Here is a 60948-nt window from a genome sequence, read left to right as displayed (position 1 = left end):
TGGGAGACGTGGAATTCCTTGCGGCCTGCCCGTCACGGCGATGCACGGGGAGAATAGACCCAGTTCGTGGGCGCCGCGCCGCAGGCCCCGGCACCGCCGAGGAGGTGAGGCGGCGGCGCGAAGGCGGACACCATCGGGCAGCGCCGGGATGCGCTCCTCGCCTACGCGCGGCCGCTCGCGCTCGTGGCCGACGACGACCTCAGCGCGGTGCGCGACCTCCGTTCCGCGCTGGGGTCGAGCAGCCCTCCCTCCCGGACCCGTCCTCCCTCGAGCAGCGACGGGACGCGCTCCTCGCCTACGTGTGAGCGCTCGCGCTCGTGGAGACTCGCTTCCCCATCTCCCCTGACCGCGCCTGGCCGGCCGTGGGCGAGGAGCCGGGGCGCAGGGATTTTCGTGAGAATTTTGCTGCAGGCGTAAACGGGCCAAACAATACGGATGACATGACAGTACGTTAGCCCGGCCCATGTAGAGAGCCCACACGGCCCACGCAGCAGGCTACAACCAAACCCATGGACCCAGTTCAGCTCTGACCTTTCCATTCCCTTTTCTTTCCTCGCGCACGCGCTCGTCCCTCGAGGCTTCGAACCGCACCGCCGGCGACCACCGGAAGAGAGGGACACGACGACAGCGATGGCGCTCAGCCACGGGGTACGGGCCAGCCTCCGCTTCCTCGTCTCCACCACCGAGGCCGCCTCCGCCCCCGGTAAGACCCGCCCAACCTTACGGCCTTACCCTCCCCCGCTCACCCGCGATCCGATCGGGTTCCCTCTGTCACGGGATCCGATTGCCTTGTTTCCCTCTTACATCTGACGCATTCGTCCCTGGGAAGGGAATGGTATGTGCGAAGATTCCTTTTCCCTTGGTGTGCGATTTGTGTGGCCAAGCTTCAAATGTTCGCTTAACTTTCGACGAGAATGTGATTATTTGCGAAGCGCGGATCCAACTTATACCAGGAGTTGAACCAATGACCATTGTAGTTAGTCTGAATTTTGATCTGAACAGTACAGGAAGCGCTGAAAAAAAACGGGGGGGGGGGGTTGCGTCCACTTACGGAGTTTATAAACTCCTTTTGTTTCTGCCACGGAGGAGGTAAATGTTTGATTCCCCTACATCAGTCTAGATTGCAATTCGTTTGAGCTCGGAATCGAACTGCTCGAGCACGAGCTCTTCTGTTTTCTAGATGCATTGGAGGGTGCCTGCATTGTGTCATGGCCTGTTAAAATTGGTGGCAAATGCTACTTCTGAAATGAATGGTCTATCTTGGATAAATTCCGAGATCTAAAGCCTGTATAATTATGCTTGCTATCGTTTTGTTACTCTCTTGATTGTTGGTGATCAGTTGGTTGTTTACTGTTGTAGGTTGGATTGGGTCGTTTGATTAGCAATCAGCTGATTTTGTGGGCCTGTACAACTCACAAGCTCCATTTTAGGTCCTGCTGCATTGATTTGTCATCCGTTGATGTTTTAGTTATATGTAATCAAATGCTAAAATCCAGAGAAAATATATTACTACTTGCATGTTAGCGGTGTGTAGTGGTTTTAGCTGCTATAATTTGTATGGATGTAAATTTTGATCCTGATCACATGGAAAAGCAACATTCTTGTTTATCACTGTGTGTGCTATGCATTATTGCATAACTCTTTAAGTGTTATTTTGTAAAGATATTATTCAAATGAAACTTTCATTTTTGCATCACTTGAAGTGTAATATTCATTAACATTCTTTTATCTGTCAAAATGCCCATTTGCCACGTTATTGCGGTTATCTACCATCTCCTTGTAACTAATCTGTATTCTTCATCTGGCTTTCAATGCCTAGAGGAGTATAGATCAGATTACCCCTGTGCAACTTTTTCATGCTCAGCTATCTCTATGCAATCTGCATCACTGTGTTAAACATACTGCATCATTATATTCATTACTTCAAAAGTTGAAATGCGCAACATTATTAGAGTTGGCAAAGCAATTTGCGGCATGAAGATATTGGCTGTATTCTTTGGATACAGTTTTTTTAATATGTTAATTTTTGCTGCGAGGAATTTAATGTGTTCATTTTAGTCATTATACTCTTAATTTAATGTGTTCGTTTTAGTCATTATACTCTTCAAGTTCCATATCTTTATCAAATATACCATGCAGTCTAGTCTTCCTGCGTGATATAAGCTCCTGTTGTTTTACTTCTCTGACACTGTTGTTTCTCTCAGCTTCTCGTGGATTTCATTCCACTGGAGTGAGGCGGATGGGAGCGCACATGCATGATGAGCCATACTACGTCCATGCCAAGCACATGTACAACCTGCACAGGATGAAGCACCAGCAGCTTAAGGTTTCCCTCGCCGTGCTGGCTGCCGTGGGCACTGGTGTTGGAGTCCCTGTGTACGCAGTTGTTTTCCAGCAGAAGAAGACTGCCTCCGCATAGTTTGAAATACCAAAGACAGCACAGCTTAAAATACCTGTCCATGAGATTTCTTTTCCCATTTTCCCATAGCATTTTGAGAAGTTCAGTCTGGAGCTTCAATTTTACTTGTTCATTTCTCTATTCTCTCTTTACACAGGTTTGCCCTTTGCTTATTGGATTTTGACGTAGGAACAGCTGTCCCTTTTAATAATACAGTGGCCTGAAGTTTTGCCAAGATGTGGAAATGACAGAAACCATATTGTAATACATTCTATTTTTTTCTTTTCCGCTTTCCCATATATTCTTAAATGAATCAAATGTTCCTTATGCTTGTGTGCTCAGATTTGCACTCTTGAGTGTGCCGTGGGTCCATAATTCATTGTATTAGAGTAACTCACAGCTGCCGCTGTTGGCTGAGAGTTGTTGCTCTATGGATGAGCTGCCTTGTGAGCTCCCAAATGTCCACATCTCATTTTGTAGTTTCGGTGGAGAGTGCTTTGCATAAAGGTTAGGAGTGCAGTCGTGCAGAAGATACAAGTTTAGCTTGCAATATGTTTGTTGGCTATTGTATTCGCAACACTTTCGGTGGTGGTCTTGGCTTGGCATTCTGTAACGACTCGTTAGAATATACGAGTGCGCTTTTCAAAAACTAGAATATGCGAGGGCAGCATCATGCTCTTGAGTTTACGTCTTCGCTTTGTGTTTGTGCTTTTCAGCGGCTAGAATGTTACGCCTTCTCCTTCTGGAGGCGCCTGCTGCGCGGCACAGTCAAGCGGGTGGTCTAGCCTTCTAGGCCGCAGCTCGGTTCAAACGCGAGCCCATCCACGTGCGCCTCCGCTCAAGGCAGAGGCGGCGAGATCGAATCGACCGGAGCGGGAGCGGAGCGCAACTATGGCGCTGCGTCGGCTGCTGCTTCCCCTCGTCCTCCTCTTCGCTCTGCTGCCGCCGGGCCGCGTGGCCAGCGCGGGCGGTGATGGAGGGGAGCCAGCGGAGTTCGAGATCCCCCGGGACGGGACGGTGGTGGAGCTGGATGAGAGCAACTTCGATGCGGCGGTGCGCGCCGTGGACTACCTCTTCGTCGACTTCTACGCCCCCTGGTGCGGCCACTGCAAGCGCCTCGCCCCGCAGGTAAAACGATCCCCTCCCCGCGTGTCTGCTGCCTACTCTGCACCTGCTTGCTTAGTGGTTCACTAGGGAATCGAAGGTAAGTGAGTGGTATCGCCTCTCGGTGCCATTGGAATCTTCCGCGTTGATAGAAACTGTTAGGATTACATAGCTGAGGTGTGTCTGCTCGGCTCAAGTCAATTGGATGGAGCTTGCACGGAGGAATTTGGTCTACAATTCGAGCAGATTAGAGCCGGGAAATGCAGATCATTTGGATGACTTCCCCTTTAAATTAGCAAGTGATTTAGGGAGCTGGACGGCATGGCCGTGTCACCATCTGAACTCCATGTGAGGATGTGGGTCATACTGTCACCGGCGCATCCATACAACCATATCCCATTCCCTGGATTGTCAAACTGGAACATCACTTTGCATGTAATACAGTCGTAGAGGCGTGTCAATGCTGTCTTTCTGTTCTGTGATGGCCACTTAGGTTGAAATTGAAGTGAACTGATAAGCATTCGCTTGGCTTGTCTTCTACAGTTGGATGAAGCTGCTCCAGTGCTGGCTGGACTAAGCACACCTATCATAGTTGCGAAAGTAAATGCCGACAAGTACAGGAAGCTCGGGTCTAAATATGGAGTCGAGTAAGCCACCTGCTTCACTTGAGTACTTCGGTTACCAGACAGCCAAAGAGTTCCTTACATTTTGTGTTTTCTGGATGCAGTGGGTTCCCAACTTTGATGCTCTTTGACCACGGAGTACCATCTGAGTACACAGATTCAAGGAAGGCTGATTTGCTCATTGAGAATCTTAAGAAGCTTGTGGCGCCTGATGTCTCTGTTCTCGAGTCAGACTCATCAATCAAAAGTTTCGTTGAGGCCGCTGGCATCAATTTTCCATTGTTTATCGGGTTTGGGGTGGATGAGTCATTGATTGCTGAATATGGAGCAAAATACAAGAAGAAAGCATGGTTTTCAACAGCAAAGGATTTCTCCGAGGATATGATGGTCTTGTATGATTTTGACAAGTTTCCGGCATTGGTTTCTGTTAACCCAAAATATAATGAGCAGAGTGTGTTCTATGGTCCATTTGAAGGTATGATTGGGATAAACACTCTCTATTCACTTCTTGATATGTGTGGTTCAAGGGAAAAATTCCTTTGTTGCTTACTATTCATTCTATATTCTATGATTTCTTATGATGTAAATGTGTCATTGATTTGGTAACATAGATACTTGTGTGTTTGTAGTGCATACTTTTCTAGCTTGATGTACATACCAATAGTTTATTTTGGATGCAGGAACCTTTCTGGAAGATTTTATAAGGCAGTCCCTACTGCCTTTAACCGTGCCTACCAATAGAGAGACTGTGAAGCTATTGAAAGATGATGGGAGGAAAGTTGTTCTTACAATTTTGGAGGATGAGTTGGATGAAAATGCACCGCAGTTGGTAAAAGTGTTGAGGTCTGCAGCCAATGCAAACCATGATTTAGTGTTCGGATTTGTGGGAGTCAAGCAGTGGGAGGAATTCACTGAGACTTTTGATGTGAAGGGCTCTCAGCTGCCAAAGATTATTGTCTGGGACACAAAAGAGGAGTACGAAGTGGTAAGTAGATTATTGTTTTTCTTTTGCTTCCGTTGATTCTTTTTAATGATAATATATTTCACCACATATAGAAAAGGTAATTTTATCTGTTCTTGCACGTAGTCTACATGCTACGTTTGTTTTTTTTTCATTCACAAGTTACAACCCAAATGCCCAGACCATAGATAAATTTGACTACTCAATCTTGCTTGTCTGTTTAGTTGTGGACTTGTGATATGTGATTGATTGAAATGCTTTTTCTTTAAGGTTGAGGGTTCAGAGAGGCTCGAAGAAGGTGACTATGGATCTCAAGTTAGTCGTTTTCTAGAGGGATATAGGTCAGGAAAAACAATAAAGAAGAATGTGGGCCGTGGCTCCCCATCACTGCTCGGTCTAAATGCGATCTACATTCTCATCTTCTTGGTCGCCATTCTTGTTGCTTTGATGTATTTTTCTGGGCATGGCGAGGAGGAGGAGCGGCCAAGAAGGACCCATCAAGACTGAGTGCGATGGACACCACGGCAATGTTAAAATCTAGGTCTTTGTTCCTGCGGCTGCAGGGTTATTTTGAGGGGGGGGGGGGGGGGATGACAGATGAGGAAAATTTCCAGTTCATCATCTAACATGTATCGAGGAAGATCAGTTTTAGATGTTGCTGCAGAGTTGTGAGCTCCCTGTATTTCTGTTGTGCCATAGAAATTTTTTTTGACTTGCACTTGAGAATCGCTTTTGGTCAAATTACAATCTGTTGCAACTTAGTACAATGCTCGGTTCCTGTAATTATTTGGCACTTGTACGTATATCTGTTATATTTGAGACCTTAAGAGAAACGACTTCTGGAGATTGAACATTTTATCTGTAAAAAAACGACTTCCAGAGATTGAACATCAGAACAATGGCTTTGGTGCGCCTTGTCTTCCTTGGGCATTGGCAGATTTGCCAACTTCCGCCACCATTCCATAACCTCCTGTTCCTGGTCCGGCACTTCAACGAGTCCTGCTGGCCATGCTTGAATTCTTCCCCAGACCTCTTTTGCCAAAACTGAAGTGAAGGACAAGATGTGTTGCTGTCTCTTGCTCTTGATTCTGTTTCTTGCCTTCGATTGCACAGAACACACACCGGGCTACAAGACCATTCTCTCGTGCTTGCCCTCTGCATGAGCCTTCCAAATTGATGATCCTGTGTGCTGAATCTGCAAAGCCAACTTTGGCACTGCACTCTCCATTTGAAGTCCATCGCCAAGTGATGCGATCTAGATCATTTGACAACTGCAGTTCCTTTCCTACTGCTACTATGGTTCTTATGTTCACCTGCTTGACCATGGTAGGGCGATGACAGTGACCTGGAATTGGAGCTTGAACCAGTTCCTAACCCGACCAAGGAAGCTTTTATCTGAGGCCAGGTGCCTTCCTAATGCTGGTTAGCATCTCTTTGACAGTGTTGACCTCCTGCTTGACTGGATTAAGAAGTATTGCCTGCATCATCGGCAAACATGCTTATGCTCAGGCCGGCTCTCCTATTACAGATCGGTGTTAGCAAACCCTGCCCCCGGTTGCTTTGTTCAACATCAACTGCAGGGGCTCCATGACGAGTATAAACAGGGACATTATATTAGAAAAAACCTAGCTGGGTAAGTCTGAACCGTCAAAGAGTTAAACTAGGTACTCAAATAAATCAAGTTAAAAAAGGTCCCGCCGGGATTCGAACCCAGGTCGCCAGATTCAAAGTCTGGAGTGCTAACCACTACACTACGGGGCCAATGGATGTGCGGTTTCTCCTTAGATATTATTTAAACCTTTTTATTTTCTTTTTGTGTTAAATTAAAATGCTCGTGGATCTCTTTCCTCGCAAACGACTGCCCCCTGTCCGTCTTTGCGCTGAGGGCCTGGATCCTTTGGCAAAAGGGTAAATAGTTTTTTTTCATTTAGACCCAAACATCCTATAGCAAAAGGGAAACAATAAAAATATATGGCAAAAGGGAAACAGCAAAAACAGCAACCCTATCCCGCATCCGCCCGACCTCCGCCCGGCGCCTGGCCCCGCCGCCCGGCGCCCGACCCCGTGGGAAAGAGGTGGCGGGAAAGGGGATAGGAGAGGGAGAAAAGGGGTTTAAATGAGCTTTACCAAAACTTTTACCATTTGGATCCAAACATCCTAATGGTAAAAATTTTGCCACTTTTAACAAGTGGCAAAATTTTTACCCTTTTGCACTTTGGATCCAAACACTACCTGAATCTCAACTAATCCCAAAACAAATTAAAACGGCAAGTGAAGAGAAAAGGAACAGAACAGCAGCAGCCCCACCAAGCGCCGACCTGTCGGGGATGGCGGCTGCGGCGGCGGGGGCAGGGAAGGGGAAGCGGAAGCGGTCTCTCTCCGAGGACGACGTCTACCTCCTCCTCCACAGGTCCGTCCTCCCTCCGCCCTCCTCCTCCTCCTCCTCCTCCTCCTCGGCCCGTTACCCCGCTCCCCACGCCGGGCGGCTCGCTCCGGCCTAGGGTTTTATTTCACCGCGCCGCCCCCAACCCTTCTTCGCCCCGTAGGTACGCGCCCGGGACGATCCTGACGGCGCTGCAGGAGGTGGCGCAGCACGCGGAGGGCAGGCGCATCGACTGGAGGGCGGTGGTGGGGAAGTCGGCCACGGGGATCACCTCCGCGCGCGAGTACCAGATGCTCTGGCGCCACTTCGCCTACAACCACGTCCTCGACGACACCGTCGACGCCGGCGACCAGCCTCTGGTTCGTAATCGTACCCGCTCCTCCAAGCCTAGATTCGGCTGCTCCTTTCGATTGGCCTGTAAGGTGCCCATGATAGAGCTAGGATTCTTGTAGCGACTGTTGGGATTTTAAGGTAGCACGCCCAGGAATTCAGTCTGTACTAGTGTTGGTTGTACTCCTTTCCTAATGCTACTGTGGTTCTCATGTTCACCTGCTTGACCATGGTAGGGCGATGACAGTGACCTGGAATTGGAGCTTGAACCAGTTCCTAACCCGACCAAGGAAGCTTTATCTGAGGCCTCTGCATTAGCCAAGGTATCATTTTTCTTTTCGAAAAAGCATACAATAGGATGGCCCTTTTGAATCTAAGATGTCAAACATTGTTTTGTATTTTCGCTCTACTTTTTTTCATTTGAATTCACTGCTGCAAAATGTCCAGGATGAGGGTGAGGTGCCTGTTTGTTTAACATTTGGATTGGCATTTGTCTATGCTTTACTTTACCATGATCAAGTATCCAATTCATGAAGTGTTTGTGCTATAGTGATTAGCTTGCTCAAGCATATCTTTTACTACAATCTCTATCTAGAAGCCTGACTTTATTGCTATCAAATTAAATGCAAGATTTTGAAATTCATATATCAAGAACAAATCTGAAGTCTAGAGGCGTATTTGTGGTAGTTGAATTGGATTGGAGTCTGTTGAGTAGAGTGGAATGCACTGGTCACTTACGCCCAGTAGTTGGCAGAGATGCCTGGCAGCAAGATATACGGCAGGATTGCATCCCATCAGAGGCAGTCACGAGCAGAGGCACACGTCAGACTCAGGTAAGCAGACACAGGCTAGACAACCAATGTGGGAACGGCTGCTTGACAGTGGCAGCAAGAGGTCGGTTTGCAGGTAGCATGCCACGTTAGGGGATTAGGGTGAGAAGCAGGGCAGGAAAATGGTGCTGCTTGCAACACATGTGGGCTACTGGTTTGTGCTTGGCATGGGATGTGAGCCTGTGAAAGGAGCAAGGTCAGATGGGAGGTGGGATGCTGTTACATATACCTACTAAAGACCAAATGGTCTTGTCTGATGCTTCAGCCCCTCTAGCACTTGGCCTGGATCCCTGATTTGGATGACTCGATGGGTATTCTGGTTTATATTTAGTATTTTAGATAGTACACAAACGTATAACTCTCAGTCTGAGTCTGCTCAAGATTATGATTGATACACAACGTTGACCCTGAAATGCTTGATTATGATTGATGCCTCATTACCAACTGGAACATAAAGCTCCACTTTATTTCACTAGCTATTAGAGGGCAATTAAATACATGGTTTTTAAGGAGGTAAGGTGACCCACCCCCTTCCAGATGCCTAAGCATTTAAGGTGTGTGGCAAGGCAATGCCATACACATATCTTAACTTATGATGGAGCAGCGGAAAACATGGGCACGGATCACAATCCTTAATGGAAGCACAGATAAATAAACTAACCAGAAGCAGTAAGGCAGCGTGCCACCGGCAAGGATTCCGGGTGCTGCTGCCCTGCTGGCCTCTTCTTTCCCCTCTCTCGTCTCTTTCCCTCCCTCTCTCTTGATTGGTGCACTGCACAAACAGGTCACGACCTCGCGGGAGGTGTAGGCACGCGATTTCCTACGCACGCAGCTCCTGTCTTTTCCCCTGCGCAGCTCTCTTTCCCCTGGGCATGCAATTGCCCTTCTGCGCTGGCCTCCCCATCTCTCAACTGGTGTGCTGCTGGATGGATCCGGCCTGCGTGAGGTGTAGGCATATGATTTCCCGCTTGTGCGCATCCTGGCGTGCTTTTCTCCTGTGCGCGCAATCGCCTTTTTCGCTATTGCGGCTTCTGTTCGCTGCCTAGGCGACACCTTTCTGCTTGAGGCAACGCCATACGCAGGGAGGTAGTGGTGAACACGACGTCACGATTGAAAAAACTGCCGAGAACACCTAGGCGACGCCTTAAAAAGCTTGGTTAAATATATTTGTTAGTGGTGTAAAAAGAAAATTTGCATTTTTTTTGTGAATAAAAATTCAGTTCTTGTGATAGCTCTGTGAGCTTTGCTTCTCCTTTTCGTTATGTATGGACTTCCATTTTATTTATTTTATTTACAGATTGGTTCTCATATAATGCCTCAGCAATCTCACTCGATTTAAGTTCCATTAACTTGAAAGTGTTTACTGATTGACTGAGTGCTTGCCTATGTCAACCTCTGTAACCAGAAGTCTGTATCTATAACAACATGAAATGACTATCGTGTTTCGTCTATTGGAAAAAAAATGTTTCCTTGTACGGCAATGTGGTGCTCGAAAGGATCACATAACCTCGAGATTCATTAGTATTTTGTGTCGTTTTGCAATGTTAAGTGTTGTGCAATCATGTTTTGTTCCGTTATCTGTAATCTTAATTTCTTGTTACCTTACATACATACAATGGCACTTGATCATGTAATACAAATTGCAGGCACTAATATCCGGATCTTCACGTGAGCAAGCCTCTGGTCAACGTCTTAATTTGGATGCTCCTGTGCTGAACGCCCCAAATGAAAAGACAGTGCGGGTTCCATCTGAGAAACAGCTTGCTCAGAATCACCGCATAACAAACATTACAGGTCCTGTTTCCAACTCAAAACAGGCATCCCATTTAGGGCCCTCTCCTGGTTCTTTGGATCCAAATGGACCTTCTAAAAAGAAAAAGAAGCCTAAAGCATGGTCTAAAGAGGAGGATGCAGACCTAGCAGCTGGTGTACAGAAGTACGGTGAAGGAAATTGGGATTATATTTTGCATAAATGTAAATTTGATAATACAAGGACGCCTGATCAGTTGTCTCAGGTAAGATTTATGTTCTCCCTGTCAGTTATGATTAACTGTCCACTATTCTCTCATACCTCATCCATGTTTACATGTGTTGGGACTATATTCATGAAGCCATCTTAACTTATGGTTACATACTTCCTGAATATGCTTAGATGTTAGAAGGCAGGTATGCATGCATCTGGTGTTTTATCGAAGAATACCCCTTTTAGACCAGGGTTCCCAATCACAGACCCACCATCAAAACTTTCCCTGCCTTTTATATCCAAGAGTGTATTGTCATCCTTACTGGGTCCAATTGGTTGGCTTCTTTAATGCGTCTTTGAGTTTCAATTTTATAATGGTGACGCGTTGAGAATTCCTTATCTGCCATTAGATTATGTTTGTAAAATATTTACTGTTCTTTTCAGAGATGGGCGCTAATTTGCAAGCGTCCAGGAGGATCAACCAAGCCTGCTAGCACTAAACATGCCACTGTCGCTAGCTCAGAGGAAAGAAAGGATGCTCTTAAGGCACTTTCAATTGCTGTTGGTCCTATGCGTAGATCATCTATGCTAAGACCAGGTATTTACAGAATTTTAATGCTTTGCCAAGAAAGCTGGTCTTTTAGAATAATGTTTCAATGCTCTACTATCAAATTCAAGCATGTTCTGAAGCTTTGTTTAGAGTCCTGGCCTTGTGGTTCTTACTCAAATTGTACATGCAGGAGCTCAGCAACAAGGCATTCAGCATAAGTCTACAGTGTTTGCTCCTAAGATACCTGAAGGAAGATCCGCAGCAGCTCCTTCACCAGCACCGGCACTGCCGGTCCCAGTGCCGGTCCCAGTGCCAGTTCCCATGCCTTTGCCTGTGAAAGCACCAGTCAAGTCGCCAGTTCCTCAGGGGCAACAAGCACCTGTCCAACGCGCACCTCCAAAATCAGCAAATGCTTCAAATAAGACTCGTAAGAAGCAATCTCCCCAACCAAGTCCTATCATTGGTCCTTCCTCAATACAAGCAGCAGCTATTGCTGCTGGTGGACGAATCGCCCCAGCCTTAACGGCCGCAAACTTCTTAAAAGTCGCACAGTCTGCGCACATAAGATCTCAAGTAACAGGATCTTCAAAACCTTCTGCAAGCACTAAAGCACAAAGTGTGGTTGTTGAACCTGGTACACAACCTGGCAGCATTCAGCATCTAGAACCTCTAAACACTAGCGCCCCTAAATCTGGCCCTTCAGTTTTGACCACGCATGCAACTGAGCAAGTTCATGGTGCTTCAGAGGTTGCTGTAGTTAATCCTCCAGGGCCATCTGCCGGGGCACATCCATTGGAAACTAATAAAGCATTGAGTACCACACCAGTGCCTGTCTCATGTGACAGCGAGGAAAAGGAGGACGACTCTACATTTTGTGTTATCACTATAGATGACTTGTTCCCTGAAGATGCAGTGCAGCTAGAAACAGTAGATCTCGAGGCAAAGCCAGAAATTGCCGATGAGAAGGCAAAGCAGCTGGAAACTGTGGATCCTGTGGATCCCAAGGCAAAGCAGCCAGAAACTGTGGATCCCAAGGCAAAGCAGCCAGAAACTGCGGATCCCAAGGCCAAGCAGCCAGAAACTGCGGATCCCAAGGCCAAGCAGCTAGATACATTAAATCCCAAGGTTGAGATGGTAGATCCCAAGGATAAAGACATGCTTGAGTTTGATCAATTTGTTGCTTCTCAAGGAGGAGCTGTAAACACAGATCATTTGGATAAAAGCAACAGAAGTGCTGCACAAGCCCAAGCCCTTGTTGGCAGCCAGAAGAAGCAAGTGAAACTGGTGCCCACCATAGGGAAAGGCAACCCTGTATCAGCTGGTGTGCCAGCAACCGTGAAGAGAGCCAAAACTTCTATCCCACATTTAGTGAACCCAGTCCCAGCCGGGAGTCCCCGTGGCATTGTTGGCACAGTCAATGCGAATGCACCTAATAAGACACTAGTAAGGAAGGCAACTACTCTTGTTCCTGCTGGTGTTCGAGCCCCTCTCCTGAAGAAGCATGCCACGAACGGAAAAGGCTACCAAGTGATGCAGCCCAGCACTGGCTCTGGAGTACCGGCCAGCAGCCAGGCTAGCGTGGCCGTGAATGGTGCTAGCAAGGTGAATCCGCCATCCAGCGGCGGCCAAGCGAGCTCGGTGGTGAATATTGGTAGCAGAGCGAATCCACCATACAGTGGCCAGGCTAGCGCAGTGATGAATATTGGTAGCAAGGCAAATCCACCATCAAGCGGCCAGGCTAGTGTGGTGGTGAATGGTGCTAACAGAGCGGCCAATCCACCGTCCAGCGGTAAGGCTAGCGCAGCCTTGAGTGGTGCTGCGAACATGGCGAATCCACCAGCTGCACCCAAGCAATAGCTATGCTCAACACAGTAAATGTTGTAATAATCCTCGTAGGACTTTTGCGCGTCGATTGTACCCTGAAATGTGAATAGGGCATTATAGACAGATACCGTGTAATTCTTTTCACCTTGTGTTTGCAGTTGACCCCGGGAACGGGAGAGACCACTAGATTGGAGTGCTTTTTGTTTTATCTGGTAGCTGTGCTGGTGACCAAGGGGGTGTTTGGATCCCAAAAGCTAAAATTTAGTTAGCGCTGTCATATTGTATATTTCATTGCTAATTTTGCTAATTTGGAGGACGAAGCATGAGCTAATATAAAATTAATTGTAGAAGGCTAGGGCTAATTTGCGAGATGAATCTATTAAATTTAATTAATTTATAATTAGCAAATATTTACCGTAGCATCACGTAGGCTAATTATAAAATAATTAGATTTAATAGATTCGTCTTACGAATTTGTCTAGGAGTTATACAATTAATTTTATTATTAATTTATATTTAATACTTCTAATAGTAACTAAACATTCACTATGACACGCCGGATCGGCATCCAAGCAGAACCTAACATGAATACATGTTTGTCTTGGTTGGAGTGATTGGGCGTGGAGGGTCTGTTGAAATGGTGACGATGGCACGGCACCATCACGCCGTTCCATCAGCGTGATGGATGGATGGCACTGAAAGCTGAGTCGCTTGTTCTGAAGAATTTTTCTTCGCTGACACTGCATGCACATGAACTGATTTGACCGCCGGTAGTAGCACCTAGAGCGAGCGATGTTCATGTGATGTTGTGGAGTGATTCGGTAACCACCCACCGGGGGCCGCATCAAATCAAATGAAAATCAGTGTATGGATGGGACTTGGTTCGGTGCAACTGTCACATACGGTGGCTGTGAAACCTGGACCCTCGGGTACCCACGTGTATTGGAGTAGTTGACGTTTCGGTCACCCGGCGAATTAACACAGTTGAGCGAGCGTTTTTCTTTCTTTCTTTCTTTTTACTTTTTGTCAGGTCATGAACCATTGAACCGTGTAGCTTTCACGTTTTGCCATGGCGACACATGGGCGACCTTGATTGCCCAGTGTTGGCTTTTCTACTTGAATACGATTTTTTTTATAACAACATGAATAAGAATTGACCCGATGCAGCTGAACAGAACAGGTCTCGCTTTCATTCATGGTAATAGGCTGGTAGCAAATTTGAATGCGCCATTGGAATTTGGATACAAACAAAAAGTTCTAAGTGAAGAACTAGTGTTTCTTTCTCTTTTAACAAATAGTCCCTCTATCCTATAATATAGGGCATCCTACCATTTTTATTACATATTAATGAGATGAGGAAATGACGCATGTACCCCTATTTAATGCTTTGTTGGTTATCATTTTGCTGATTTTATAGTTGACTAGGAATAATTACTTTCCAAATCACCCTAGAATGGCTTATTTTAGATAAAATATTTGAACCTTTTAATACCTTATATTTCAGGACAGAGGCAGTAAGTAGAATTTGATAACAAAATCTGCAATTTTGATGGTACCAACCAGACTACAAAGTAGCCGGAAGCGGGCACTATCTTTGATCGGATGAGCATGTTCTCCACCCAACATGAACAGAGCACAAATACCTTCCCGCTGCAGCAGCAGTACTCTTTCCAAGTTTTACCAAATCACCATCATAAAAATTGACCAGCAAATGTTTTCAAATACCAAGCCAGATACGGTCACAAAAGCCGGATTTTCCATGGCCCCATAAAAGAAACGAACTGCCTCTTTCCATGGCCCCAAAAAATGCATTGCCTTCCTAAAACTTCATCTTCGCTATATATATAGGTAATAATTATTTATATAGGTAATGACTACTTTGTATAAGGTCGTATTTTTGTTGGTCTGTACGCACAGCCACACAGATGGCTGGGAGAGGGGTGGGGGGCTGCAAGAATGCAGATACGTTTCCTTTCACCACATGGTGGGGCCTACTTTGCTTCCCCCTCCACCTTTCTTATTTCTCCCGTTCACCCCCAATTCATGCATCCATTTTTCCCCTCCCTTCCGTGAGCTCCGGTTTCAAATCCATGGCAACTGGAGTGCTCCGATGGCTAGCCACGAGATGAGTGTTGATAAGGTCTCCTCCCCCTACTCCTTCTCTTCCTCCTCCCCTCCCTCCCTCCCTCCCTCTCCCTCCCCATCTCTCTCTGTGGTCGACGCATAGCCGCGGCACTGTGCGCAACCGTGACGGCGGCGTGCGGTGCAAGGGGCCACGGTGACGGCGTCGCGCGGGGCCACGGCGGTGCTGAGTGGAGCCATGATGGCGGCGTGCAGCGTGAGGGGCCGCGGCAGCGTGCACGGGGGGCGGCACGAGGGACGTGCCGCGGCGTGCGGGTGGAACAGCAACGGCGGGGCGCGGAGCCGCGGTGACGGCGATTACTCGAAGAAGGCTATCATCTGCGGTTTGCGGTGGGCGAGTCGAGTGAGAGGGAGGACGGCGAGGATGGCTGGGATAGTGGCGCTGCAGGGCACCATGGCGTCGCTCTCTGTCTCCGTGCCCGGCTTCTGGGATAACCGGCTCTCTACCTACTCCGTGCCGCAGCCTGAGGTTTGTTGCTGCTGCCTCCAACCTCCATTCATCTTTGCTGCTCCAATGTTTTGGCAAATTACTAGCTGTTTCAGGTACATTAGGGTTTGGAGTAGTCCGGTTAGCGTTGCTAAGCACAATTGAATACAATTAGAGGCTTACAGCTTGTCTATTGCATTGAGACGGAAAACTAGCAGCATTTTGCTTTGTTCAAAGTTGAGCCTATGCATTTTTTATTTGTAGGCAACTTATATTAAATTAACTAGCATTTTGATAAAACTCATAAACATTTTAATTGGGTTAGTTATATTTTTCAGTCTCGTATAGGTATTTTAATATTGGATCTCAATAAATCTATTCTACAGAGGCAATAATATTGGTTCCCAGTGAGCAATAATATTATTCTATCTAGGCATAACAATACAGTTCATTAAGCAATTTTTTTGAGTATCTCACAATTCATTTTTCATTGTTTTATGCTGTTTTAAGCAATTTCGGTGAATCAAGTAAGGAGGTGGTAGGACATTGCTCGTATATTTATTCTAAATTGCTTCGAAGTTTATTATGATATGCTTTCAACTTTCAATAAAAGTGCTTTTAGAACTGTATGAGAAAAATATCGTGGAAACTAAAAGTACGCCTAGAGGGGGGTGAATAGACGTTCGTCGCTTAAAACCTGCACACAAAAATCTCAGCCTGAGGCTGCCTGGCGGACTGTCCGCTGGGAGTGTCCGCTGGGCACTTCCAACGTCCGCTGGGAGGTCTCGGGAATGGAATGCAATCTTTCGAAGAATAAAACTTGTATACCAAATTCCACTTGAATAGAAAGACTCTAATACAAGTGAGGAACACTAAATGTGGAAGCAATCTAGTTCAAAGTAAGTACACAAGTAGATCGGGCAAGAATACTAGACGAAGGTAGGAATAACAAAAATACTAGAATGAAGTAAGATAATCAAGCACAAAAGACACAAAATTTTCACCCGAGGTTCGAATCCACTCAAGGATTCTACGTCCCCGTTGAGGAGTCCACAAAGGACCGGGTTCCTCTCAACTCTTTCCTCTCTCAAGCAACCACAAAGGTCAAACTTGAGCTTTTCACTAGCAACAAGGGTAATACAAACTTCTCAATCCAACCACACCACGAGTTGGTTGTTCTTGAGCACCTCTAACCGTCTAGGAGCCAAGCTCCAAGAGTAATAGATGTGGAAAGCGATGGAGAGTGCCAAGAGATGCCCAAAAGAGGTGAATCTCTTGGGGAGAACTTGAATTTTGCTCGGATCTTGCTCAAATCAAACCCTAGACCAAAGATTTGGAGTTGGGAAGCTAGGGTTTCACTTTGGGAAGCTTTGGAGTGCTTAGAATGTGCTTGAGACTCGGTTTCACAGGTTAGGCAAGAGTTGGAGTTCGTTTGGGTGCGTGAGGAGTATAAATAGTGCCTCAGAAAAACTAGCCGTTGGGCTGTTTTTAGTGACCTAGCGGACTGTCCGCCAGGAGCTCTCGGATGAAGGCTGTTTTTAGAGCCCTGGCGGACTGTCCGCCAGGAGCTCTCGGATTTGGATAATTTGCTACAAGGTTTACACTCCGGATTTGATTTATTGGTGATTTACCACACACTTTCCACATCCACTTGATAGTACGGTATTCCTAGACTCAAGAAAATATAAAACAAAGAATTATCTTCGCTTGAACCACATTTCTTGAACCGGAACCGTTCTCCAATTTTAACGAATCGTCGGAATTGGTTCTTCTTCTTTTCTCCTTTTTGGTTTCTTTGACCCCTGCTCATTATTCTCAATTGAAACATTAGATACACATTTAGGTTGTTATTAATCACCAAAAATAGGTCATTAGGCCTAGATGCACTTTCAGAAACATATTGAAGTGAGATCTTATTTTGATCTTTTTATTGGGGGCAACATAATGGTGCAATTTGATTTTAATTCTGATGCTCCATTGTAAAATTACAACTTTTTTAAACCTTAGATTGATTTTGCATGTGCTGGCGTCATCCTTTTTTGTCCTCCTCGTAATGCATGTTCCTATATCGGTTGCACTCCGCCTGGGAGAAAAATGCAGCGGGTTGTAGCTTTGCTAAAAAAAGAAAAGAGTATGTCTTCCAATGGACCGGCTAAATTACAGCTGGCCATAATTTAGCCAAATCCATATACATATATATGGACAAGTTTTATCTACACTCGTTTATAACTACTCTCATTATCAGTATACCATCATGCGTATCACGTGCTCATTTATCATTTTGAGTATGTTCATATACTTAATTCTAAGATACTTTAAAGGTATATGTACAAAAAATTTCAAAACCATCCATATTTTTTAAATATATCATAATTATATATGAGTACTAGTATATAAAAATGAGTATGTCCATGTACTCCATGTATAGTCACATGCTTAAAGTATATACCAATATACCATCACAAATGATCTAGTATGATCACATACATCTCGTACATACCTTTTGTTGGATCAGATACGCTCTATATTATGAGATACATATGTAGAAGTAGCTACAGATACGCGTAGAATGAATTATATATATATATATATGCTAGCTAAATTAAATGCGTAGAAGAAGATGGGATCCTCGCATGGAAGAAAAACAGAAAAAAAAAAGAAAAAAGAGGGATGAACAGAAGAGGATAAGGAATCCTTTTCCGCAGGAGCAAGATCGGAGTGCCGAGCGAGCAGCCGTCGCCGTCAGGCCCGGCCTGAAAAAGTCAGAAGCTGCCGATCGCCGGGCACCGGGTGCAACGCAAACATCGTACGCACGCCGCCGCTCTCCCTCGCGACGCGCTCCTCCCCCACGTGTTCCGCGCCACGTGACCCCGCATTCCTTCCGCCACCGGAACGTTTTTATCTATCCTCTCCGTCTTGCGGAACGGCCCCTCGTTCTTCACGGGAATTGGACTCCCGTGCCTCCTCCGGTGGTCTCCGCCGCAATGGCCTGCTGCAGTGCTGCTCGGTCGTCACGGTCTCCGTGGAACTGCTTTGGTTTTCATCATTGGTTAATTCGTCTCCACATTTTGAGCATGCAAGTGAGTCCCTCCATACTTCGTACTAGTAGAGGTGGAGCTTTTGACTGAAGAAGCGGGGAGGTTAGTAGTCCATGGAAACGAGGATTAAACATCAGTTTACAATAAGGATTTTATTCCGTGGAGATTTGCCTTGGGCTGGCCGGGGGGCCATGCATGGACGCCTTTGTCTTTGTCTTAATTAAGCTCTTCCCCTATTTTGTAGGAAACATAATATCTCAACATGACATTCATGTATGTGATGGCAATAGTTCTTCCAAACTGCGAGGATGGAAAATTTTGAGAAAAAAAAGTCTTCTGATTTGTGAATGGGCGTAATGCTGGAGGAATGCGCGGTTGTTGTTGCTTCGACAAAGCAAAGATGACTTGTAGTGTTAGAAGTTAGGATTGATTAGGTATGAAAAAATGTGTATACTACTTCAACAAAAGAATTTTGAAGTTAGTAAATATGAATATTTTTTACCGGAAAAGTCTAGATTTTTCCACATACGATATGTCTAGTACTCATGTCGCTAGATATGTTGCTGCAAATAAAATCCCCTGAGTTGACAATGAATATGTTGCTAGTGATCTCCTAAGTAACTTTGCAAAAAAAAAAAAAATTCTCCAAGGTGACTTCCATATTCGGTAGCAATAATCAATAGGTGATTGATACCCATTCAAGCGAAATTCTAGTTGAGCTTTTTCTAAATTGCAGCGAGGTACCCATTAGGAAAGAAAGCTTTCATAGATGATGTACTTGTACAACATGGTACTAGCATGTTGATTTTTCCTGAGATATATAGCGAGATTGGAAAAATGCAGTGGGACTAGGATCCTCAAAAGACGCCGCACAAAGCGGACTCTTGTTTTTGAGGAATCTGCCGCCTCCTCTTGCTTGAGCTGGATCACCGATGCCACAACTAGCGGTTGGACCATTTGTCATTCCGTTCATACCAACCTAAATTGCCTTCAGAGGCAGAGATGCTACCATCAAGCTAATAATGTTCCTTCTTTTTCTCATTTTTTGCAAACGGGTTCCCTTCATAAACTGGGAATTCCGCGGGTTTGGTTTGGTGCGCCCGTGCACCAAAGGCAGGTTCGACAAGGACCCAAACACAAATACCGGCAAATCCAAGGGCGTCGCAGCAACACTGCAACAGGGCATCATCATCGTTCGCCCCGCGCATGCGCACACAGCGCGCCACATCGTCTAATCACCGCATAAACTACTACTAAACCCCCCGCAAATCGCCTAAACTAATCCATCTCCTAATAATAATGTATAGTAATAATATACTAATCACGCGCAAACCCAGGCGCGGAGAGAAGGCACAAGCTGACAAGCCCATGCGAAGCGGAGCGGAGCAAACCGGCCGCTGGCTGCTGCTGCTACTGGTAACCGAACGCGAAGGAGAAGCCTCCTCGTCAAGCTTCGAATCCATCCTCCCTCCCACCCCCACCTCCTACCTCTCCCCACGCGCTCCCCTCCTCCCCCCATCTCCTCTCCAGCGCCAAAACCCCCCGGCCGGCGAATTCCCCACGCGCCCGCCTCTGACACGATCGAATCCTCGGGGGATCCGATGGAGAGGTACGAGCTGCTCAAGGACATCGGCTCCGGCAACTTCGGGGTGGCGCGGCTCATGCGGAACAAGGAGACCAAGGAGCTCGTCGCCATGAAGTACATCCCCAGGGGGCTTAAGGTGCGGGCGCCGGGATTCGGCCTGTCTGGGTTCCCCCGCGGAATTTCCGGGCTGAGCGGGTTGATTTTGTGTGTTTCGCAGATTGACGAGAATGTGGCGAGGGAGATCATAAACCACCGCTCGCTGCGGCACCCCAACATCATCCGGTTCAAGGAGGTGAGCCGGAGCGGAGGGGGGAATTTTCCTGGAGCTCGACCTCCTGCTGTTGCCTCCAGGCGGTGGAGGATTTCTCTCCGTCTTGTTCTCCTCCTGCTTGTTCATCATTCATTTTGGGGGCGTGTTCTTTTTTTTTCTAGGTCGTGCTCACGCCCACGCACCTCGCCATCGTCATGGAGTACGCCGCCGGCGGCGAGCTCTTCGACCGGATCTGCAGCGCCGGCAGGTTCAGCGAGGATGAGGTGATCATCCGTCTCCTCGAATTTAGGCGGCTCGGAATCTCTTCTGCTTTTTTCCCCAAAACCGTTTGGGCTTGACGTGATAATTCTTTTTTCTTTTCTCTAGGCGAGGTATTTCTTCCAGCAGCTCATCTGCGGCGTCAGCTACTGCCACTTCATGGTGAGAACAGCAACCAAGTAAAAGCGAAGCGTTTTCTTTATGCAACAACAAAAAAATTTAATGCTGATGAGGTGTGCGCAACTGCAAATTTTGTTCGGATTCGCCAGCAAATTTGCCACCGGGACTTGAAGCTGGAGAACACGCTGCTGGATGGCAACCCGGCGCCGCGCCTGAAGATCTGCGACTTTGGCTACTCCAAGGTACCATTTTTTTAATTTCCCCTTTGTTATTTTCTTATATGTGATTTCTTTTGAAAGGGACACAGAAAGAGTGCTTTCTTGCTTAACTTGCCATGCTGGGAAGACCAAAATTTTGACACGAAACTGTGCTGCCTTTTCTCACGCCAACACTGCGTATTGAACTCGTGCCTCTTATTGCCTTAAAGAAAGATACGTGAAATTTTATTTTAAGAAAGGAAGATAAGGTGAAATTGAACCCTTTTTCCAGCTTTGTAGAAAAATCGCTCAATCCACATGTTGCAAACAAGGGAAGAAGGCAGCTCTTAAACAAACAAGTGCTCTTCACTGTAGCAGTGTAACCAGCTGCTAACACCTTTCTTTGAAAATATTTCTTTGTCACAGTCATCACTGCTGCACTCGAAGCCCAAGTCGACGGTCGGAACTCCAGCGTACATTGCTCCAGAGGTGCTCTCACGTCGGGAATATGACGGCAAGGTCAGTGCTCTGATATGTTCATCTCTTTTAATTATAGCACTGCAGCTAGGGTACCTAACTATCTATTGCACTCTCTTCTTAAACCTTTTGTTTGCATCGACTATGCTTGTGTGTTGTGCCAGTCTGCTGTCTGATACCCTCTGGCTCTGACGCTGACTTTACTGTAGTAGTCCCACAGTTGCTTTGCATTCCTAGACCCAGTGTATGAAAGCACCACTTGCATTGGCATGTGGCCTTGGTGCAGCATAAGTTTCTGCCTTGTGGACCAGGCTCCTGGAACCCTTCCTAATCAGTGGTTTTGGAATTTTGTCCTTAGGTCTAGTAGGCAGGGAGTGGTTCTGTCCCCACACGCCAGGATTGGCGTGTTATCCCTATCTCTGTAGGGAGATTCCAAATTCCAACTTCCAAGTACAATTATTTGTGTTGACAATTTTGTCAAACAAGCATGGGGGACAGCTTGTCTAAAGAAATCTTCATTCTATGTCACTGGGACATTTCTTTTTCACGTAACTTGTCTGATGTTAAACTTTGCCCTAGTGGGTTACGCCTGCTTTTCTTGCATGCATAGATTCTAATCCTGATCAGATTCATACTCGATTACATGTTGGGGTCTTGTCCTTGTCGCATTGGTGGAGTAATGACATATGATCACAGTTTGATTTGATCAAGAAAAGGCACGAGATTCTATTGATGCAGTCTCATATTGCAATGCTTAATTTAAACAATCTGCTTAAAGTGAGGATTAATAAAAGAGTTCTTGTGGACTTTGTAATCTGGTGCATTCTTGACCCAGCAATCTTTTCTCAAAAAAAGAGGCAAAACTCCAAAATATCGTTTTCATCTCTCTAGAGGATCCATGAAAGGAAAATCATTAAAAAGAAATGAAATCCTTGCTCATGATGATCTACGTATTGTGTAGATGTCCCATGGGCATGTTTAGTGAGTCATATTTTGTTCCCATGTGCCATACTTTATGTCCCTTTCATGACCATTTTCCTGTCATTTTTCCTGCTCTAGTTCATGTGTACAATGATCTCGGGCCCCTCAGACCTTACGTTTTCATGTAACCATGTTAGACTGAATATCCCGTTGGTTGCCTGTGGTCCTTCAGAGCTGTTTTCCTTTGTCCTCTGCTTTCTTTTTGTCACCTATTAGGCTATTACATGTCCTGCCCAATATAGATACTGTTTAACCAATGATTAATGTACTTTGTTTCTTACTTTTTGGGATCTCATACCCAACTGCTTGCAAAATTTCCTTTCCAGCATGCACAAAATTGTTGCCTTTGCGTGTGAAAGAGAAACTATAGGATGTTTTTTTGGAGTTATAAAGCTCACACCAAAGTCTTAATGCAAGCAAAAAGACCGTCAGAGCGGTTACAGCACAGATGTTTTGACAGTGAAACAATAGGATGTCACTGAGATTAGTTTAAGTGATGGACATCACGCAGTATTTTGTATTGTTGGTTTCTAGAAGCTTTGTCGAAGATTCGATAGCCCCACTACTTTCCAAAGGTGCCTACTTCTCTGATTTGCTTTTGGGCTACTCCAGAATTCTAGTATTCTCCAGTAGTGGAATTTGCTTTAGCTTCACCTATCCAGTTTCCAATCTATTTGTATCTTCTGAGTGTCTTACTATATGCCCATGCTTATTTTGGCAAGAAATTGTTGTAAATGGTTTGTCATGCCTGATCTTATGAAGTGACAGAAAATTGAAAACTACCCTTATACTATTTCATTGATCTGTTGGTATTATTGTATCTGTACAAGGTTTGTATTACCAGGTCCCAAGTGATGTATGATTGTTCTGCTGCTTCTATTATAGTTGAACAACTAAAGTAATTGGTAGAAATATCTTCACAAACAGATATGCTTTTCACTCATGTTAGCACATGCTTAGGAGCAATCTCCTTAAAATGTTTTTGTTTAAGAACAAAGGCTGCAGTCAATAATACAGTACAGATAGCATAGGTTTATTCATGTTGTAACATATAAACTACTAGTGGTTGCCAGTTGTCTTGCAGCATGCTTCCTTTTTTTTTCTTTTTTGAGCTCAAGTTTTGATTTGTAGACTTACTGTAAGGACACCTGCTTCGTTCAAAATTGCTGTTGCCTGTGTTCTTCTTCTTCCCGCAATGGAGTTATATATATTTTGTAACATGTATTGCAGATGGCAGACGTTTGGTCTTGTGGAGTGACTCTTTACGTGATGCTGGTTGGTGCATACCCTTTTGAGGACCCCGATGATCCTAAGAATTTCAGAAAGACGATTGGGGTATTTTTTCACTCACTTGTTCACCAGACCCTAAATACCGAGCTCTTGCACCTTGTAATGATAAATATTATATGCGTCCTTATCCTTTTTCAGAGAATAGTGTCAATTCAATACCAAATACCAGAGTATGTACACATATCCCAAGATTGCAGACAGCTCCTCTCTAGAATCTTCGTTGCGAATCCTGCGAAGGTACTGTTGGACCGTAAAGGTGTCAATCTTTAACTATAGTTTACCATTACATTAATGCCATTTCATCTCTTTTTTGTTTCAGAGAATAACGATTAGGGAGATTAGGAACCACCCCTGGTTCCTGAAGAACTTGCCCAGAGAGCTTACAGAAGCTGTGCAAGCGAAGTACTATAAGAAGGACAACAGCGCCCCCACCTTCTCTGATCAAACTGTCGATGAGATCATGAAGATCGTTGAGGAGGCCCGCACACCACCCCAATCGTCTACTCCGGTGGCTGGTTTTGGTTGGACTGAGGAAGACGACCAAGAAGATGGAAAGAAACCTGAGGATGAAGACCAGGATGGGGAGGATGACGAATATGATGGCGAGGACGAGTATGACAAGCAGGTGAAGCAAGTACACGCCAGCGGGGATTTCCAACATATGATAAAATGAAGCTTCTGGCAAGGCCAAGTTCTCAGCTGATGTATTTGTTGTAGTTTGTGGTGTTGAGATGCTGCACCCTCGGTGTTTACCTGTAGTTTCCTTCTGTCTGGATCCTCCTTTTTTTTCCCGGTATTGTGTTATAACTTTGTAAATTATCAAACTGTCCTCAATGCCTATGTAATTGCAACGGACTGTTGAGTGATTAAGCTAGAAGGTGAAATATAATTTCTATGGAATAAACTTCTCTTGTAGATTTCACGGTTTCACTACGTTGGAGGAAGTATTCAGATGCTCATTTGCCATCTGAAGCAACACCTTGGATCTTTGGTCTGCATGCCCTTTAGATTTACGATTGTCTTTTATAAAAAAAAAAAGGGTAGTCTACGTTTGGCCCCTAAACTGGTAGCATTTCGTCAATCACCTTCCCCTCTCCAGATGCATAGATGATATGACAAAAATGATTCCCTAAACTGGTAGCATTTCGTCAACCTCCTCCCACCTCACCGCAAAAAATATGACACGAGGATTGTAAGTATTCGTCCATGTTCAGCTGCAGCGTCCATTCCCTAACAATATAGTAGCTTACTTAATGTGATTCCAACATCCATTACCTAACAACATACTCTCCTACTCATTGCAGTTCAAAAATGTGCGCGAATGAGCATGGCCTATAGAAGAACACGCTATGGCATTCTACACAGCAGCTGCATATGACTTGTTCCAGAAAGAGATTAGCAAATCAACTGACTACTTGGCTAGACAGAAACCAGGGGCAAATGAATATGAGGTTGTCCATGTGAAACCGCACAAGAAACTACCATGGGGAAGGGACAAGTTCACTGTTCGTGCTACTGATGGCCAGGGCTTTAAGTGTGAGTGTGGTTTGCATGAACATTTTGGGATGTTATGCAGTCATGTGCTACGGGTAAGCTATGCAAATGTTGCACGTTTGACAGTAAAAAATTATGGATACGGTTTTTTCTTTAATTTTGATAAAACATTACCTATATATTTTTAGGTGCTTATCCAGCTCGGTGTGTTCGAGGTTCCAAAAGCAAACATACATAAACGGTGGACCCGTTCAGCTAGGGATGTCCTGCCAGAAGAGCTGAAAAACTATGAGCAAGACACTCTATGCATGAAGTCTATGACCTACCATCACAGCTATCTGTATGTCAATGCTTTGGGAGTAGTAAACGACGGGAACCGAGATTTAGGTGCTTTTGAAATAGTAGCAAAAGATCTGAAGAAGCTACGGAAAAAGCTTAGAGATAACTTCAAGGCAAAGGAAAAGATAGTTGCTGATGGGTTTAAAGAGAGGTTTTCCATGCAAGGTACTGATTACGCAACAGAGAGCGATGGATGTGTGGGCAGCGGAACTGATGCAGCACCGAGGGAAGGCAACACGTATGGTGCTGCTGGATCAAGTGCTTGGATGAGTGATTCAGAGTTGCTGAGCATCAGGGCTCCCGACTTCAATCGGCAGCAGGGAGACCAAGGGAAACTCGGTAATTGGGCATGCTCTAGCTATTCGAAGTAATGAGTTTTGTCAGTATGGTTCGCAAACAACTAGTTACGGGCTCTATTGTGCTCCTGTTTTCGGACAGTTACCAATCAACAAGCAGGACGGCGCAACTTTCATACAGCACAGAAGGGACTAGAAAAAAGAATGCTTACGGCTTACTGGTGGTACTGAACAAACAGAAAAACTGATCTGTAGGGCTTATACAGAACTGGGAAAATGCACTAGGAAATATCCTTCAGTACCACAATTTATAATGAAAAAAATTCATTAACCCAGATTTCAGACAGTCTCCACCAACTGTTTCACAGCCTGGCTTTCAGACAAGCAGAACTGAAAAAATCTTTCAGGCAAAAAACCGGCAGATCTGCGTCAGATCTGCTGCGAAGTCGACCCGGCAGAGATGCATAGCCTGCATCCAAACAAAGGTAGGGACTTAAAAAAACAATTCATCTAGCCTGAAAATGGATGATGTACATCGAATCAGCGTGGTCTGTGGAAGATTTGCTTTACTCCGGCGCATGCTTCGAATAGCTTCGCGTAGGTGCTAGGTATGCTAGTCAATTTAACGAAATAAGGCAACGTCAAATACGATAAGGAATAAGGCAACGTCAAATACTAGGACATATCAGTTGGATTTCCGAACCATTCCAAGAAAGTATCGGCCAAAAGCTCGATACGAATTCGGTAAGCAATTATCTAAAATCAGCCGATTATACCGTAGGAAGCAATAACGATAGGTCCAGATCTAATCAGTTATAATCTATATAATAAATTGGATCGATAAAAATGTAGCTACAGCCGATAGGAAGCCTGAGATTTAAGCTGGATAACCATGATAAAGGCTAAACTAAGCAAGACTAGAAAAAAATCTAACCTCACAAAGATTAACAAATATCGATAACCAGTGAGTAAACAGATTGAGAAAGAGGCAATGCGCCGTCAACCAAAAATATAATTTTCTCGGTAAATACAGAACTTACCAACAAGCTGGAGATCGAAGCGATGCAGCCCTGCTAACCGGAAGAACTTGTTGAAAGAAGAAAAAGCTACAGAACTAGGGTTTGGCGAAATCACCGACAGTAAAGAAAAGAGTGTTGTATTGATTGCAATCTATCTTCTTATTACAAGCTTGTAGGCTAATATTTATAGTCCGAACTAACTAACCCTTGTCGATCACGATATCATATAACTTGACTAAAAAGAAAATAAACTTTTTAAAACAGAACGACTTGTACAAGACTCAGACTCTATATAACATTTTGCTGACGTAATCTATTAGCATCAATTCCACTTCATCGGCTGCGGCACCTCATTGGCCAATCGGCCCACTCCGTTTTAACATCGGCTCGCTTCTATTGGCCATCTCCTTCGCTTCATCGTAAACCAGACTTGTGCCAAAAAAGGTATCAACACATTGTCACACCCTGAAATTGTTGGATTTTAGGATGTGATTAGCAAGAAAAGTAAAGCAATAATTTTCTTATAATTTTAAAATTTTCTCAATATTTATTCTTGACAGGAAATTTAGTATAGGAAAAACAATTGGCTGTTTTTCTAAATTAAATGAGGTTGTTCTGTTTGTATGCTGTCTGCATAATGTTTTGGATGAAAAAATAAATTTAAAATATGATTAGGTTTCCTCTTAATCCCAGTCTCTTAATCCCGGTCTTGCTTGTAATCCTAAATCAATTCTTAGAACTTCGACTTGTTGCAATATTTTCAATATCTAGTCAAGCAATTCTACTTTTTTGTGACCACTACTCACGGCCAATCACCTTACTTCGTTGAGTTGGAGTTGTCCTACAAATTTTCCATAAGGTGAGAAAGCTCCCAAGTTTGTTTCCTCTATCATTTTTTTCCCTCATTCTTTACTTGGACCAATCCTTTATATCAGCATCCGCTCTTTTTCCTTAAACTTTATCCATCACCCTCAGAGGCCCTATCGAGTTCCCTATCCTCTGATCAGTCTTTCCGATCAAATTCGTTTGAAATGGAGCCGTAGCCCGATTTCGATATTTTCCAATGATAACTCTGATATCGTAAGTGCCCGCCGTGGTGACCTGCGTCACGGCTGAAGTTCCCGAACCGACTCGTCACGGCTGAAGTTCCCGAACCGACTCGATAACGATCCAGTCCGATCTCTCTTTCTCTTTTCTCTCCCTTCCAGCCCGGCCCATTTCCCTTCATCCTCTCTCTTTCTTTTCCTTTTCTCACGCTCGGCCCAACTTCCTGCTCAGCCCTTTCCCCTCTCCTCTTTTTTTCCCTCCCGCACGGCCCGTTTCCAGGCCCAGCACGCCGATCCGGCTCCCCCTCTCCATCTCCCTCTCTCTCTCACGCCCCGGGCCCGCCCGTCAGCTCCTCCTCCTACCTCCGGACGGTGAGCTTATACTGCTCTTGAGTTGAACGCCTAGCTATATATCTGAACTGTATGTTTTCTGGCAGCAAGTGCAATAAATCATTCACAAAACTTCCTATCTTTTGTGCAGATCGACAGATCCGTGAAGGTTATGTGTGACGCCTTTGCTGCTGTTTTCTGTGTTGGCTGTGAGCAGATAAGAGTGTAGAATTGTGGATAGGGATTCAAAGTCTTTTCTGGTCACAGGTTATCCAATTTTGTTAGCTCTATCCATGATTTCTCCAATTCTCCTTCTCTGAGGAGAATTATCTGCAATTTTGTGGTGGGTTTGCAGCTATTGGATTTACTTGTGGTTTCAGAGCTTGTAGGATATAAAGGGTGTTTTTTTGCCCATATGATTGAATAATCGAACTGTTGCTGGGCAAAGGAATTTTCCAGCCCAAACAGGACCAACCCACGGGTCGGATTTTGCTGAGTGGCTTCGTCGTTCTATGTCTTTTCCGTTTTCCTTTTCCCAAAGACAACAAATGAAAGAGATTCAAGTTGGAGCCGTGGCAAATGAACATCAAATACAAATGAAAGAAGAATTTACATGAGCGTGTGTATGATTTTCCATCAGATATACTAGACCTTAGCAATTTTCAGTATTATCGTAGCACTCGGTATAATTCAGGAAGCCTCAAAAGCTCCTGCGTGATGCAATTTTTGTTCCATAGATTAAATTTTACCTTACTAGCTTTCACCTGAAGTTTGAAACACTACAAGTTATTATCCTGCTCTGTTTATAGAACCGGAATGGTTCAGAGAATATTTCTATGAACATGAACATGAACCAGAACCAGAACCAGAACCAGAAAGGTACTTTTGTAAGCTTAACTTGTTAAAAGCTTCAGCTTAACTTTAGATTTTTTTTTAGCAAATCTATGAACCAGAACCTGCCTGTTTATGAAGCATTCCATCAGTTTGACTATTATCTGTTCCAGAACTCGGATTTAATTTAGTAATTTTCTTTTGAATGATGAGTATGTTCACTACCATTATGTAATGATATGGCCGTATATATTCAGTATAGTAAGTCTTGACTGACTAGTACCATATCATTTGTCTGAAGTGTTTGATGGCGGGCATCGCAACGAAATCATCTGTAAGAGGTCGAGATTCAGGACAAGCAGGATGCTACTGCTGAAGGATGGCAATTATCACCCACCAGTGGCATCTTCTGCATAACTAGCGTCAACAATGAAATCACGGAAACAAACAAAAAAACAAAGGATCATCTTCAATACAGTTTTTTTGATGCACGATGGAGCTCAAGGGTCCGAATTGATTGGTTGAACAGATGAACACAGAAGGCTTCCTTCATGGATACCAATAGCAGAATAACCTCCCAAGCTGGCAAGATCAGCCCACATGCTTGTGCTTGGATCATATGCCCTTAGAACTCCCCCTAGTACCCGAAATACTATCCTTTCATCGTTTAGGACAGACAGTGGGTGTGGAGGATCACATGCATGTTTGCAGAAACCGGGTTCGCACTGGATGGAGTGTTTCTTGGCCCAAATCCCCTTATCTGCATCCACTAGGAACCAGATATTCATCAAGCAATCTTGCTAGTGATGGACTGTGACTAAGCAAGCAACCATTCAGCTTGGCTAACCGGAACTCATGCCTATGCTTGTGATACAAGAGCTTGCTGCTACCGCTACTACTCAGAGGTCCCGCCATTGTTGGCCTCCACTCCTCCGTAGCCAGGTCGAATGAGGCTATGCTGTCTGGGCCAATGCTAGCAGAGTTGAGCAAGCATGTTCCCAGCAAGAAGTAGGCAACTCCACCCATGACGACCCTGTGGCCGGAGCGCCTCCACCCGATGATCATGGGAGGGCGTGGCCCCGCCCTCCACCTCCGGTTGACCCCGAGCGTTACGACATGGCAGTACTGCACCATGCTGCCATTCATCGATTCCAGATGAAATCGGAGCACCTTGTACTCTCCGGTGGCGGGGAGGAGCCCGAGTATAGATGGGGACTCGACGGCGCATCCCACATTCTTGGGCATCGTGGCGACCACACCGGTGACCGAGTTGAGTAGAAAGCTTGGGCCGTGGTCTGGCGAGACGCAGACAAGGATCAGGCTGTGCTGTCGTTAGATCAAAGCCCTGCCGGATCCGCCGGAGGATGTTGCCTGAGGCCATGTCGAGGGTATGCACCGCACGCCGGCTGCGGTCGAGGCCGGTGATGAGCAGGTGGGGGGTGGCATGGGCGTTGGCGAAGCCTGGGTCGGAGGTGAGCGACCGCCACGGCCGGCAGACGAGGCGGAGGCGGCAGAGCGCGTCGGCCGGGAGGCGGAGCAGGATCTCGCGCAGCACGTCCGTGGGAAGCAGGCCTTTGTCTGCGGCGACGGCAAGTGGAGCGCTGACCTTGTCCCGCCGCCCTTCATCGTCGTTCCGTCCGACCGCCGCCGACTCCATCTCGCCGAGTTGCTGGCTTGCTGCAAGGGGTACGTACGGTCTCCGACCATCTCCGACCATCGATCATCGATGCTGTACCTGTACGTGGCTTGGCGTCGTCGTGATTGGTTCGAATTGGTGCAGCCGGCCGAGCCATTTACGTTGTATGAATCCAACACGAATTCGTGCCGCCAGCTTAAGTCAATCCTATCTACGTCATGGACTGATGATGCTTCCCACGGACGTGCTGCGCCAGATCCTGCTACGTCTCCCGGCCGACACCCTCTGCCGCCTCCGCCTCGTCTGCCGGTCGTCGTGGCGGTCACTCACCTCTGACCCAGGATTCGCCAACGCCCATGCAGCTGGCGGTGCGGTGCATACCCTTGACATATCCTCCGGCAACATCCTCCGGGCCGGGGATCCTCGTCCCACTTCAGGTGAAAGCTAGTAAGGTGAAATTTAATCTATGGAACAAAACTTGCATAACGCAGGAGCTTTTGAGGCTTTGCTGAATTACAATGAGTGCTACGATAATACTGGAAATGGCTAAGGTCGTATATCTGAAGGAAAATCATGAGTGTGCTCGTGTAAATTCTGCTGCCATTTGCATTTGATGTTCATTTGCCACGGCTCCAACTTGAATCTCTGTCGTTCATTATCTTTGGGGAAAGGAAAAAGGGAAAAATGATAAAACGACCAAGCCACTCAGCAAAATCCAACCCGTGTTTGGGCTAAGGTCCTGTTTGGGCTGGAAAATTCCTTTGCCCAGCAACAGTTCCATTATTCAATCAATCATATCGGCAACAACAACACCCTGTATATCCTACAAGCTCTGAAACTACAAGTAAATCCAATAGCTGCAAACCCATCACAAAATTGCTTGCAACTCTCTCTTCAGAGAAGGAGAAATCGTGGATAGAGCTAACAAATTGGATAGCCTGTGGCCAGAAAAGACTTGAATCCCCATCTACAATTCTACACCCTTGTCTGCTCACAGCCAACACAGGAAACAGCAGCAAACGCGTCAAGCGTAACCTTCACGATCTGTCAGCCTGCACAAACGATAGGAAGTTTTCTGAATGATCTGTTGCACTTGCTGCTAGAAAACATACAGTTCTAATATATAGCTAGGCGTTCAAAACAAGAGCAGTATAAGCTCACCGTGAAAAGAGTGTTACTTCATGCAGTGCCTTCATTCTCGCCACTCAGGTCAGGAGATGGGGCTGATGGCTGTTAATCTCCTTCAGAAGGAAACACATTACACATCCTCGCCATCTTCAGGTGCTATATGATCGACATCTTGCCCTTCAGAGAAGTAACACACCGTTCTAGTCAGTCAAGACTTAATATGATAATATTGGTGTTGCATAATGCCAGTGAAAATACTAAGTAAATCGCTAATACGATAGGAAGTTCTAGAAGAGTGAACACTGTCAAACTAATGGAATGCTCTCTAAAACAGGTTGTAATTCAGACATTCTCTCAAAATATGCTTTAGCATCCTTCTCTGTAGTCTGTATCTGCAGTCGCATTTAACGCCTGCATTTTGCCTCTGTTGAACTGGAGTTTCAAGTACTACACGATGTTTGTGCACAAAACAGAATACGCATCGTTTCAACTGGAATTTTATTCACTTGTTTATATATTGATTGCAATATCTGGCACCAATCTCCATGTTTTCCTTCTTTATCTAATAATTAGCATCCATATCTTTCATCAGTCCAAAACACATTCACTCTCAATTTTCCCCTGTTCCCATGTCCCAACTGAAGATGAACATTGCACTCCATGTAATTGCCGAAAGATCGAAATTAGGCAATATCAGTGTGGTAATTAATTAGAAGGGAATCGTAGGTGATCACACATCTAGTCTACATTATCGTTATAGACGTACAAAATTATTAAGATGCAATGCAACCATAAGTTCCATTGATCAGAAGTTCAGAATGGCGTCAGGCTTCAGGCAGCTCGTGAAAAATGCAAGTAAAGCGAGGACACGCAGATGGAAAAAAGAAACACATGCAACGCCAAGCACAAAACTAGCTAGTACCGTACCATTTTGAAGCGAGGCACCCAAGCGAGGACGTAGCGCCAGTTGATCGGCTGCGGCCCGTCGATCACCTCGACCACGTCTCCTCAGGCCTCGCCGGCGAACTGCACGACCGCGCTGTCGTACACGTTGACGGAGAAGAGGTACTCGTCCAGGAAGAAGTAGACGACGGCGTGCTTGTCGGGGTGCAGGAACGCGAGCACGGGGAACTCCCGCGGCATCCCGGACTCCACGTAGCTGGCGTGATCCCAGATCGCCGCTAGGGTTGTCATGCACTGGTGGTGCTCCCACCTGGCTCTGCCCGTCGACGGATCGAACATCAAGTCCAGCGTCCAGACGATCACCCGCGTTGCCTATGGGGGTTCGCCGCACCTGCGGACGACGTCCACGAACCGCAGCTTGCCGCCGGTCACCCTCACGATGCGGCGGCTGTCGATTCGCTCCAGCCCCTCGTGCCTGTCATCGAGGGCGACGAACATCTCCCCGGTCAGATCCGGGAGGCTCGCGAAGCTCAGATGCGGCTTGGGGTCGACCGGGTTGCAGACGAGGAACCCCCGCGTGAGGTCGACCCACCAGAGCTTCCTGTCGTAGGCGATCACGTCGTGGGGCATCCACTCCGCGCTGGTCCCGGGGGGTGACGTCGGGACAGGTGAGCTCGACCTCGTTCCACGAGTCCTCGTCCGAGTGGAACCAGATGAGGTTGGCGGCGCGCCGGCCGTGGTCCTCGACGACCTGGAGCTCGGCGACCACGAACCCGGCGGGGGCGGAGAGGGGGAGGAGGCCGACGCTCTTGATGCCGGAGAAGTGGGACAGCTCGACGGCGCGGTCGGCGACGCGCACGGTGGTGGCGGACAACTCGTCGCGTCCGGTGCCGTCGACCGGGTAGAAGTCCCACGCCACAACGAGGTTGCCTTCCGGGTTGGGGGTCCAGGTTGAAGCCGACGTAGGGTTTCGGAGACACGTGGAGGAGGAGGCCGGCGTCGTTGGCGGCGACGATGTAGGGGTGCTCGGCGTCGCCGTAGTAGGTGGGGTACTCCCCGAATCTCGTGGGAATGGTGAGGTTGGAGAGGCACGGCCGCTCGGCGAGCGGGAGGGAGAGCTCGTCGCCGACGTGCCGGGCGACGCGGCTCAGGATGGTCCACGATGGCCGCGGGTCCGGCAGCTCCGCGGACGAGGAAGACGACGGCATTGAGAGAGAGAGAGAGAGAGAGAGAGAGATTTGGTTGGATTCTGGGGAGGAATGGCAGCTGGTACGGCCGGTGCTGGGTTTTTGAAGGGTTCGGCGTGCGGCACAAGTTTGGGTTCGCTCCATGCTTGAAATCGCAAACAATGGAGGTAAAGTAAAATAAGTTTGGGTTCTTATTTTAGTTTGGGTCTCGTTTGAATGTAAGTAACAGTAAATTGAAGTATTTTTTAATAAATCTAAAAATATAAGGTGGTGCTATTTTCGGTGGACTGGAAATTAGGAAGTACGTAGTCACATAATTTTCAATCTCGAAAGAAAAAAACAATACTATTCATCTTTTTCTTCTACAAGTTCTTCCTCTTTCACGTTCGATATGTTCACTCTTTGTATAATCATGACACACTCCCCGTTCTGCATGTTCCGGTGGTGGAATATTCGAACCAAAGAAACATTAGAGGAATATTTTTTTCATAAAATGTTTTAAGTGAACTTCTTCAAATATTCTTTTAGAGAAAAAATCTCCGAGACAAAGGCCTGTACGGATTCATTCTAGAATCTAAGATTTTGGCAACTATGCTTACAACGGATCATTCTAAAATAAGAAATTTTGTATTTAGTCACCTAAATAAAATGTTATTTTCTTCGAAACAATTGCTCATATCAAAAGAGAAAGAAATCCAAATTACTTCTCCTGTATAGTCAAAGTTTGGATACCCTTTAGAGTATTTTTTTTATTTAATTTGTCCACACAACTTAACGCTTAATATGATTTGTCTTTTTTTAATTTCTCCATAAACCAGTGAAGTTTTAATAAAAAAATATCATACCTTAAGCTAAAAAATATTATATACCCAATGATTAATTTTATTAGTAGATACCCATCTATCAAAATAATGATGAAAAAATATAAATATATCTTTTAGCATATGCTATCGTACTGCAATCTTTTGACTAAAAACCACATTTGTGCAATCTTTTAATTTATACTAAAGGTAAATTGAAACTGATTGACATACTCGTAGCGATATATTTTCAAAAGAGTAAATATATGAATGACCATTGCAGTTGTCTTCGTGTTTCAATTTGACAATCATACTCAGGAGAGTGTAAATTGTAGCTATTAAACTGGCCTGACTATACAAATATGGTCATTATTAGATCCTTAATCATACATATTTGGATGATATGATTAAATTTGACTATGTCTAATCATCCAATGTGGCTAAATTGTGGCGTGTACAGTCTTTATTTTTTTCGGCAACATGTATAATTAACGAATAGTTACATGTCCAAAGATCCTAACTACGCTGGTAGCTAGATGGTTAATTAATTTCCTTGCTCATTTTCCATGGAGCTATAATATTAATTCTCAGCAACTTCTGGCCGTCAGTCCTCTATTACTAGGAAACTTTTGCTCGACAAGGGGATCGAAGAGTGAGAACACATCCAAGCAAGACTTATCCGCTTGAAAAGGATTTAACCATGTTCAGACCCTGAGCTAGTTAGCTTCACAGGCAAAGCAAGCTTGATCTGCAGGCTTGTGGTGATGTGATGAGCAAGCTAGAGTTGATGATTGGCGCATGGTGCACTGGGTGTGCTAGGAAATTAAACAGCATCTTTGTGCATTAATCATCTTATTCTTGTGATATGAACAATGCAGTCTCTAAAAATAATTGTAAAATGTGTCCTATTTTTCATATTCTAGCATGTGAAAATAAGGTTTGGTTGATTCAATCATCATTTGAAATTGTCTTGTCACCATGTGTTGTATATGGATGAGCGATTGTTGTCTCTTTAGAATTAGAAGGGGCAATAGAGGATTTTTACAGGCGGAAGAAATAAAGGACAGGAGGGGTATAAATGAAAGGAAAAATGTTTGTTGCGATTTGGCCACCAGCAAACATACATAGACTATATAAAAAAACATACATATACTACATCATACAAATACGTACAATAAAAGCCCAATGACCGTATCATTACAACGGGACAAGCTTAATTAATAGCCATAATTTATACTTTTCTAAGTAAGATGACCAAATTGATGTACATTGACAAATACAATGGTCATTCATGCATTTTACTCTTTTCAAAAATAGTTATCCGAACTTGAACTAATTTATATATTTTTTCATCAAATGTAAGGTAGCGTACGTAGATATTGAAGGCTATAATTTGAAATTAGTATTACTTGCACCAAATATCGGCCCTGTTTGTATTCTCTTTGTGAGCAGCGATTCTGTGAGAATCTGGCTGCTCCGAGAATCTGATTCCTGGAGAATCTGATAGCTAGAAAATTTAACCGTTTGTCAATCCTGATTTTATCTAGATGAATTGTACGCCATGAATGTGTGCATTGATATGTATATCCATAAAGCATAACTAAACAAAAATCATTCGCAACTGAACAAAAATAATTCGTTACAGATCTGTAAGTAATTCATTCAGATCTACAATTGAAAAAAAAATATTCGAACAAACTGCTTGCAAACCATTATGCCAATCATAAAAATAATGAGCAAAATTACATCAATAGCATGGCTTGTTTTCTTCCTTGAGATGGATCCCACACGTCATCCTCCACCGGAAGTGCTCCGAACGGGCGCACGAGAACCCGGTGGTTGTGCTTTAGACAGGCCACGGATGGGAGGACCAGGCACCAGGGGTGGGAGACGAGCTGCTCGTGGCCCGAGCTCCGGCGACGTCATGGCCGAGCTCAGGGCGGTGGCACGACAGGTCTAGCAGCGCGTGGCCAAGCTCCAGACACCGCGTAGCTGAGCTCCCTGATTGATCCTGGGCGGAAGGCGGCGGGTGGGGGAGAGGAGGGCGGCAGGTCGGCCTAGGGAGAGGAGAGGAGGGCGGTAGGCGGCGGTCTAGGGAAGAAACCGAGCGGGGCCGACGGAATGGGGTTGGGAAGGAATCGGCCTTTAATTTTGATGAAGTTGTAGTTTGATAACGTGTTCCGTAGAACGGCTGATTTTCAGCGAATCGACAGGGAGATCCGATTCGTTCATGTAGTCTTAAATCGTTGCATACAAAATTGCTTCCCCTATAATCGGAAGGAAATCGTCCCGTTTGGAGCTCTTCTTTTGATTGTTTAGTAGGAATCAGCTGAGAATCGATAGCAAACAGAACCATCAGTTATTTGGATATTATCGGAATTGGTATTGGAAACTCCCTTCTACCAGCCGGTGTCCAGCGTTCAGTTGTGCTCTCTCCCACCATTCCGACCCCTACGCCTCTGTATTCGTTGCATTCGCGCACCCCCTTCTTCCCCGCGTTCCTCCACCGTCGCCCCTCCCTCGCTCCGCCGCTCTGCTCCCCACGCCGGTCCCTCAGTCGCGCCCCTCCCTCCGCCGCCGCGCCGAAGCCACCGCGCCCCTCCCTCCGCCATCGCCACCGCGCCGCCGCTTTGCTCCCCACGCCGGTTCCTCCTCCGCCGTTCTGCTCGCAACTCCTCGCGGCCGCGGCCCGCTCCTCCTTCCTCGCCGGCCGCGGCCCCCTCCTCCTCCTTCCGCCGCCGAATTTCATCTTTCGCTCGGAGTGGTCCCTTCGTCACCGTTCTCCTCCTTTCCACTGGCACTGGACTGGGGCGGAGCGGAGATCCGCTCATCTGGACTTGGACTGGTTCCCTTCTTGTTTTCATTAGGTAAGCGACCCTAGCTCATTTGGATTCAGTACCTTCCTCGCCGCGCGGTGCCCTACTGATCTAATCCATCCATCCATGCTTCGACTAGGTGGTTCAGTCTTGGGCTTGGGTGCCCCATGTCGCAAGTCGAGCCCGCCGCCGCCGGCGCGGACCAGGCCGTCGAGGGGGCAGTCGTGCCGCACGACGAAGGTGTCGGCGGCGGCGGCGGTGGCGACGTGGCCACCACGGAAGTGCAAGTGGCTGTGGTCGTTTCCACCTCCGGCGACGAGAGGCGGGTGGAGTACGGCGACGATGCAGATAACGAGGGGGAGGAGGCTGCGACGGTGCAGGGAAGCAAAGAAGGCACGGAGGAGCTGCTCCGGAAGGTAGTGTACAGTGAAGAGGCCGCCTACAAGCTCTATTGCGACTATGGCCACCGGATGGGGTTCAGCATCCGGAAAGGGAAGCAGTCCTACTTCACTGGCACCAAGCGGATACGGACCAAGGACTACTTCTGCTCCAAGGAGGGGCTCAAGGAAGGGGAGAAGCTTACCGATGCAAATTTCAATGACCCGCACACCAGGACCAACTGCAGGGCCATGGTGCGGTTCAGGGTGAATGATCATGGGGAGTGGAAGGTTATCCGGTTGGTCTCTGATCATAACCACAACCTGGCAAGGCCAGAGGAACGGCACCTTTTGCGGTCTGCAAGGTCACTTATAGCGGGGCGGTCGAGTTCTGTTGAGGCGATGGTATACGCCGGGTATCAGGTACAAGGTGGTGCTCCACAATTGCCTGCAGGTAGTACTAGTGCAGCCAACATTGTGGAGAATTCAAAGCAGCATTTGCTTCTCAGCTACAGCGCTATGGCGAATACTCTGGCCGTAGGGACTGGAGACCTGCACAGCCTTGTGAGCTACCTCAAAAGCAGAGCAAATGAAGATGGCATGTTCTACTGGGATGTTCAATTGGACCAAAGTGGTCGGATGACTAATTTCTTTTGGCGTGATGGGAGAAGCAGGATCGACTATGACTGTTTCAGTGATGTGGTTGTGTTCGATTCAACTTACCGCTTGAGCAAACAGAATTTGATATGCGCACCTTTTGTTGGTGTGAACCACCATTGGCAGACCACTATGTATGGCTGTGCCCTCTTAGCTGATGAGTCAATGTCAGCTTTTGTGTGGCTGTTCAAATCTTTCTTGGAGTCCATGGGTAACCGACATCCTCAATCTATTTTCACCAATCTTGATCAAGTTGTGTCAAAAGCAATTGAGAATGTTTTTCCAAATACATGCCATCGCATTGCTCATTGGCACATCCAAAAGAATGCCCATTCACGTCTTGGTGCACTTAACGTTTCAAAAGTGTTCAATAAGATGTTCACCAAATGCATACAGGGATGTGACTCAGAAACAGAGTTTGAGGAAACATGGGCCCAAATGATCCATGAATTTAAGCTGCAGGATAATAAGTGGCTTAAGAAATTGTATAAGCTCAAGCAGAAGTGGTGTAGTGCTCTTAACAAGTGCACCTTTGATGGTGGGGTTGAGTATGAACCACAATGTGATAGTTTGAGTAACATATTCAATAGTGTTGCTGATAAATTGACATCTCTTTCTGCAATTGCTGTTGCTGTGGATAAATTATCTGAAGATTGGAGGGAAAAAGAATTGGAGGAGGATACACGATGTTTGCAAAAGCCACCTTCTTGTATCATAAAACACAGTGACATTTTGAATCACGCGGCAAAAGTTTATACACATAGAATCTACAAGCTGTTTGAGACAGATTTTCTCGATGGGTGTGGTGCCACAAAATTCAAGGAGCTTCCATGTGAAGATAATAACACACATCAATTTGAGATGACCATGCAAGGGCGAGGATCAAGAGTCTGCACGGTACATCTCAATATGTCTACAATGGAATTAAGTTGCAGCTGCAGTAAATTTGAGACAATGGGTTTACTTTGTCCGCATGCTCTGAAAGCTCTTAGTATCAAGAATATATGCAAAATTCCAGAAAGCTATATACTGAAGCGGTGGACCAAGGATGCGAAGAAATGGGTTTTTAACCCAAAACAATATGAATCATCATATCAGGAATGCATGGATGATGATGCTGCATACTGCAACTATGTTATGCATTATGCTTATGACCTTGTGACAAAGAGCCAAGGGCAGGAGGAATTGAGGAAAGCCCTGTGGGAGACTCTTGAGAATGGTGAGAAAGAATTGGAGAAATACCTAGGAAATGGTACACAATATGCACCTTCTTATGCTGCTTGAAGTATCACTAATTAACCTTCTGGACTTATCTGCTAAGGATGAGCAAGCTACTTCCTAGTTCTTTGGAACTTGGAAATTCATGCAGAACTTCTGACTCAAACTGTACTCTTAAGAAATGAAAATAAAAGTTTTTCAAACAAGATACAGTATCGAGTAAGTTTCATGCTTTCAACTTTGCTAGTTAATTCTTGTTGTGATTCCATGCACTTTAACTGATATTCCAATCTTTGGTACCACATGACAGTGCCCATGAAGCAATGCTATCTGTTAAACTGTTACAGTATGATGAAAACACACTAGTACGTATGGGTATTTAATGATGCTGATGTGTCTTGGTTAATAGATTAGTTTAGATCCTAAAAGGATTTTCCATTTTGTGACAAGGAAAAATATGAGTTCAGTATAGGTTGTTGTAGTTTTGATATATCTCAATTCTACATTTCCATAAGCCACATTTTGGCTCTTACTCTCTCAGAAGTAGGAAACGACTGTCCCTTTTTGGCAAAGTTGCCTGGTGAATTCGGTCATTTATTAGTTTGTTTTATATATGGCCCTTAATGCACCTGCCTTTTTACTTGTACAAAAAATGTTATTACCTCCGGTCAGGAATACATGATGTTCCCGACCAGAGGATTGACCTGCCGATAGTGCTTTTTCTATGGTCGGAACGTCATGTTTTTGCAGCCGGATAGAGTTTATTGAAGTGATGTAAGTTTCACTCTTCCATGAGTTATGACATGAATTGCAACAACTTGTGGCAAAGAATAACTGGTTCCTGTAGCTTCAAATGCACATCATAGATACTCCTGAAAGCAGAAAAGATTCCAAAATTCCAGACAAAAAGAAAATCTGCAGATTCCACATTCCTCCATAAACATGTGCCTTGTCGCTTACAATTCTGTCCTGTCAATTGGTAAGAAACAAATGCACTTCTACTTTTTCTTTACTTTTAGTGTTACAAGTTATGCTCAAATATTCTGTGTAACTCCTACGGCGATGCCACTATGTCTGCTCTCATCATGGTGGGTTATGTCATTGAGCTCTCCTTCTGCCCATATAGCATATGCCTCCTCGCCATGTACAGCATCATCCCCGATAAGTAGCTGTTCATCAGAAATTCGGAGGGGCAGGACTAGGCTAACAAGGACACAGATTATGGAAGTGATAATGATGTTCCAGGCAATGATGAAGAGTGCGCCAGCAATCTGCCTCCCAAACTGCGATGCACCATCACCACCATAAAATGCACCTCTTGAGTCTGGGATGGAGAGGAAGAGGTTGCAGAGGACTGGTTCAGCAAAAAGTCCAGTGGTGGTGCCACCGAGGAACCCAGCGACTGCGTGAGTATGGAAGACGCCAAGAGTGTCATCAATCTTCTGCATAAAGGACCACTTCTTGTGCAGCACCATCATGGTGTACCAGGGAATGCTACCTGAGAGAATTCCCATCACAATAGCTGCCCACCCTTGCACCAGACCTGTTGAATGAATGATCTAGTGAATCTTTGTTACTTAACCAATCAAAATGGATAATGGAGACTGTTTGGTGCACATGTTTGTTACTTGAGGCTGTTTAGCTACATTGTTAACTTGTACTGTGAAATTCTTGATGTCTCCTTTGTCAGTTTTCCTATATTATAACCTTGTTTTTGTGCACTTCCATGAAACTTCATTCACACATGGATAAATTTTCAATACTAAATTTTGTCTTGGAAATTTAAAATATGGGCACTTCCCAAAAAAAAAGCATCTTCTAATATACCAAAACCAATCAAGAAGGTTTCTATCTATTGAAGGAAAAATATTTTGGAAAGACATTCCATGGTCAGAACTGTGTTTCTGTTTTAGGCTTTTTGTTGATAGTCTTGTACTGGTGGTTAGTCCCGTCTAATGTCTGGAAGCGGGTTCTCTTTTGTAATTCTCTGTCTTGCTGGTCATTTGGTTGTTCGGTTTTGTAAGCTGGTAAGCCCCGCGGTTTGGTATCTGATGTAAAATGATTCATTTATGCTTTCTATAAAAGCCAGGAATCATTTATTTAAAAAGAAAAAAGAACCATGTTTCTGTCAGTCGGACAGATATTTGTTTTTTGAGATGCTTGATAAGAAAGTGACACAAATTTTCCAGGACAATGGAAAGGCAAAGTGAAGCTAGTCCTAATTGGGACAAAATAGGGGTTTCTTCTACTACCAACCCTTTTCTGATAAAATACAAATCAGTAGTGTTAGGTGGCTTGAATCTGAGTGCTTGAAACAAGTGAAGGGCCATTGGTTTTGAAACTCTAGGTCAACCAATGCCCTTTGCTGGTAGCTTAGCAGCAAGAGTGTCGCCTCAGAGAAGACAAGATTGCAAATTAAATACTTCTCACCCAATCATATCATCACAAGTTTTCGCAGGTTAGTGGATCAAAGTTATCTTAAGCCTGTTTGGGCAGCTTGTATACTGTGTCCTGACTATTTTCGTTTAGCTCAATGCTGCAGGATGTATAATTGATCTAAGAGCCTGGAACGCATATGATGCAGATGCTTGATTATTTGTTGACTTTGTCAGATACTGACCTATAGCTGAAGGTGTTTCACTTGTTTTCCTTAGTTTACTTTCCAGGATGTCATCATGGCAATAAATTACTAATGCAAGTTGCAATGTTCTAATTGGTTGGCTTTTGGTTGAACGAGTCCAGTTGCCAACTGAGGGAGGGGAAGGCTGCTCACCTGCACCAGGGGTGATGCATACAAGACCTGTGATCATACCCTGCACGGCACCAATTACCGATGGCTTTCCGAAGAAGAAGACATCAAGGAGTGTCCACACGAGCAGGCTGGTGGACGCACAGATATGTGTGTTGAGCACTGCCATGGATGAGTCGATGTTGGCCGAGTATGGGTCACCACCATTGAAACCTGTCCATCCGAGCCACAGCAGCCCTGCCCCTGCTAGCACCAGCAATATGTTATTTGGAGGGAAACGCTCCCTGTCTGATGCTGACCTTGGCCCCACCTGTGTGCAAGGAGTTGTCAGAACCATCGATGCAGAAATGGAATGATGAATCCAATCGGGGATGTTTTGTGTACCCAATAGGCAGCGGTAAGGCCGGCGATGCCAGAAGAGAGGTGGATGACATAGCCGCCTGAGTAATCTATGACACCCCACTGGAATAAGAAACCGCCACCCCAGAGTGAGAAGGCACAGATTGTGTAGGAGAAAGTGATCCAAAGCGGCACAAAGGCCATCCAGGCCTTGATGTTCATGCGCCCAAGCAGCGATCCAGCAAGGATGATGATGGTGATAGTGGCAAACATGCACTGGAAGTACACCATGGTTGCAGCTGGGTAGAAAGGATGGAGCATACCCGCCTCAAGTGAGCCGTTGTGGTACCGCACGGTGGTGGCTGTGAGCTCAGACTGCGCCACCAGGAAGCTCTGCCCGAGCGCAGGCCTCGCCTTACCCCAGAAAGGCAGGAGCCTGTCGCCAAACGACATGTTGTATGCCCAGATGACCCAGCAGATCCATACGGCCGCGAAGGCGTACAGCGCCATGAACGCCGAGTTGATGGCCCACTTCTTCTTAACGATGCTGCCATAGAGGATAACCAGCCCTGGCATGCTCTGCAGGCCCACGAAAGTCGCAGATGTCATCTGCCATGCGTTATCGCCCTTGTTGAGCCAGTCTGGCGATGACGAAGAGTTGCGGTATGCAATTGGTATCTCTCCTGCCATGGTTCTCACTGAGAGATTGGTAGGAGGGGGCAGAGCAGGAGGAAGGAGGGTGAATTGAACTGAGCTTCACTAGCAAAGCTTCTGTGAGGTAGTTCTCTGCCTCTGAAGTGTACAACTAAACTATATATGTGCCTCCCTGACTACAGACAAGCAAGGTGAATCTCACAGCCTCAAAACCTGGAGAGGGGGGGAAGGTAAGATTCGTATTAGCACTGACAAGTCTGTACTTGCTGTTGCTGAAGTATAATATTGCCGTCTCTGCTTCATGCCCTGTTGTGATCATCTCACTACTTGATTTTATTTCTGTCATGACTTGCTCTGATATGATTCATCCGAGGAATCATCACGCTGGTGAGTAGATGTAATACGGAAAGAGTTTGCTAGTCACGGCACACCACTTTCATGTTTTTATTTGCGTTATGTTAGTTTTTATATTTGCATAATTATGATAGTCGTGATCTGGAACTGTGACTTGGGTTCATAAGCAATCCTCAGATTCAGAGGAACAGAAGGGTGGAACTGTGAGTTTGCACGCCTGCTGTTTACCTGCAGCAGAAATCAAAGCAGGACACAGAAAAGGACTTGGTTTGGTATCTTTGGTTGACCTGGACTCGGAGTTGTAGACTTGCACTTCCAATCAAGGTGACTTTTCTCTATACTAATCAAGGTGACTTTGAGGTGTCATGGCATGAAGTAGGCGTCAGCATCCTTCGTTGTCTACTCTTTCCAGTCTTGAATGACTTGTGCCACCATTCTAGAAATGAATCGGAACAAAGATATTATGTACATCCACAACAGATAACAAGTGCTTCTGAGATAGCTGGAGTTGTTTTCATGCTTGTTTATATATATATACTTCTCCAAACGACTGAATCAAAGGTGCTAGTGCCATCTCTGTATGATCAGTAGCATTCTTGTAACCTTGATGAGTAGTTAAGGGACTACTAAAGCAGTATATGTCACAGTTTATTTATGCGTATACTTGTATGAAAGCTAAGCTTCTTCCCTGATTTACCATCTAGTGATGCCTCGCCTCTTAAACCATCATAGTCTTATCGCTCTGCCGAGTGCAGCAGCCACCGTGTTGTTCCTCCTGTCAAACTGACTGGTTCTTCTGCAAGTCTTTAGGCCTTTATGTTGCGAATTTGCAGTTAATAGCGGACGCGTCAGGTGGGGTTTCTCTCTCTTCTGCGTGTGTTCCATGGAGCTTCATTGACGATTCGTTGTGAAAGCAAGGGAGCTGCCCTGCGTCGTTCCTCGTCGGTGGTGGCCTGGTCGCTGATAGTACCTCTTTGAACTCCCATTTTCGCAAGAAAATTGCAATTATAAAATTCCAAATAATAAGCTTCGCAGTTTCGCCATTAATGATATTGACATCGTAGATTTGGAGCTCCAAACATGTGTCTCCTCATTTGGTGTATTTTTCCTTTTTTCTTTTTCGTTGGCAGGGTAAAATGACCTTTTTGCCCTTCCTCATTTTCACAACGCGGTTCCTTTCTGTCGTGACCAGGCAGGCAGGCAGGCTGCTGCCCGCCGCCGCTGGGCTGGCTGGCCGCCGGCGCTTGGAAAAAAAATGTGCATATTATTTTTATGCATAAATAAATTCTGGACACTAAATGAGAAAAAAAATAATCTAGGCGCAATTATAAGTACAATAATTGTGAGTTCATCTTACATCTTTTAATAATTTTGGTCTAAACGAGTTCTATCTCATATCAAATAAAGCATAAATTTACATCTCACCACATATAAAGCCATCACATATCACAAAAATATCATCAAAAGATCGTTCATCCAATACGAAGCATTCTTTTTCGAGTCATCTTTTCTGGTGCAGCCGCAGTAGGCATTCTCTCACGACTAGTGACAGCGGGTTGTGAAGAGTTGCCCTCTCCTAATAAGAATGTAAGTTTGCTGCATAGAAATATAGCATGACAATCATATATATTTAAAAATTTATTATATAGTAAATGTATTAGTATTCCTTACCTTCTGGTGATCCTTCCTGGACAATCCCGTAGTATTTCTTCTCTAAGTTCTTCCAATGCTAGTGCAGCTTTTGTAACATTTTTACTAAATTGCTTCCGCTTCCTACAAGTAAAATAGATTTAATTTATAATGACATCCGGCGTATTCAAATCGTAGATGAAAGAAATCAATACTCGCCTTTTTTTATCTCATTGAGTCGGCACTTGGAACAAGCTGCCTGTGACCCTTTTCACCGCACTTTAAGCAAGTCATTGGTCCTCTCCTCAGTCTCTGTCCCTTTGCATTGGTGGGAGCAGTAACATTGTTACCTACATTGGCTCCTCCACCTTCGGTTGTACCATCACCATATTTGATACCTTTCTTCTTGTGGCCACCTTTCATAAATCCTTTTAGTCTAAGTTTCCTTCATCTCCCGACCTCTTCTTTAGTAAGAGGTGCACCAACAACAAATGGTAGTTCCACATGTGGCCATTGCGTTTTTTTTATCATTGGCTCAATCTCTCTAGCATAAGCAGCCCTGAACCTATCCACCGACTAGTACTCATGCACAGGTCAAATCCCCTTGCTTACAAAGGTTAATACATATTGATATGCCTTACTAGTGTGCTACCATTTAAGATAAGTACAAGTCTTTGATTTAACTTCATAATATACCTCTCAACTTTCCTGCTATGGTTCCAGACCTCTGCACTTCAATTAGCAGATGGCACAAATCTCAAGTGCCTCAAATCTCTAGTATTTGCCTTCAGCTGAAGCATAATGGCTGGAAGTATCCTGTCAGGTAGCTTGTATGCAATATCTCTTCTCTTGTTCCATAATCACATGATCATTTCTCTAGTCTTATCAGCAAGGTTAGCCACACGTAAGTCTTTATGGTCTCTTATCTAGTTATTGAATGACTCTACAATATTACTAGTGATATAATCACATTTAATTTCTGGATTGAACCTGTACCATAGTAACTTATGATGGGTTTGTAACCACTTCACTGCTTCTGGTGATTGAGTCATAATTGTTGCCATATGGTCATATAATATATCTTCTCTGTAAATCTTTGCAGTAGGATATATCTAGTTGAACCCTCTACACCTTTTCACAAAATTTTTTATAAGATGATAAAAGCATTCTCTTTGCTCTGCATTTGGAAAAATATTCTTCGCTGCATTCTCTAAGTCTTTGCACAGCATCTGAACAAATAGCGAGGAGGAGTGGAGGATCACCTATTGCATTCTTTAAATATCACGTCGAGTTGACATGCGATCCTGTGCTTGACTCTGACTATGTGACACAGACGGTGAAAAGGGAATCCAAGTCCACGGTGATCTCCGAAAGTCCAACCGCTTGCATCGTGCGTGCCCAGGGGTGCATGCGTGCAGCCGTGATGAAAGTGAGAGAACATGCCTGATTAATCTAGCAAAAGCAAAGCCGTATGTGCATCGTCTCCAAGTACTAACCAAGCTAACTTCTACTTGCAGAACCTTCGATTTATTCCGCTTGTTTTTTTTTTCTCAGAGAGAGATAGCAAGTCAATTGTCTCTCAGAATTTTTTTCGCACGAGGATATTCCACATCCATTTCGTTTCTAAAAAGATTAGTGTGCGCGTGCGTGTTTAAATAAAAACAAGTAATGCGTTTTTATTATATAAAAAAAAGAATGTGTTTTGCTAGGTTTATCCTCACGAATCCACGGCCCAGCCCACAATCCTGGGCTCCTGGCCCGGCTCATTACCAGTTGTGTCGCGGCCCTCTCACAAAACGCAAGTAGGAAAAAACAGCTATCGAACCAAACCAAAGTACCAAACCCCTCGGCGGCTAAAACCCTAGCTCTCTCCCGCCGCCGGCGAGAGTCCGCGGCCATGGAGCACCTCCGGTGGCGCCCCTCGGTGAACGAGCGCGAATTCATCGAGAGCGCGCTCCAGTCCGACCTCCGCGTCGACGGCCGCCACTCCTTCGACTTCCGCAAGCTCAAGATCAGCTTCGGCAGGTACATCCCACCTCCACGCCTCACCCGCCCTCCTCCCCATTCCCAGCACACATCCGCTCCGCTCCTCTGGGTGTCGAGATTCCTCCTCGGCCGTCGCTGGCCGCCTGCAATTTGATCTCGTTGCCCCGGCGGCTTGGCTTTTTGCTCCGGCGCGTGGCGAATTTGGGCTTTTATCTGGCGAGCGGGCTTTGCATCCTTATTATTGTTGCTGTTGTGAACTCCAGGGAGGACGGGTCGTCGGAGGTGCAGCTCGGGGAGACGCACGTGCTGGGCTACGTGACCGCGCAGCTGGTGCAGCCCTACAGGGACAGGCCGAACGAGGGGACGCTGGCCATATTCACCGAGTTCTCGCCCATGGCCGACCCCGCCTTCGAGCCTGGGCGTCCAGGGGAATCAGCAATTGAGCTTGGCCGAGTCATCGACCGTGGCCTCAGGTCGCCAAATTCTTGTTTCTCTTATACCGCGTCAAAGGGTTTTGAGCGTTGAGCCTAATGACGATTTCTTTCTCTACTTATCATGTTTTTTTCAGGGAGAGCCGGGCTGTGGACATGGAGTCCCTGTGTGTTGTTGCTGGGAAGCATGTCTGGTCCGTGCGTGTTGACCTTCACATCTTGGATAACGGAGGGTATGGGTTATTGGGTTATGCATTATCTGATGATATAATTAATTTGTGAACAAACACTTCCAAGTTACAGTTCTAAGCTTGTCCATTGCCATGCTTTTCCCTCAGGAATCTCATTGATGCAGCTAACATTGCTGCATTGGCAGCTTTGTCTACTTTCCGGAGGCCGGAATGCACAGTTGGTGGGGACGATGGTCAACAAGTTATAGTGCATGATCCTGAGGTAGGCATCCACTTGCAATGTGTTCTACTTTATATCATCTTGCTAATATATCCCCCAATGGTCAAGCACCCTTGTAAAGCATTAGATTAACTAATTTACTAGGTTATTATGGTTTAATAATTTACTAGGTTGTTATGGTTTAATGTGTATGACTCCCATAAATTTCAGTAGACACAACTTCAATATAGAACCATTGCTAGTTGTCATATTCTGACCAGATTGGTGACAAGACTGACCTATCTTGTGTTCTGTTTCTTATGTATTTACAGGTCAGGGATCCACTCCCTCTTACAATTCATCATATGCCCATTGCTGTAACCTTTGCATATTTTGGTGAAGGTAACATCGTGGTATGTACCAATGATTCAGAAGATTGAACTGATTCTTGACTAACATCCGTCATGTTCTGTCATTATCATCCTCAGTTGTGTAACTTAATCTTTTTGTGTAGGTTGTTGATCCCACATACAAGGAAGAAGCAGTAATGGGAGGGAGGATGACTGCTACGATTAACTCAAATGGTGATATTTGTGCCATCCAGAAAGCTGGTGGGGAAGGTGTCATGTCAAGTGTTGTCATGCAGTGTTTAAGAATTGCTTCAGTTAAGGCTGCTGATATAACAAGCAAAATAAAGAAAGCAGTAAGTGAGGACCCTCAAAGATTAGCCAGGGTGTCCATGTTTTGATACGGATCTAAAATGAACAAGTTAAAAATCAAATCATGCAAATGATGATAATTGCATTATAGTGAAATTCTATGGCACTTTACTTTGTATTAAAAGTTCCGTCTCTACCTGTCTACCTACATAGAGGTTATGTTGCATATTTACTTAGTTGAAAATAATTTTCACTTACACTACATCAGCATTTACAGCAGACTACATTCCCCGTTTTACTCAACAGAAATATTTTCCCTTATAGTAGCAATCTTTCCATTAGATACACATGGAAATTTAGTCAGACAAAGGAATTACTGTGATGATTAATGCTCTAGAAGCAGAAAGAAATCTCTCCTACTAGCACCTCCATAGAACAAATGCTAGAGCCCCTTTAATCACTAAATAAAAGTGCAAAGAGAAAGTTAATATCAACTTTTGGGTTCCTTCATAGCACAAGACACAAAAGTCAGATGAATAGCAACATGGACTGAATTCCTTTGCCTAAAAACCTAGAACGCATAGCCATAATCCAATGCACTCACATTTCCAAAGCAATAAGTATCATATATGCAATTATTTGTTCTTTTATTGATTCTGTGGACTTGAAAATAAACATGCGAGCTGATCCATCCTTAAGTAGAGTTACACTGGAATGAAATAAATAACGCTGCCTGGTCGGAGCTAAATTAATGTAAACATGTCATTCAAACTGTTCTTTGACCTCTCTTTCGAACATGGCATGAAGAAAATGAAACAGAATGCAGGGAGGAGAGGACAGAAGAGAGAGGTATATGGTATATCTAGGGTTGTTGGTTCCCACTGAGGTAGCGACAAACTGACCTCAAGCACTGGGTGGGCGAACACAAATGGAGGGAGGTAGCGCTATGTGAGGTGGTACTGGTGGGCCCACATGTCGCAGCTGATTACTTTGTGAGAGGGAAGAGGGATTTGAGGTGGTAGAATTGAGGACCACTGCCACTGTGTTTTTTAAAGTAGCGAAAAACTGAAAATATTGCAGTTTACATGTCTTTGAAGTTTTATGATGCAAAACTGTACAAATTATGATTCTCATTCAACAGTTGGCTTTGCATTTCATCAAGCATGAAACAGTTGTATTCATTGATTTCAGGTAGACTCATACACCACTGAGAAAGCTTTAAAGAAAGTAAAGCGTTTGCCAGCCTCATTGCCTCGGAAAGTTATTGTAACTGATGTAACTATGGAGGACAAAGGTGATGATGAATTGGAGACGCAAGCTGTGAAGACACCCAGTGATGCTCAGGAGAAAAGCAAAGGTGATGAGGACCGTCAAAATATAAAAGGGAATTCACCCTTGACTGGGGACAGAATTGCTAAACACAAACAAACATCAACATTCAGTGGTGGTCCATCAAATTGGTAGCGATTAGCTTGATGTTTTGTTTCCCAAGTTCTAGATGTTTAGCATCAAATATTTGCTTGACGCAAGTTTTGCCGACTGGTCCTGATTTTTGCCATGTAGGGACCCATATTCTAAAGGAGTTTCATTAAGCTCCCTCAGAATTTCGCAGTTGACGGGTACTGTTAATTTTATTTGCATGTTATGAGTTCTCTTCTTGCTTGCTATCTGCCAATACCATCTCTCTGTGATGTGCTTGCAATCATTCTTTGGCTGGCATTTTAGTGTTCATTGATGATAAAAATATCATATTTATGGCATGTCGCTCTCCCCTGTTAGCTTTCTAGACATGTTTTGGTACCATTTATTTTAGGGCTGGTAGATATTATATATCTGTGCTTTCAGTGTGATGGGTCTTTTAAATTATGATATGTACAAATCAGCATCTGGCTGTCCAAAGACTTCCTTCAGTTTACAGTCATTTTGATTTGACATACTTAATCTGCTGTAGCCTTCCTTGAGGAATCATTTTTATTGTCTTAACTTTGCCAAGACTGATTCTCTCATGAGTTCAGATACAGTTTCTTATGATTGTTTCCTGCTCAACATGCAGATCTGGCAACTACGGTTAAGGCCAGCAGCCATGAGGATGCCCAACCAATGTTAACTGAATCAGCTAATGCCGAGGTGAAAATCACATTAAGCTCTGGGGCTGCTGGAGAGTCTGAAGAGGCCCAGGAAATTGGGTCGCCAAAGAGCCTAAAAGATGCCATCAAACCAAAACACAAAAGAAAGAAGAACAAAAAGTGACAGGAGTTAGATTAATTGCAAGCCTGTAATTTCATGCCTAAGGTGAGTGGTCATTTGCGAGATTGTTTTGTATGTTGTGTGGGCATTCTTACTATAAGTTGTGTGGGCATACTGATTGTCGTAATGATTGCACATGCTACAGTTGTATGTTACAGTTACGAGTACTCTAATGCTGATTCCCCCCTAAAAGAAAGGTGATGGCATCGTTCTGCAGGTAAATCAAAGATAGCCTACAACTCCTATTCAAATTCTCCTGACTGATGGTTCTTCACAGGAGTGGCATACATGGGTTATTTATTCTGTGTTTTTAGTTGTTACTGATGCAAGTGACTACAGGCAAATTTTGTACAAGCTGTACAATTGTATTCTAGGAATGTTCAAGTTTTCAGTCAACCTTGCAACTATCCTTGTGATGCATGATGTCCCTGTCACTCTTTATTCCATGTTCTGCTCGAGTGTTTGTATTGAGCAGCGATGCTGAAATGGAATCTCTTCAGGACCGTTGCGCTCGACCCTATCATTAATCCATCAATTTATGTGTCAACGGTCGTCAAAAATGGACCTGAACGGCTTTAGCGCCATCTAAGCCTGGTCTAATGAAACATCAAACTTATAATACAGATATAACAGATGGCTGCATTCTTGCTACTTCAGGATCAGCGTTTTCCACCTCAGAAGGAAAAAAAATCTATCGTAAGTATGGAATTGAACTGAAATTTGTATTCTCCTTTCAACAGGTCGACATCAGATCCAATCCCTGGCAAAAATCAGTTGGACAATTGAACTGAAATCGCTATCAACTCTCTCCCATCCGATTGCCTTTTCAAAGAGACCCTTTGTTTGAATTTTGCACTTCTAAGTCTACTTATTGTGCTAGGCTACCATCATCAGTCTAAACTCCGTTTACAAATTAAAGTTGTGTGCCGGACCTTTGTTGCGTTACATTTCGGAAAGGGCAGGACCTACTGTTTCCGCCGGTTAGCATTATAGCACTCATCGCATGAATGGATCATGTATTTTCAACCGCAAAGAATCACCTTCCCTCTTATGGTCGGTGCTTGCTATAAATGCTTCGCAAAGTTGGGCCTGTCTTGTTTTCAATCTTCATAACCTCGAGGCTCTCATCATTCTAGACTTGTTCATCGTTCTTTCTATTGCTTTACCTTGCATGTTCACCTTTTTATTTATTGTGAAATATCGGAGGAAACCAAGACAGCAACCGGCTGGCGGGAGATGTGTTGGCAGAAATTTATAGAGATTCAAGCTTAGTGTGAGGAGGCCAGTGAAGTAGTATATGTGCTGACACGGTAGTATTTTGAAATTGGGTTACTTTGGGTAATTTATCAACCCATAAGAACTCATGGTATTCGCTAATGCCTTCAGGCTACGCAGTAGAGTTGAATTCTAACGTTAGTCCTTTTGACCGTGGATGGAGTCTATAGCAGACGGCGCACGGATGCCTATTAACCCAAAACGTCATTGATGACCCACAAAAGTAGGGTTTGTTCAATTCACGTTGAACCCTGAAAAACTTTAGCCTGCGTGAGCTAGGGTGAATGAATCCAACACCCTAACTTGTATTTTAGTCTTGATTTACTCGAACATGTATAAGTCGGTTCTTTCATTGATAGATTCTAGATCTAATACTCTCTTTTTCACGGTACTTGCTATTTTAGTTTTTGCCACATGAATTGAGGAGGACAATGAAATAACCGTCCTACCCTATGTTAATCCTTTGATTTCAAAAGTACAAAACCGCTCTAAAATATGCAATTTTTAAGTAGGGGCAGTATTGGGAAAATGGGTCAAAGTTGCCTTGGAACTGTAGGATTTTGAAAAATAATAGAAGAAACCAAAACAAGTACGAATCAAGCGAAGGGAATAGAACATATAGCATGGATATTACTAGGATTCTTTCACTGTAAAAAAATGGATAAATTGGGGAAGTTGGCCTGTGACAGGATTGCTATTGTTTAGGAGTACAGCGCGTCCTAAACCCGATGCTCGCAGCGATGCACCAATGTACTCTTCCAAAAAGAAAAAAAACCGAAGAGAGATAAACTGTTGTTTCTCATACATAATTGCCTTGTTAAAGAATAATATTCTACACTTTGACAGTTCAAATTCATCTCTCAAACTAGCGTGGTCTCAACCGGTGGTGTTACCGGCAGAGCCTAAACTACAAACTCACAAAGTCACAATTAAACTGGTGCCGATCGGCCATTCTTGCATTACGCTAGCACTGTGTTAAGTTTAAGCTCCGAGTCAAAGTTCGCGCGGCAGGCCAATCTTGCAAGTATAAATATTATTACCTTTTCTGCTTCCAGTCATTATATTCTTCTGGTTACCCACTTGCCCTCCTGCTGGGACCAAAGAATGCATTAGCGTGAGGACTAAAATCAATCGGGATGAATGAATGAATGAATGAATGTGTTTCGCATGTGTACCAATGTAACCAGTATGTCCTCCACCTTCTCTGAATGACTGAATGTAAACTTTTGCTCCATGCCTTCTATATATGCATTGCAAATTTGGAACAAGGCTCGGGACTGCTACTGCCAGCCTCCCTCCTCTAGGTGGCAATAAGAGCTGTTCACATTCCGAGTTTTGCGGGGTTCATCCACCCCATCTTTCTTTCTCCTCTTCTTCTCTTTCTTTTCTTCTGCCTCTCCATCATCTATGCCCCTCCATGGATCCATCCCTGTCTACGCATCTGATTTCAGTGTGTGCTTTCTCCTCACAACTGCTGTGATCTGAGCTCTTCTTACCCGTACCCCCCCTTCTCTTTCTTCAATTTTGAAATATTGGGGAAGACCAAAATATCATCCGTCCACGTAGAGACATCTTAGCAGAAAGTGTAAATGATTTTAAGCATGTTGTAAACAAGACAGGTAAAGAAATAACAATTTACCATCTCGAGCGCAATCACTTTGTGCTGTCTTGGAACGGGTTAGTTGATTAACCAGAAAATGATTTGCGGCAAAATGAGTCATTTATTTCGACAAACCTGAAATACAAGGTTTACACTATCAACCAGAAGATACATATTTGACAGTGAGCAACCAAGATGCCCTGTATTGCTTATCATAAAGATTTGCAAACAGTAGACCGGAAATATTGTTAGAGAGGAGAAACAACCATTTTGGAAAAGGTATCTCGATGTTGGCCCCTGAGGCTGTATTGTTGTTAAATGTCGAGCAATATGCAAATTAGTTATCACTATGTCATGTGATTCAGGATTATCACAAACTGTGTATTTCTTAATAATGCATGATATATTTTTCGCTTACACATCCTCTTCCGGGGATGCACTAGACTAAAATTATTGTAGAAAATAGCTGCCGCTAAGGTTAGGCACCCATTCCAAACACGTGTAGACAAGGCATCATGTAGGGATGGCAATGGGTATCTGGTATCTGAAACTCGATGGGTTCTTACTTCATTAGGGTACGGGTTTGAATCAACTTTTAGACCCGTGGGTTCGTTAATGGGCAAGAAGTTCTACCCGTTGGATTTATGGGCACAGGTTTGTTCTTATAATATCCAAACCCGCAAACCCATGAATTTTTTAAACCCGATGCAACATAGCACATACTACCATTTTATTGCGAACTTCCAACAAATTTGATGTTAATACCATCATTTTATTATTATGAACTTGTAACAAACTTGATTTCAATACCATTATTTTATTGTAAACTTATAACAAACTTGTTAATACTATTGTCACTTGAAGTAGTAAACTTATTACATGTAATTTTATTCCCTCTAGTATCTTCATACACTAAATTATGAACTTATTGCTCATTCTATACTTATGCAAACTATAACTTGTTGCTTAGAAAAATATATTATCTTTCTTAGCTGTTTAAATTAAATCATAGTTGATAATGAGAAGAATATGCATGTATTGATCATTGACAAGTTTCTATTATGGCAAGAGTACAGCCAATGCGTAAAGGAATATCCTCGTCACGGATGACCCGTGGGCGCCCGTTAACCCGACGGGTTTGGGTTTGGGTTTGAAAAAATTTTATACCCGTCGTGGGTATGGGTTTTTTAATAGGTCTAAATAATTTTCGCGGGCACGGATGTGGGATAGCAAAACCTAGCGGGTTTGTGCCCGTTGGGTTTGTGCCCGTTGCCATCCTATAAGCTCTGAAGTACAATAAAAAATAAATAAATTCGAAATCTCCATTTTGCAGCTTGAGTAAATCTTCGCGGCTTGTTTTGTGTTGTCGACTACAGATGAACCAATTTCGCCACAATCGGGGTGTATGCAGTACCAAAGCATGGACAAAGTTCAACATATGGAAGAGAACACAACTCCATCTCATGCTAGAAGCTCAGATTACCAAACCCAAACCGCTGCTATCAACATCCTCGCATCCTCGATATTTTTTGCAAGGAATATTAGTACTCGTTTTACTAGTGCGATATATGAGCGCTATTAAATCTCCACAACTCTGGACGGCAGTGCGCCCTGATGATACGGCTTTTGTTCGAAAATGAAAAGGGGAAAAAACGAACCCTCCTTGCAAGCAGCTTTGTTTGGAGTCTTTGGTTAGACGACGTACTCATTTCATGTGGGCGGCTGTGTACTCTGAACACGATGCTGCGTCTGGCTATGCATTCCACGTTCACGAAAGCAACCGTGTAGCGAACTGAGCAGGCAGCGGCATGCCGGCGTGTGGTGGAGACAGTAGAGACAGCTCTCCTAGCACAGGTCAGGAGGGTGGCCCTGGTCCTTGGTCCCAGGCTCGCAGCCACCCGCTACCGCACATGACCCTCTGACAGGTCCCACCCAACCTGCCTCCTCATCCGTCCAAGTGGACGATCCCCCGGATTAGATTAATAACTAAAAATAAATTCGACGGATCTGACGGCGTGGCGTCAGCGGCTCAGTGCACTGCCCCGCGGGGAAGAAAAAAACAAGCAGAACAAGATGAAAAGGCTGCGGATTCACAGGCGCCCGCCGAAGCACACGCCAAAGACAAACGCGAGGGGCTTCTGTTTCTTCATTTCTTGGTAGGATAGGAGAGACAAACGCGCGGCGGATGCGGGAAGCCGGGAAGGAGGGGTCACGTGCGGGCGTTGGCGTTGGCGTCGGCGTGTGAGCAAGGCGTAGTAGCGTGTCCCGCGCGGCCACCGCCTCGCCTCCCAATCTCAACGCGAGCCACGATCACGGCTGGCTCCCGGTCCCGGCTCGTCCGCCGCAGAGGGCTCCCGTCCCACCGGCTGGCGGCTGCAGCCGTTGCCCCGCCGGGCCACGTGCGCCTCGTGCCACCCACCAGCACCCCGGGTCCCCGGCCGGCGACCCCGTCGCCGTACGCCGGACCGCGGATCGGATACGGTCGGGATCCTGCGCAGGGCAGCGCGCACGCGCCACCGGTCGACGTCCACCTGATCCAGCCCATTTCCTTGCGCGATCAGCCAAAGCCAACCGATCACGCGTAACCAACCATGCAGCCAGGTTAATTATCCAGCGGGATGACACGCTTCCACTCACGCGATTCGTTTTCACGGCCGGTCAGCTCGTGGGCACGTACGGTAGCAGAAGGAACCACCGACACGGTCATTCTTGCTCCCTCCATCGTAAAAGATAAGTTAATTTAGGATTTAAAATTTATTTCATCTTATCCTATTTAGAAAGTGGATGTACGTGTAAGAATTAATTAGTGTTAAATATGGATAATAAATATAAGCAAACATGGTTATTTTATTTTTTTATTAATTTATCGTAGAATTTTTGGAATAACTTATTTTTTGAGCAGAGGAAGTAAGTAAGTTGTTACAGAAGCATGTGATTTCGTTGGCGCCAGCGCCTCAAGCTAGCGTTCCTGGCAGCAAGCAACCCCCAACGCATGCAGCGAGAGCACGTAGAGCGTCGACCGGCCGTGGTTGGGTCGGGCTGCCCGAGAGCCACCTCGCACCGAGCCAGCCCAAGTTGGGCGAGGAGACAAAACGTGTCACCCTACGGGAACAGATTGCTGCAACGAGGACGGCCGCGGACGGGGCACCAGCACCAACTTATCCACTGCCCATCAACCAGCCTGCGAAGCTGATAGGTTGATTATCTTTTATAATTGTGTTGCTTGCAAGCATGAACTATATGGTACCCTATTTATTTATTAGTGTACGAGTACGATTTGCTTGTAAAGCTGGCCATTTAATTTGATCACAAGCAAAGCGACGATAGCATTTGTTAGCGGCCGCGCCCGCACGCATGCCGATACGCGCCATCGACGGCGAAACGTGTGGGCGGCGGCGCTAGGTGCGACCGCCCCGGGCCTCGGTTGTCTGGGCTTTTTGGTTGGCCTTTTCCTCCTGCGGGGGGGTGGCAAATTTTTGGTAGCGCACAGCTCGGCGACGTAATTTGCGCGATTATTCTATGCACCACGCCGCTGCTCGCGCCGAAATCGTGCCGCACCCGCACCTCCTACAGTGTGCGTCAAGAATACCACGCCATTCTCTATTTTGGAAAAGGTGACGAATCCAGGCTCTCGACGTCCGTTCTCGGGGGCGGAGCTGCGTGCAACCGTGCTGACATGGCTCGGCCATAAGAGCTTATACCCATGTACTCCCTCGGTAAAAACAAATGATTCTAAAAGTTATAGAATAAATTAACAAAAGAGTAAAATAGCTATATTTGCCTCTATTTATTACCCATATTTGACATTAATTGATTCTTGCATGCACGTGCACTTTCTAAATAGAGTAAAATGACTTATTTTTCGGATAAATTTTGAATCTTAGAATGACTTGTTTTTGAGACGGATAGAGTATTTATTATTATTATGTGCTCTAGCACAGGTAAAAAATTATATTGATATCGGCAATCCAGCAGCTAGACGTCATGCTTATAGATCATTATCTAATCTACCTTCGCGTAGTCTATAATCTCAATAAACAACAACCCAACACAACCCAGAGGGTAAACACTTTTTGTCAATTGTATGCTCTGCGGTGCAGTCTAACCTAATGACGCTTCATTTCCAATTTACCATCAGCGTCTTCTCGGTTCTCGTCTTGCATCGCGCATAAGGCATGGCCGCACGGTGACGAGCCGATGACGACACCGTGGCAATCAGCAAATCCTCCACCAAAGCTCGTACTTGTTCTTCGTATCGCTACTGCATCGGTGGAGGTGTATTTTTGGGTAATGAAAATTACTCCATCCGCTCGAAATTTAGGTTATTTTGGTATTTCTAGATATATAGATTTTGCTATGTATATAAATATACGCTATATCCAGATACATAGCAAAACTTATGTATTTAAATTTACTAAAACAACCTATAATTTGGAACGAAAGTAATACGAAGATAGTACATCATAATCGAATTGGTGAAGGTGATCCTGTACTGACATACTACACTAACATCGGCAACAATATTTTCTGACTTTGCCACTATGTGCATTATTTGGATTAGGATTTCAGGTGAACCAAGCGCTTGATCATCTATTCTGTAGCCACGCATGGCATATTATATCGTTTATTTGGTACGGGAGGATTTGAGCTCCATATCTCTAGTTAGTTTGTGGGTGTCGTCTTCACGCTTGCCATGCCGATCCATTCTTTACTTTTCTGATTCCATCGAGTCAAAATTAAGATATCTGAAGATGCAGCGATTCTATCCATATTTAATGTCTGATATCTTTCACCAATTCGAAACCTATGAGTATTTTATTCTCATATTTAGTTTTCGAGTGTATGGCTGTTTTTCTCCGAGGAGAATTGTCAAGTCATCTGCGTGACAGGTTTATCCTTTACTCATCTATCAAGTTACAGATTCAAGGCACTGCTCACGAGACAGGTGAACAGAAAAAGTTATTTGTTCTTCATAACTGAACAATTTCTACCTCAACTGATGGGCATTTTCAGATGCTCGATGAGCAGCCTTACAGTATTCTTTAAGCAAGCATATACACCTTTCTCCGTGAACGAAAAGCGTGCTCGTCAATCTACCTTGCTAGCGCTGGCTTCCAATGGTAGCGATGGTTTCCAAAAAGTCAAAAAGGAGCCTGTGATTTTTTTTCCCAACTGAAAGTGATATGGTACAGTTGCGGACTCGTGAATCTTGATCGTGCAGCCGTTACTCGTTGCTGTTGGTCAACCGCCGTTGTACCAACAGGACGGGATTCAGTGTTCTTGTTTCAGTCGTGCACACAGGAGGAACAGTAAAAAGATGAGCAGTAACACTATTACACTATGCTCCGAGGTGGTCGAATTCAAATTTACGTTTTTCCATTTTACTAATAATGCAGCTCTCGCTTCCCGAGAAGTCAATAGAGTTTTAAGTTTAACCAAATTTATATAACAAATTACTAACATTCGTATCTCCAAATAGATTTAGTATAAAATATATTTCATGATTAATTTAATGATACTTATGTTGTAATATAAATATTAATAATATTATGTATAAATTTAGTTAAATTTGAAACTATTTGACTTCTCGGAAAGCGAGGGTTGCATTCTTTTAGAAACGGAGGAAGCGCTGCACAAGTAGGTTTTCCCTTTTGGATTGCTGCAGGGTCAATTCCAAGCTTAGCTCTTATAGCGGTCACTGACAGCAACGCGTCTACAGCATTTCAACATGCATGCATGTTCCCGGAGACGATCAGCCACAAGTCACGCCACATGGACGATCCCTCAAGAATCTTTTACTTCCATGACCCCGGTCATCTGAAAAACCACGCTATGCATGCAAATTGCATTTCCCTAGGGCACAAACCAAATCTTTGACCGCAACCATCAACTCCACAATCTCTCTTATTTTCACTATAGAAAACAAACCAATCTTGGTTTTTGAACTAATGTTGTGCTTTGTTTGGGCAAGTATACCGAGACATCCCTAGAGTAGTACAGATTGGTACGCCGTTACCAAACCAAACGGGCACTAATACGCATCCGTTTTGATGGAACGGAATCTGATCTCAATTCTTGCCTATCCAAATGAGCCCAAAATGTATGATGCCTAGTCCACGAAACCGGTGGAGTTGCCATCGCGTCCACGGAAACCTCCAAAAAGAACCGAGAATGTTAAGCATATCCGTAGGCACATCAGTGTCTTGAGCAGCATCAGGCGGGGGCAAGAAGGATTAATGAGCCGACCACTAGCCAAAACGAGGCCAGGCAGGGCCCGCCGGGCTTCCCCCAAGTCGCCGGGGCAGATCGCCACCGCTGGCCCGTCGCCCCCTCCCGACCCGGCACCAACCCGTGTGGGCCGCGGGCACCCAACCGCGATGACCGCGCCACGTCGGCGCCGCGTCCTCCCCGCCCTCCCACCAACCCCACGTGCAGCTGCTTGGACCCACCGCCAACCCCCCGCGCCCGCCTCCCAGCAGGAACCCAGCTGCGGCCACCCACGCTCGCCGACGCGCGGGCGCCCACCGCGCCGGCCCTACTAGCCATGGGCCGCTATAAGACGCCGTGGTGCCGGCGAGCCGCACGCTCTGGCGCCGGCGACGCCTCCGCTCGGGTTATTGTGCTATAAATAAGCTTCCTCCAGCTCGCTGCTCCTTTTTTCCCCTTTCCCATTTCTCGTGCCGCCGTCGTCGCGACTCGCATCGAGATTCGCGCGGCCGTGTCCTGCTCGGCGCTGCTGGCCTGCTGCTGCTGCTGCTGCCGCTGCTCCTCCTTACCCCCTTCCTTCCTTACCTCGGTAGCGTCCG

At 45.1% G+C, this 60948-nt stretch overlaps 8 protein-coding genes and 1 non-coding gene across 14 annotated transcripts; 7 read left to right on the top strand and 2 right to left on the bottom strand.

The window, feature by feature from the left end:
- Positions 1 to 543: 543 nt before the first annotated feature.
- On the top strand, positions 544 to 2725 carry LOC112877205. Its single transcript, XM_025941431.1, has 2 exons — positions 544 to 703; positions 2205 to 2725. The coding sequence occupies exons 1-2, from the start codon at positions 631 to 633 to the stop codon at positions 2417 to 2419; spliced, it is 288 nt and encodes a 95-aa protein (XP_025797216.1). The 5' UTR covers positions 544 to 630; the 3' UTR covers positions 2420 to 2725.
- A 429-nt stretch (positions 2726 to 3154) lies between these two features.
- Positions 3155 to 5966, top strand: LOC112877196 (protein disulfide isomerase-like 5-3). Its single transcript, XM_025941418.1, has 5 exons — positions 3155 to 3526; positions 4046 to 4149; positions 4230 to 4600; positions 4806 to 5110; positions 5357 to 5966. Exons 1-5 carry the CDS (start codon positions 3290 to 3292, stop codon positions 5591 to 5593), a joined length of 1254 nt encoding a protein of 417 aa, XP_025797203.1. The 5' UTR covers positions 3155 to 3289; the 3' UTR covers positions 5594 to 5966.
- Positions 5967 to 6775: 809 nt separating this feature from the next.
- On the bottom strand, positions 6776 to 6847 carry TRNAQ-UUG. Its single transcript has one exon. It is a non-coding gene; the product is annotated as a tRNA-Gln (tRNA).
- Positions 6848 to 7339: 492 nt separating this feature from the next.
- LOC112889536 (nascent polypeptide-associated complex subunit alpha, muscle-specific form-like) lies at positions 7340 to 13181 on the top strand. Its single transcript, XM_025956235.1, has 6 exons — positions 7340 to 7496; positions 7633 to 7828; positions 8036 to 8122; positions 10276 to 10644; positions 11037 to 11190; positions 11333 to 13181. The coding sequence occupies exons 1-6, from the start codon at positions 7414 to 7416 to the stop codon at positions 12997 to 12999; spliced, it is 2556 nt and encodes an 851-aa protein (XP_025812020.1). The 5' UTR covers positions 7340 to 7413; the 3' UTR covers positions 13000 to 13181.
- Positions 13182 to 19939: 6758 nt separating this feature from the next.
- Positions 19940 to 24656, top strand: LOC112891503 (serine/threonine-protein kinase SAPK7-like). Its single transcript, XM_025958388.1, has 9 exons — positions 19940 to 20294; positions 20376 to 20450; positions 20591 to 20692; positions 20796 to 20849; positions 20957 to 21049; positions 21431 to 21523; positions 23693 to 23797; positions 23891 to 23989; positions 24072 to 24656. Exons 1-9 carry the CDS (start codon positions 20175 to 20177, stop codon positions 24423 to 24425), a joined length of 1095 nt encoding a protein of 364 aa, XP_025814173.1. The 5' UTR covers positions 19940 to 20174; the 3' UTR covers positions 24426 to 24656.
- A 445-nt stretch (positions 24657 to 25101) lies between these two features.
- LOC112897541 (protein FAR1-RELATED SEQUENCE 9-like) lies at positions 25102 to 28456 on the top strand. The gene is made up of 3 exons (XM_025965856.1): positions 25102 to 25341; positions 25435 to 25924; positions 28428 to 28456. Exons 1-3 carry the CDS (start codon positions 25102 to 25104, stop codon positions 28454 to 28456), a joined length of 759 nt encoding a protein of 252 aa, XP_025821641.1.
- Positions 28457 to 37192: 8736 nt separating this feature from the next.
- Positions 37193 to 41504, top strand: LOC112884912 (protein FAR1-RELATED SEQUENCE 5-like). Of its 3 annotated transcripts, none has more exons than XR_003227206.1 (3): positions 37193 to 37628; positions 37717 to 40048; positions 40956 to 41504. XR_003227206.1 is itself a non-coding variant. In XM_025950546.1 (2 exons), the coding sequence occupies exon 2, from the start codon at positions 37745 to 37747 to the stop codon at positions 39893 to 39895; it is 2151 nt and encodes a 716-aa protein (XP_025806331.1). In that variant the 5' UTR covers positions 37193 to 37628; positions 37717 to 37744; the 3' UTR covers positions 39896 to 41504. The 3 variants fall into 3 exon arrangements, 1 of the variants encoding a protein (XP_025806331.1); XR_003227205.1 differs by having other exon boundaries at positions 37717 to 40808; XM_025950546.1 differs by having other exon boundaries at positions 37717 to 41504.
- On the bottom strand, positions 40735 to 43766 carry LOC112884922 (ammonium transporter 3 member 3). Its single transcript, XM_025950567.1, has 3 exons — positions 42963 to 43766; positions 42603 to 42888; positions 40735 to 41372 (listed from the first exon to the last, which is right to left on the bottom strand). The coding sequence occupies exons 1-3, from the start codon at positions 43605 to 43607 to the stop codon at positions 40864 to 40866; spliced, it is 1440 nt and encodes a 479-aa protein (XP_025806352.1). The 5' UTR covers positions 43608 to 43766; the 3' UTR covers positions 40735 to 40863.
- Positions 43767 to 47367: 3601 nt separating this feature from the next.
- On the top strand, positions 47368 to 51827 carry LOC112876085 (exosome complex component RRP45A-like). Of its 4 annotated transcripts, none has more exons than XM_025940135.1 (10): positions 47368 to 47579; positions 47804 to 48013; positions 48109 to 48204; positions 48310 to 48424; positions 48694 to 48774; positions 48876 to 49064; positions 50212 to 50480; positions 50584 to 50639; positions 51074 to 51312; positions 51485 to 51827. In XM_025940135.1, exons 1-9 carry the CDS (start codon positions 47452 to 47454, stop codon positions 51268 to 51270), a joined length of 1341 nt encoding a protein of 446 aa, XP_025795920.1. In that variant the 5' UTR covers positions 47368 to 47451; the 3' UTR covers positions 51271 to 51312; positions 51485 to 51827. The 4 variants fall into 4 exon arrangements, with proteins under 4 accessions (XP_025795920.1, XP_025795913.1, XP_025795927.1 ...); XM_025940128.1 differs by having other exon boundaries at positions 51413 to 51827; XM_025940142.1 differs by lacking the exon at positions 50584 to 50639 and having other exon boundaries at positions 50212 to 50377; positions 51413 to 51827.
- Positions 51828 to 60948: the final 9121 nt, after the last annotated feature.

This window comes from Panicum hallii, chromosome 1 (genome assembly GCF_002211085.1).
Source record: "Panicum hallii strain FIL2 chromosome 1, PHallii_v3.1, whole genome shotgun sequence".
Lineage (NCBI taxonomy): Eukaryota > Viridiplantae > Streptophyta > Magnoliopsida > Poales > Poaceae > Panicum > Panicum hallii.
The sequence above is the reverse complement of the archived record's forward strand: the minus strand, read 5'-3'. Positions and strand labels throughout refer to the sequence as shown.

Bases quoted from the DNA above. Each gene is read 5' to 3' on its own strand.
- LOC112889536 (XM_025956235.1), top strand. From the start codon at position 7,414: ATGGCGGCTGCGGCGGCGGGGGCAGGGAAGGGGAAGCGGAAGCGGTCT. The intron at 7,829-8,035 runs GTTCGTAATCGT...TGACCATGGTAG, and splicing joins ACGCCGGCGACCAGCCTCTG to GGCGATGACAGTGACCTGGA. The intron at 11,191-11,332 runs GTATTTACAGAA...TTGTACATGCAG, and splicing joins ATCATCTATGCTAAGACCAG to GAGCTCAGCAACAAGGCATT.
- LOC112897541 (XM_025965856.1), top strand. From the start codon at position 25,102: ATGGCATTCTACACAGCAGCTGCATATGACTTGTTCCAGAAAGAGATT. The intron at 25,342-25,434 runs GTAAGCTATGCA...ATATATTTTTAG, and splicing joins TATGCAGTCATGTGCTACGG to GTGCTTATCCAGCTCGGTGT. The intron at 25,925-28,427 runs GTAATTGGGCAT...TCTTTTGTGCAG, and splicing joins GGGAGACCAAGGGAAACTCG to ATCGACAGATCCGTGAAGGT.
- LOC112884922 (XM_025950567.1), bottom strand. From the start codon at position 43,607: ATGGCAGGAGAGATACCAATTGCATACCGCAACTCTTCGTCATCGCCA. The intron at 42,889-42,962 runs GTACACAAAACA...CCTTGCACACAG, and splicing joins GCCTTACCGCTGCCTATTGG to GTGGGGCCAAGGTCAGCATC. The intron at 41,373-42,602 runs GTGAGCAGCCTT...TTCATTCAACAG, and splicing joins ATGCATCACCCCTGGTGCAG to GTCTGGTGCAAGGGTGGGCA.
- LOC112877205 (XM_025941431.1), top strand. From the start codon at position 631: ATGGCGCTCAGCCACGGGGTACGGGCCAGCCTCCGCTTCCTCGTCTCC. The intron at 704-2,204 runs GTAAGACCCGCC...TGTTTCTCTCAG, and splicing joins CGAGGCCGCCTCCGCCCCCG to CTTCTCGTGGATTTCATTCC.
- LOC112891503 (XM_025958388.1), top strand. From the start codon at position 20,175: ATGGAGAGGTACGAGCTGCTCAAGGACATCGGCTCCGGCAACTTCGGG. The intron at 23,798-23,890 runs GTATTTTTTCAC...ATCCTTTTTCAG, and splicing joins ATTTCAGAAAGACGATTGGG to AGAATAGTGTCAATTCAATA. The intron at 23,990-24,071 runs GTACTGTTGGAC...TTTTTGTTTCAG, and splicing joins TCGTTGCGAATCCTGCGAAG to AGAATAACGATTAGGGAGAT.
- LOC112877196 (XM_025941418.1), top strand. From the start codon at position 3,290: ATGGCGCTGCGTCGGCTGCTGCTTCCCCTCGTCCTCCTCTTCGCTCTG. The intron at 4,150-4,229 runs GTAAGCCACCTG...TTCTGGATGCAG, and splicing joins GGGTCTAAATATGGAGTCGA to TGGGTTCCCAACTTTGATGC. The intron at 4,601-4,805 runs GTATGATTGGGA...TTTTGGATGCAG, and splicing joins GTTCTATGGTCCATTTGAAG to GAACCTTTCTGGAAGATTTT.
- LOC112884912 (XM_025950546.1), top strand. From the start codon at position 37,745: ATGTCGCAAGTCGAGCCCGCCGCCGCCGGCGCGGACCAGGCCGTCGAG.
- LOC112876085 (XM_025940135.1), top strand. From the start codon at position 47,452: ATGGAGCACCTCCGGTGGCGCCCCTCGGTGAACGAGCGCGAATTCATC. The intron at 47,580-47,803 runs GTACATCCCACC...TGTGAACTCCAG, and splicing joins CTCAAGATCAGCTTCGGCAG to GGAGGACGGGTCGTCGGAGG. The intron at 50,481-50,583 runs GTAGCGATTAGC...TTTGCCATGTAG, and splicing joins AGTGGTGGTCCATCAAATTG to GGACCCATATTCTAAAGGAG.